General features: G+C 43.4%; 2 protein-coding genes across 5 annotated transcripts; one reads left to right on the forward strand and one right to left on the reverse strand.

The window, feature by feature from the left end:
* Positions 1-6,280: 6,280 nt before the first annotated feature.
* On the forward strand, positions 6,281-17,844 carry LOC138753984 (phosphoglycerate mutase 2-like). The gene is made up of 3 exons (XM_069917656.1): positions 6,281-6,746; positions 8,368-8,548; positions 16,816-17,844. The coding sequence occupies exons 1-3, from the start codon at positions 6,333-6,335 to the stop codon at positions 16,983-16,985; spliced, it is 765 nt and encodes a 254-aa protein (XP_069773757.1). The 5' UTR covers positions 6,281-6,332; the 3' UTR covers positions 16,986-17,844.
* A 2,987-nt stretch (positions 17,845-20,831) lies between these two features.
* Positions 20,832-59,091, reverse strand: stard7 (StAR related lipid transfer domain containing 7). 4 transcript variants are annotated; one of them, XM_069917658.1, is made up of 9 exons: positions 58,796-59,089; positions 58,149-58,647; positions 48,505-48,680; positions 46,222-46,271; positions 44,433-44,543; positions 43,369-43,451; positions 26,649-26,748; positions 22,933-23,017; positions 20,832-21,505 (listed from the first exon to the last, which is right to left on the reverse strand). In XM_069917658.1, exons 2-9 carry the CDS (start codon positions 58,619-58,621, stop codon positions 21,330-21,332), a joined length of 1,254 nt encoding a protein of 417 aa, XP_069773759.1. In that variant the 5' UTR covers positions 58,622-58,647; positions 58,796-59,089; the 3' UTR covers positions 20,832-21,329. The 4 variants fall into 4 exon arrangements, with proteins under 4 accessions (XP_069773759.1, XP_069773758.1, XP_069773761.1 ...); XM_069917657.1 differs by having other exon boundaries at positions 58,810-59,088; XM_069917659.1 differs by lacking the exon at positions 22,933-23,017 and having other exon boundaries at positions 21,350-21,505; positions 58,810-59,091.
* Between the last annotated feature and the right edge of the window lie 1,857 nt (positions 59,092-60,948).

The raw sequence follows: 60,948 nt of genomic DNA on the forward strand, positions 1-60,948 counted from the left end.
GGAAACAAATGGTAAAACTAAACAAAAATGGGAACAAGATTTAAATATAAAGATAAAAAAGGAAACATGGGAGAAGTTATGCTCCGGAACGATGAGAAATACAATAAATACGAGGTTACGTATGATACAATATAACTGGATACACAGGCTATACATTACACCTCAGAAGTTAAATAAATGGGACCCAACAGTATCTGATAGATGTTTTCGATGTAAAACAATTCATGCAATCTGGACATGTGAGAAAGTAAAACAATTCATGCAATCTGGACATGTGAGAAAGTAAAAAAATTTTGGGAAGATCTAAATCAGATATAAAATAAAATAACAGAAAACAATATACCAAAGAATCCAGAGATCTTCCTCCTAAGTAACATAAAAAACAAAGAATTTGGAATTGATTTGGAGGATGCACAAAAAAGATTTGTTAAGATAGCTCTAGCCGTAGCAAAAAAATGTATTATGTCAACCTGGAAATTGGAAGATAATTTGAAAATACATAGAAATGAATAAATGTATTCCATTAGAAAAAATTACATATAGTTTAAGAAATAATATTGAAATATTCGAACAAATATGGGAGCCTTACATTAAATACAATAGCGAAAACCTACCGGGGACAATCATTACCTAAGTTAACGGAAGGAAAAAGAAATGAAAAGAATGGACTCAGTAGAATTTCTGGTGTATTTTTATTGAATGACAACATTGTCTGACTGGTTTAATGTATCCTAGATTGTATACCTTAAATGGACGGGAGGGGGGAGGTAGGGAGGGTGGGATGGGAGGGGGGGGGGGAGAAAATGGCACTGTATATGTGTGAAAAGGAAAAAGTGTGTACCATGGTTAATGTGATTTATGGTGTGAAAAATAAAAAATTAAATTAAAAAAAAAGGATCCACACTGCCCAGCACACGCTCTATTCTCACTGCTGCCACCCAGGAAGAATTATAGGTGCCACCAGGTTCAGGACACAGTTACGGTACTGTGGTAGAACCAAGAGGTCAATCAATGGATGGAAACACGTCCTCAAATCTCATCAGTTCATAGGGAGAGAGCAGTTCACTCATCCTTTGGAATGGGGTTGGGAAGAAGGTATTTGACACACTTGCAGGGTCTCATACCACCAGGTTCAGGACCAGCTGCTACCCCTCCACCATCAGACTCCTCAACACCAAACTGGTTTAAGGACATTTACTTTGTACATGATTTATTATTGAATATTTATTTTTCTATATTGCACAGTCCATTTGTTTGCACTTCCTTCTTGTTTACATTTCTCTTTTCTGTATTAGTATATTTTCTTGAGTACAGTGTTTTGCCCTGCAATAAGTAGAAATTCTGCCTGGCCCATAAGAAAAAGGATTTCAGGGTTGTATGTGATATATGTACTGTAACGGAGTCCAGAGGACCCCAAAAACCAGCAGCATTAGATATGCACCACAACACAGAATTACTTAAACAAAAGTAGTTTTTAATTTATTTGAACAAGAAAACAGAATTAAACTTTAATTTATTACTTAACCTACTTACTTAACCTACCTAACCTACTTAATCCCCCCCCCCCCCAATACTATGCGCAGGTGTGTGTAATGTATATTTAAGATTAGAAAAGTTCTTTGGATTACAGTCCAATCTCACTGGTTGAAGCCCATTGTTGTACTGTGCACAGAAGTTTAATTTACTGTGCACAGAAGAACATTAATAAAGCTCACCAGGCTTTGATGCTTAACAGGCAAATAGTTACCACTCAGGAGGGTTCATATTGGTTTTCTTTTGTTTCAGGACATCAGCACCTGATTCTTTGCTGATCAGTCTTGCTGACGAAACTTGCCCCCTTCAGGGTTCTCCAGATGATCCTCTTTCTTTCAGGTCACTTTTCAGACAGCCAGTCTTCTCCTTTGACCAGGCAGTCTTCCAAATGTTTGCCAGCTTTGTCTTTCTGGAACTGATTGCTGCCTCCTTTTTCTCTCACACCCTCCTTCTCAGAGCAAAACTGTTCTGTCTTCCTGCAAAAATCACATGCTCTCCCAGGCAAGCTGTATGCTACAACTTTATTGCTCTTTTTGCAAAAAAGTATTCTGCAAAAGTCCTGTAAATATTCTGTGTTTTAAAATGTTTGTGTGCAACTGGCTCTAATAATCCTTCCCAAAACACCTCTAAATACTCTGTCACAGTACTCTGATAATAAATTTGAACGTTGAACAATTAACAGCAGCCAAGTAACCTATCAAGACACTCGTCTTTGAGATGTGGGAGGGAGGCCCAGTATACATTCACAAATTTCTGCAGCTTCTTGCGGTTTTGAGCAGAGGAGTTCCTGGGAAGACACAGCATGCAGTTCTTTTCCGTTTCCTTCCACACATGCTGCCTGACCAGCTGAGTTCTTCCCATAGTTGCTTCTGCTCCAGATTCCAGAACATGCAGCCTCTTGCTGCATGTGGCTTCTCAATTCGTGGCTTCTCAATTTAATGCTTAATTTGTTAATTTAGACATATAGCACGATAACAGGCATCTCGCCATTCAATTACACCAAATTGACCTACAAACCCCGGAACAGTGGGAGGAAACTAGAGCCCCCAAGGAAACCCACGCAGACACAGGAAGAACCTTCAAACTTCTTACAGACAGCGCGGGACTTGAACCTGGTCCCGATCGCTGGCGCTGTAAAGGCGTTACGCTAGCTACTATATTAACCATGCCTATGAGCCATCTACTGTCGGTGCTCCCATTGTACCCTTCTCTGGATGCAGACTGGGAGATCGTTTCACTGAGCACCTTCGCTCTGTCCGCATCAGTCACAGGGATCTCCCAGTGGTCTAACACTTCAAATCCACGCCTCACTCCCACGCTGACATGTCTGTCCACAGCCTCGTGTACTGTCAAACCAAGACCACCCGTAAATTGGAGGAACAACACTTGATTTTCCATCTCCAGCCGGATGGTATTAACATCGGTTTCTGCTAGCCTGCTCCCTGTTCTCCCTCCCTCCCTTTCTCCCATCTCCTTTCCTCCAGCTCTTCACCCCCTTCCCTCTTCATTCACAGAACCATCCCCCTCCCTCCCCCATTTACTACCGTGCCCTCCCTACCTTATCCACCTAATACCTCTCTCCTGTGGGATGGTGCTCCTCGTTCTGCCTCTCCTCCCCCCCACCATTTTGTTCGGGCACTGCCAACATTTTGCTCAGAACCTGATAAAGGGCTCAGGCCCGAAACGTTGGTAATATAATTCTTATCTTTGCTCTATAAAGTACACTGTATGACCTGCTGAATTTCTCCAGTTTTTGTGTTTTTACTAATTTTGCTTTTATCAGATCTGATCAATGCTCTCCCTGGAATAAATGAGTTTAATTGGGTTGCCAGTGAGGTTCTAGGAGGTAATAATAGGCCATGTTTCTGTTCTAATTTCTCTATTACAAGTTCATTATGTATAGGGGAGACTTAGGACTCAATACTCATTGAGCAGACTGCACCCCGGTAAAGCCTCAACGCCACAAGTTTGCAAGTTCACATTTATTGTCCTGTGTGCCATGGTACAGTGAAAATGCTTGTTTTACATGCTATCCAGCAAGTCTATCCATATGCAAATACAGAGGATTAACACACAGTGCAGAGAGTCACAGTGAGAGGGCAGCTGGAACATTATCTTACCAGTGTGAGATTCATCCAGGAGTCTGATAGTTTGTGGGTAAAAAATAAGGCTTGAACCTGGGGATGCAGGATTTCAGACTCTTAATTTTCTTCCCGAGAGTGGCTGGTGGGCTTTACAAGGAAGGTATACCAGGTGTCTGTATCCCAGGCAAGAGTAGCAAACATCAGAGGACATCTGTACAAGGTGAGGGGAATTTAGGGTAGACGACAAAGGTAACTATTTTACACAGAGAGTAGTGGGTGCCTGGAGTGCATCACCAGGGGTGGTGGAAGAAGCTGGTACAATAGGGACATTTAAATGATTCTTAGGCAGGCACATGGATGCAAGAAAATTAGAGGGTTATGGGTGTGAGGTTGGGAGAGTTTAGTTTGTTGAGTAGGGGTTTATATGGGTTGGCACAACAGTGTGGGCCAAAGAACCTGTACTGTGCTGGAATGTTCTATGTTCTACAAAAGGGGCAATTTTAATTGGAAAAGTCTGCCAGCAGTTTTATTGTCGGCACAAACACAAAGCTACCAGCAGATGGAACTAACCTCAATCAGTGAAGTCCATGCCTAATTTTAAGTGCAGCCATTTCCTGTGACAGGAATTCCACTTTTCTGAAGGTCATGCTGCCCCAGAAATGAGAACCTCATCCTTAAAAGCTCACCACAGCGATAGATGATGGAGAGAAAATAGCTTCCAAATCCTTGAATTTGAATTGTACTGTGAAAAAAATCACATCAGCTATTCAAGACCTCTGACTCTCGCCTCTGCGTGAAGGTCAGAGGATCTGGCACTGACTGGAATGACAGGTTTGCATCTGAGCTAGGGATCAGAGGCTATCAGCAATTCCTGGCTAGACACTTCAACAGTCCGTCCAAGTGAACCAATCTGCAGGGGGCATCTACAGCAACTGATGCTCCTGTTGTGGTCTCCTCTACATTGGAGGGACTGGACGCAGACAGAGAGACAGCTTCATTGAGCACCTCAACTCTGTTGAGGTAGGGATCTCCCAGTGGCCACCCATTTCAATTCCCTGTCCCATATCCTTGCTGACATGTCTGTCCATGGTCTCGTGCACTGCCAGACTGAGGCCAGCCGCAAATTAGAGGAACGACATCTATCTTCCGTCTGGCCCCCCTCCAACTGAACGGCATTAACATTGAATTCTCCAGTTTCTGCTAAGCCCACCCTTGCTTCTTCTTCTCCCTGTTGCCTTTCCTCAAGTTCTCTCTCTCTCTCTCTCTTCCCTTTTCCACCTGCCTCCTTTCAAAGAGCAAAATCAATTCTCACCTTTCCACTTGTATCCATTTTAGCTGTTGGTCTGGACTCCTCCCCTCCTATTCTTCCCCCTTTCCCTCCCAGTCTTTATTCAGATGCCTGTCTGCTGTTTGAAGAAGGGCTGAGAACTGAAACATCGGTAATGTATCTTTACCTCCTATAGACACTGCAAGACCGACTGAGTTCTGCCTGCGTTTACTGTGTATTTTCAGTGTCTGCAGACTTTCGTGTTTCACTCCTCTCAATCCAAACACCCTGCATAGAAGGTGGGCTTCAAATTTACTGGTCCATGAAGGCCCTGTCATGGGGAAACTATTGCTTCCTCTGGTTTCATGGATTTGAATCCACATCCAAGACCATGCTCTAGAAATCATCATGTTGCACAAAGTGGTGTTTTATGGGTACAGGGAATTTCAGTGGGAGGGGCATCCCCTGAGAGGGCAGGGTCTTTCAGGTGAAAACTCAATGCTGGAGAAACTCAAAGGGTCAAACTGTGCACTTTATGTAGCAAAGAAAAAGAGATATAACCAACTTTTTTGGGCCTGAGCCCTTCATCAAGGTCTGAGCAAAATGTTGGCAGGCACCCGAACAGAATGGTGGGGAGGGGGAGGAGCACAGTCCCACAGGCAGGTAAAAGGTGGGAAGGAAGGGAGGGAGGGAGGGAATGGGGGGATGGCTCTGTAAATGAAGAGGGAAGGGGGTAGAGAGCTGGAGGAAAGAAGACAGAGGGCTGGGAAGAGAGGGAGAACGGGAAGTGGGCGAGCAGAAACCGGAGAAGTCAATGTTAATGCTACTCGGTTGGAGGGGGCCCAGACAGACACTTTGGTGTTGCTCCTCCAATCTATGGGTGGTCTTGGTGCAACAGTCCATCGGGCCATGGACAGCCACGTCAGCGCAAGTTTGAAGTGGTCGGCCACTAGGACAATGCGGACAGAGTGAAGGTGCTCAATGAAGCGATCACCCAGCCTGCACCCAGTCTCTCCACTGTAGAGAAACCCAGAGCACCCAAGGGGGCCAAGGTCAGGCCAAGTCATGATGCAGCGGGCAGGATTTAGGGCCGAGTGTCAGCATTGAGTGACAGATTCCCACTTGGGAGGCCTTGCTCCGGTGGGCGGAGTCTCTGCATTGATGACAGGTCCTCACTCGTCCGGCCTCGCTCCGGTGGGGATCTCAGCATTGAGTGACAAGCCTCGTTCTGGTGGGCGGGCTCTCAGCATTGAGTGACAGGACCCCTCGGCAGGCGTCGCTGTGGTGGGCGGGATCTCAGCGGTGAGTGACAGATCCATCTCGGTAGGCGGGACTCTGTCTCTGCAGAGGGCAGGGCCTTCACTGATTGGATGAAGCCGAAGGTATAAAAGCGGCCGGGCGCACCGTGCCTCGTCATTGTGCGCCGGCCTATCTCCCTCATTGGAGTTATGGCGTGCTACAAGCTGGTAATTGTGCGGCACGGCGAGAGCACCTGGAACCAGGAGAACCGCTTCTGCGGCTGGTTCGACGCCGACCTGAGCGAGAAGGGGCTGGGCGAGGCGACCCGCGGGGCGCAGGCCCTGAAGGAGGCCGGCTACGAGTTCGACGTGTGCTACACGTCGGTGCTGAAGCGGGCCATCCGCACCCTCTGGCTCATCCTGGACGGCATCGACCAGATGTGGCTGCCCGTCACCCGCACCTGGCGCCTCAACGAGCGCCACTACGGCGGCCTGACCGGCCTCAACAAGGCCGAGACCGCCGCCAAGCACGGCGAGGAGCAGGTCAAGGTCTGGCGCCGTTCCTACGACACCCCGCCGCCCCCCATGGACGAGCAGCATCCGTACTACAAGATCATCAGCAAGGTGGGGTTGGGGTGGACGGGAGGGGGGGTGGGCGCAGGCGGAGGCTGCACTGGTGGTGGGGGGTTTGACGTGAAGGGGCTGCATTGGTGGGGTGGGGGGCTGACCTCTGGGAGAAGTTGCACCTCCCTATCGTTTTCTGTCAGCTCATTGATTTTTTAAATATCTTTCTCTCAATGTAAAATAGAATCTAAATTTGAAATAACTAACTGCTGGTACTTTCCTTATTTTGCAACGCTCCCTCTGCTCTCTGCCTTTCCTGGTGAAACGTGCAGTTCCTCATGATGCCTGTGTGCTCATTCATTGAGTTACTGTCATGCACATTCTCTGAATTACTAACTCAGGACTACACCGTCCTTTCAATCAATTCCCTGTGATTGGATTCGAGAAATGTCCTTGGCCATGCTGCAACTGGCGATTCGTTGAGCATTTTAGTTTGTGGATTTGACTCTTCTCATTAACACTTGAGATTTTTCAAATGCTGTAAAAGTATTTTTTTAATCACAAATGTAGTTTTCGCAAAATGTCTTTGAAGCTACATTTAAACAATTATCCCAATAATATCACTAGTATAAAAATAATGTAAACTTTCTTTTACAATTCTGGCTATTATCTGAGGTTCTGTTTTTCAGCCTAATAGGTTCTAAGTTCCCTTGGCACGTTCAAGAGTGGGTAGCTCACTTGCCAGTATATTTCCCTTCAAATTGTAAACCTAGTCTTTGAATGTTGTCTTTGAGCTCTCATATACTTTTGTAACTGGCAAGATGTCCTTTAGTAGTATTCTTCTTCATAAATGAGGATTTGGCAGTTTGTATCGCAATTTTTTAGACATCAGCATGGTAACAGGCCCATTCAACCCTAAGCCCGTGCTGCCCAATTACATTCAATTAACCTACAGCCCATTTTGGAGTGGGAAGAAACCCACACACATGGGGTGAGCACACAGACATTATGGGGCTCAAACCCAGGTCGTTGATGCTGAAACTTTGGAGAACTGGCCAAAAAATCCAAATTGAATGAAAATGCCACTTGATCTTTCTTCAACTGGTATTATTTCACTGAGAGCTGGCTGGGGTGATGGGGATGATGGATGGTTCTATCTGGTGTCTAGATCAACATTTATCTCTGAAGCTGATTCACATGAAAAAATAATCCTGTTTTTTTTTGTGGCTGAAGACTGTGGAAATTGTCGTTTAATCTACGTAATAATTTGACTGTTTCCAAAACTATATAAACTGTTGAAAGTATTTGTATGGTAAACTGATTTGGGATGTTCCGCAGTCATGCAAGTTTCCATGTCAATGTCTTTTATCTGTTGTGATTAGATACTGGTAGTAAAACACAAAAGCCTGGAGACAGTGATTGAAGTAAAAACACAATGCTGGAGAAACTCAGCAGCTTTTGGGCTTGAGCCCTTCAATGTAGGCAGACATATTGCTCGTACTTTGATGAAAGACTCTAGCCCGAAATGTTGGTTATGTATCTTTATCATTGCTACCTAAAGTGATTAGATACTGAATGAATTTATTGTTTCTTGAAGTTGGAGCTTTGTAAATTATAATTATATTTTAAATATTGACACTGTCTTGGAGCTTATTAAACTATCAAAAATTTCTGTTCATAGGCAAGGCGCTACGAAGGACTGAAAGATAATGAACTACCAACATGCGAGAGTCTGAAGGATACAATCGCACGAGCCTTGCCCTTCTGGAATGAAGTGATTGCACCCCAGATTAAGACAGGGAAGCGTGTCCTGATTGCAGCCCATGGAAACAGTCTGCGCGGGATCGTCAAGCATCTACAGGGTAAGAAGTGTGTGTGCTTACAAAGGTAGCATGCCCCAGGCTGTGCAGAGAGCTGGATTGTACTCGAGATTCGTGAAATCGTTCTGTACTTTTGGCTCACCCAGTTGCAACGCCTGCCTCTGAGTTGGAATTTTGTGGCTCCAGGTTCCACATCGGAGACGTGAAGGCTGATTTTTAAATTTAGACCTACAACGTGGTAACAGGCCCATGCTGGCCAATTACACCCAGTTAACCTACAACCCTCGGCACATTTTGATGCTGTGTGGAAGTGAGGGAATGCAATGCTGTCAAAGGTGTGGAAGTTCTTAGGGGAATATATCCACAGTCAGTAGCTCTGCAGTCCTTTACTTTGGGGACCTTTGTGCAAATGTTCGGCAGTAAGCTTTCATTACTTTCACGAGTCTACATCATTCTGGATATTCAGGTGGCAATTTATTAAAAAAAACCCAAGATGACTATTTGTTTCCTCTCCCAAAAATGCAGCCCTACCACAAATCTAATTTATCACCGATCAAACATGAAGCACTCCAGATCAAGTTGGACTCTACCATATTGGTCTGCCTAAGGAATTCCAAGACATCCTGAAGGGGCAGAACGGTTAGCGCAGCGCTGTTAATGCACCTGCGATGGCACCGGGGTTCATATCCTGCACTTCTTGTAAGGAATTTGCACACTTTCCCTGTGTCTGCATTGGTTTTCCCCAGGGGCTCCATCCATCAAAAAATAAAATGGGCGTTGTAGGTCAATTGGGTGGCATGGGCTGAAAGGGGCTATGTCTTAAATTTAAATTTGAGTGAAATCGAAAGCAAGGTGAGTTGTGCCATTTGTAAGGACACTTACTAAACATCACTATGGGTAAATACTTTGTTGATACAAATCTATGAGGTGCAGATTGGATACCAGAGAGTAGAACCAAATTGGGGGTGGCCTCCCACAATCTTCACCCTTGTTTTTTTTTAGGGTGGGAGGAAAGTTGAGGAAGCCCATGCAGATACAGAGAAAACATACAAACTCCTTACAGTGCTAGATTTGACCCCGGTCACTGATGTTGTGACCGTGTTGCGCTAACTGCTATACTATTCCAGTGGTGGTCTGACTGCATTACTGGTTCTGTGACAGAGAGAAAGGTTCGATCCAACTTTTGCTCTTTCAGAATTAGTCTCTCCCTTGATAGAGGGCAAGGGCATAGTGCAACAAAAGATGCAGCAGGTAGGATTTGTTACAAAAATCTCATTTGGCTAACCAGTGTCCTTTCAGGAAGGAAACCTGGCCTTTTCTGATCTCACTCTAGTCATTGATTTGAAACTTGCAAGAGATATAGACCTGAATTTTCAGGTCACATGTGCTAATGCCAGTCATTGGAAAATCATGGCCCTTAAACCCATTTTTAAGGTAGATGAAATCCCACTGTATCAAGTGTTCAGAGATTGTAACCTGCTCCTATGAAGAAGCAGCTGAGAAGGTGTTGGTTACAATTGACATTTGAACAACATTTGGTTAACCCTGGGTCAGAATTGGGAGTTGGCTGGAGACCAGAAGCAGTGCAGTTCATGGTCTCTAGTTACTTGGAGCAAGCCTCTGGAAGTTCAAATGTCAATTGTAACCAACAATGAGCCTCTTTTACAGTTTATTCTAATGTTATACACTGGCATATAAGGACGATTCTCGAAACTTAAAATGTCTCAGTTGGATCGCCTTATACGCCAGGTCTAAAATCTGATCCTTGACAGCAAAGCCTGAACACCACTACCATCTTCCCCGACTCTTCTGTCCCAGTCAGGCCCTCGTTGCAACACAACACCTCCACGCCATTGCCTCGGTCAGGAGCTCAGTGCAACCCGACTAACCTCCAGGCAAGTGCCCTGGTCAGGCTCTCAGCGCGCCTTCCTCACACTGACAATCCGGCTCACCTCCATGCAAATGGCCACAGCGAAAAAGTCTCAGCGCTCCCCCGTGGGGTCCATCGACCCAGTCCGACTGCTGTCAGCTCTGTACAGGACTTAAACAACCTGTTACAGAAGCTGAAGGTGGTTTGTTAAAATATACTAATAAAATGAAAACCTTTACAGGGTAATTTGATATTTAAAATATTATGACAGCATCACTCCACTGGTCAGTGCCAAACTAGAGGGTCATCCTTTATAAACGTTATAGCTCAGAACCTACATTTTAGGTGTAAAATCCGGGGGAGGTGGTTGTTCTATACACTGGCATATACTGTATTTAAACTGGCAAGTGCAAGAATAAACTTGTGCTGCTGTTAAGGTTTGCTAACCAAGCTTATTAAATAATTAAGCCACGAGCATGTTCTTTAGATCTCTATATCCAAATAATGTTACTGTTTCCTAATGACTTGGTGTCCAAGTTCTCCTGTTAACTAGGCGATATATTACTGTTTCGGGCATTACTGTAGGATCCCACTACCAGACTGAAAGTAAAACAGAAACACTGCCCTCAGATGCTCTCTGACCTCCTGGAAATCTCCAGCATTTTCTGTTTCTATTTCCAGTCTTAACCGTTAATTTTTTTGCCCTCCCCAAACTGCACGGAAGATCCTGCAGTTGATTTCAGTAACATGAGTGAGAAGAAATGAGCAAGATGTGTCTTGTTCGTGTAACAGATGCAAGGCCTGGAGAAGAGCCATCACAAACATTAGGTTGCTGGGTGTTATCTAGTTTTCTGAGTTATCGTTCCTGAATTGTGAATCAATTAATCCCACTGACCATGCTAGATATAAGACATGAGGTGCAGATGGAGTGATGCTTTCCATTGGTTAAATTTGCCTGCAAATACACTTCAAAGATGATGTGTGGAAACATTTGATGGGGGTGCCATGCATAGAGGCTAGGGTATTAAATGAAATTTGGAATATATTAGAATGTCTTCTTTCAAAGTACTATAAGCCTTTATCATTTCATTCCACTTTGGAGTGTAATTACTATAACAATATGGGGAATAAAGCAACCAAACAATGCATGGTGAACTCCCAGTAATGTAAAAAACTACCAGATAGACAGGACCGTTTACAATAACCCCCCCCCACAACTTGTGATTCAGTCAGAACCCTTGGAAATATCCATACCTGAGATGTTTGCTGGAGGGGAATGCTGTTATGCTGGGAGCCCATTGTGAATTAATGACCCTCTGGTCCTCCCCCAACAAAGATTCACCCCACAGGAGGGAAAGACACTGAACCCGTCTTGGGCAAGTGGAGGGGTCAGTAGTGTGACCACTTGGCACTGAGATGTAGGCTCGGCTGCACAGTAAGTATTGACTGTTACTAGAGACTAGCAGCACCTGCTCCCTGAGTTTACAGATCACCCAGATCCAGTGGCCACACAAAATATAGAAGTAGTAGGCCCTTGAGTCCACTCTGCCACTCTATCATAGGCTGCTCTATCCTCCCATTCATAGCCCTTGATGCCCTGATTAATCAAATACATGTCAATCACTGCCTTAAATACACCCAACGACTTCATTTCCACAGATGCCCATGCAACAAGTTCCACTGACTTGTGAGCCTCTTGGCTAAAGAAATTCTTCCATCTGTTTTAAATTGATGTGATTTTTATCCTGGTCTTGTCCTCGACTCCCCTACCATGGGAAACAACCTTGCCATGTCACTCTCTCCAGGCCTGTCAACGTTTGAAATGTCTCTATTAAGGTCCACCCCCCTCATCCTCTGTACTCCCAACAAATACAGTCTCCTCATCAGTACCTACTGATGACAAAGACAAACATTGTCTTTGTTTGGCTGAAGAGCTCTGACCAGAGATTTTACCTTTGATCTTGTTACCATCAAGGGTTTGGAGGGAAGAAGTTCCTAGTGTGGCAGCATTGTCTGTTGTGCATTTCTCACACATTTTGTTGGTTGTCTTTCCTGGGGAAAATATCTTGGGTTTTTTCTGCAAGGCACCAGTGCATAAGGGGAATAAATCTTGTCCCTTATTCTCTGAGTACCCTGGAATATTTTATACTGCATAAAAATACAGTGAATTGAACGTCATTTGAAAGAAGGGCACTCAAGAGCATTATATCCTCAATACTGTACCAGCATTGTTAGCCAGGAAATTTGTGGCATCATCCCAGGAGTGACACCAGCAATAAATGTGGATCAGGTGTGTATCTCACCAATGAGCCAATTGAAAAAGTCTCCATCAGCAGGGAGGGCTGGTGAGATGTCTACTGTATAGTGGAGAGTTCTCAAGCATCCTGTGAACTGGATTTGTCAGATTTATTCTCAGAGTACATAGGTTACATACAACCTTGAGATTCTTTTTTTCCTGCAGGCCAGGCAGAATTACCTCTTATTGGTAGAGCACAATGTACACATGTAAACAAGAAGAAATGTAAACAAATTGCAATACAGAGGGGAAAAAAATCAATAAAGTACAAAGGTAAGAGGCCTTAAATGGGTCTCTGATTGAGTTTGTTGAGGGGTCTGATGGAGGGTGAGCAGCTATTCCTGAACCTGGTGATGAGTCTTGTGGCACCGATACCTCTTTCCTGGTGGCAGCAGCGTTCCCCATAGATGTTGATGGTGGGGAGGGTTTTGCCTATGACGTCCTGGGCTGTGTCCACTACCTTTTACATGGCTTTACACTCAGGGGTATTGGTGACCCCACTCCAGTCCCTGTCCAGACTCACCAGTTGCCCTAATTCCTCTGTTGCAATGCTAACTTGATTTCCAAACCACTTCATTGGGACATGTTGAAATGGAGGAATGTCTAGAAAGATCTTATTTTAACAGACTTTATTTTCATTCTCTCCAACACCATAGGGTTTCACTTAATGCTCTGCTTTTAGCTCTTCAGCTTTCTTGTGTGTGAACATGGGTACTGAGATGGGTGCAGTTTGACAGAGGAGAGTATAACCCTGTCCCTGCCTTGTTGATGTCATAGTCGTGCAGATCTGAGCCAAAGGCCTCATTTGTCACTGTGACACATTGTTGGCCTTGGAAAATGTGATAATCAGTTATTTTAAAACCATTGAAATTTTATTTTTTAATTCAATTTTAACTTAAATTTAATTTAAACATACAGCATGGTAACAGGCCCTTCCGACCCATGAGCCCGTGCCACCCAATTAACCCATAAATTCCATACATTTTGAAAGACGGGAGGAAACAGGAACACCCGGAGGAAACTCATATAGACACAGCAAGAATATACAAACTCCTTACACAGTGTGGGATTCAAATCTGGGATGCTGGTGCTGTAATAGCATTGCTGACCATACCAATTTTTTAAAAATCATATCTATTCACTAATAACATTTTAAATACATTTAACCAATAAAAATTAATATTGCTTAAAATAGAAAAACTGCTCAGCTGACAAGTCAGTTAATTAAAATGTGCCAGTGGGGTGTCCCTCATATCGGATGGATTGGTAATCCCATTGAGATGGATAAACATTGATACTACCCAGAGCTGCCAGTACACAGAAGTGTTGTTTGGGCAGAGTGGGAAGTTAGCTGGGTCCTCACTTCTATACTGCAGTGCCCTGTCACATGAAGTGCTGGCTTGTGAACAGGACCCTGCCAGCTGTTCTTTCAAGCCAGCTGAGAACTTTTCACCCACCTGAGTTGATTCCCATCTCCCCACACTGTCTTTGGCCTCCTTACTGGGTTCTTTTCACAAAATTCTGGGACACAAAAGGCCATAAAGAACGTGGTATTCTGATGTGGGTATATGGAATGTCATAGAAGCAATTACAGTAGTAGAAGCAATTACAATTGTAATATTTGAGACATTTAGACATGTATATGGAGAGAAGTAAAACTAGAGTCTGCAGACACTGTGGTTAAAGTCAAAACACAACTGGAGAAACTCAGCAGGTCACACAGTGTCTTTTATACAGCAAAGATAAAGATACATGACCAACGTTTCAGGGTTTCAAGGTACGAAAAAATTTCTGCAGACATTTGGGGGAGCAGGGGGGAGTCCCACAGGCAGGAGATAATGAGGAGCAAACGGAGCTGTGGAAGGAGAGGGAATGGAATTGAAAGAATGCTTGCAGAAACAGAAGTTAATATCTGCTTGGAGAATGCCCAGGCAGAGAATTGCATTGGAAAGGTTTAAAGGGATATAGACTGAACACTGGTCAGGGTCAATGATGTTGGTGAGGACAAGTTGAGAAAGGGAGGTATGACATTATATGACCTAACATCCAGTTGCGCTGAAAAGTCACAAATCTTCATAGATGATGATTGACCTGATTGAGTATTTGTTGCTTTTCCTGCTTGTATTTAAAACATCTTTCTTTGGGATTTTGCTGCGCGAAGGACTTTGATGCAGTCTTCTAGTCTCCGGTACATCATTACAGGAAGTGCCAGTCAGAGGTACAGTGCAACTCTGATTATCTATGTCGGATAAACCTTTTTTTGGAGAGTTGGTCATATTTTAAAAACAGCCCAGTAGCAACAGCAAATTACTTGTATCAATGTTTAAACAACAAGGGAAGGCTTATTAACCATTAAAATAATATCTCACCAAAAAATGCTGGCCACCTCCAATCACTGAGACCTCCCCACCACAGCACTGCTGCTGCTAAATCCCTGGGGAGCCTCCCTGGGCCGGTGGAACACTCGCTGGTGAGTCAGCAGGTTTCTGTCTCCTTGGTCACTAGGGCTCCCAACCCTGATGCCCGAGTCCCAATTCCAAATCCTCTCCCGCTGGGCCTACTGCACTCGCACACGGCGAGGGTTTGGAGTTGGGAGCTCCACCGTGCCAAGGAGGGAGGGGAGGAGATAGGAGGGAAGGAGAGGGAGTACCACTGAACCCAGGAGTCCGCTCTCCTTGATGATGCTGTGATGAGGGATTCTTCTGACTGCTTGCTGCTGGGAGACATTGGTACGCAGTTTGAGAGGGAGAGTTGGAATTAAAAGTCACCAGGAGAAGGTCAAGAAGAAATGGAAAGAGGGAAGGAGATCTATGAAATGAGGACAATCGTCATTCTAATTTCAGTTGAGTGAAATTTTTTTCAACCTGTTGTCATTTTGGCTCTGAAAACATTTTGGATAAATAAGGATTTCTGATATCCTCAATTTTTAAAAAAATTCAGATAAATAAGGATCCTGAAGAATCAGATTTTGGATAATCAGAATTGCACTGTAGGACCGGGTTTCTAAATGATTGATGGTGGGGTCCTGGACTGATTTTGTACACGTCTCTCTAGCATCTTAGCCTAGGTATTGGACCTTGAGCAGAGATGAGGACAGATGATGAGTTTTCATTTTTTTTCCCCCACTCAAAACTGTTTCTCCTAGATGTTGACAGATAAATTGCTCATTCAGCTGTAGCGAGTTTTTTGCCATTGCTGGGAACTTTTAGATTGAATTGACCAACTCTTTCTTAAGATTCCACTTCTCTCATCCCAGGCCACTTATTTAATCTCATTTGAAGCTCTCCCTGTGTGGGGAGCTGCAGGAGTTGAGCAGCAAAGTCTCCTCAGAAGACCCCTGACCTTTACAAAGCAGGTCTCCAATCTCGAGTTACGCAGTTCGGGTTGTCAGCTTCACCCGAGTATTTTTAGCATCAGCTGCGGCTGGGTCAGGAGAGGAGGATGGAAATGGTCACAGTGACATTAATAGTAACTTGACCCTCAAACTTTATCTCACACACATAAAAAGTAATATTGAGGTCATGAAATTGGATTCAGTGGTAATGGGCCAGGTTTTATGTTTTAAAAGACCTCTCTCTTCCTGGGCATCCTTTTGCTGCCCCATTTTTATCCTTCAGGAGTCTTCAAGGTTGTTTTCCTCACCCTCTGGCTTGAATTTTTGGGCATTATTTTCAAATTCACTCTGTATTGCAGTTTGTTTACAGCTCTTTATTTCTTTGCATGAGTACATTGAGCAGTTTTTTTGCACTAAAGTGATAAATTCTGCCCCGAAGCAGGAAAGTATCTCGGAGCTGTGTGTGATGCCATGTATCCCAGGTATCTTGCACGTATAGGAATTAGTAGATGCCAAGTGAATTTTCTGGTTGCTTGAGAATGCGTGTTGTGTGGATTGGCGAACTAATGGCAAGGTGTGCCAATTTTAAACTTTTAACAATTTATTTTCCTTTGTTTGCCAATGGCTTGAATTCCAGGTACGAGGGGGTTCTACTGTAGTTTGAATGAGAAAGCCCATTTTGTGGACCAAGATGTGCATTAGCAGCTCATCGCTTAAACATCTGCCCATGGGAATGTCCTGAAGCCAAGGACTTTGATTCTCAAGTGTGGGTACCCAGCCTGATCCTGAATTTGTTGCTCTCTTTTCAGGGTTGACGGAAGCTGAAATCATGGAACTCAACCTGCCGACAGGCATCCCAATCGTTTTTGAGCTGGATGCTAACCTGAAACCCACCAAGCCCATGCAGTTCCTGGGAGACGAGGCGACAGTGAAGGCAGCCATGGAGGCAGTAGCATCTCAAGGAAAGGCAAAGAAGTGAACCTGGGAGAATGCATCCAACAAGCAGCTGATAGCAACACATTGGGCCTGGAGAAAATAATGAACCTGGTTTTTGTAAGATGTTACTGTAAACTGTTATTTATCATGAAATTAGAACTGCTTTTATCTCTATTATTAAGCAACATCCAACTAATAGAAAAATGCACCTGAATCACTTCACTGTCAGAAATGAGATGGTCCACGATGCTGGAGAAACTCAGGTCAAACAGGGTACTTTACATTGCAAAGATACATAACCTATGTTTCAAGTCTGAGCCTTCATCAAGGCATAAGCCAAGTGGTGGTGTGCACCCAAACAAAATGGTGGGGGAAAGGGGTGGGAGAAGCACAGATCCACAGGAAAGAGGTAATAGGTGGATAAGGGAGGGAGTGCATCAGAAATAGGTCTGAATGGAGAGTTGGAGGAAAGGAGAGGGATTGGGGAAAGAAAAAAATTGGAGCTCTATGTTAATGCCATCTGATTGGAAGTACCCAGATAGAATATTATGCACGAGGCCATAGACTCACTTCAGCACGCGAGTGGGGTGCAGAATGGAAATGGTTGGCAATTGCAAGACCCCTGTCACTGATGTGGACAGAGCGGTGGTGTTGGTTTAATATCAACTTAAACATGCAGGACACCTTTTGGGGTTGGAGTCTCTTGTCAGAAATTGTAATACTGTGGTGAATGTCTGCCAAGCTGCCTGTTTCCCCTCTGGCGAGCCTTGCTGTACTAACATTGGCTGTGCATTATCTCTACTGTTAAGGATACTCCCCTTGGATATAACTGTATATGCTCCTATTGTCTTTCATTATTGTACCATGAGTTTCTGCTAATAAAAACTATGATTATTGTTTGACCACATTGTCTTTGTCTACTTCATCAACTGGCACTTCAATTTTCCTTACTGTAATTGACGAATATTCCAGGTTTCCCTTTGTCTTGTCAGTGTCTGTCATTAAATCACTTGACAGAATTTTCAGCATTTTTGGTTTTCCCAATTACATTCATACTGATAGAGGCTCAGCATTCATGAGCACTGAACTGCGGCGAGCCCTGCTATGAAAGGGGATTGCCACGAGCTACAACTCGCAGGTCTTTGTGTACTGCAACAAATCAAACACCTCATGAACATATGTTTGCCTTTCCTCGGAAATCAGGAACTGTGATGGACTGGCCAGCTTGTTTTATCTGAGCCTGAACCGTGCTGCTGAAGAGCCATGCTCGGGTATGTAAAACAGACCCCCTCGTCCAACCAGTTCAGCTACTGTATACTAACCCCAACTACACTCATGTTAAATTCCCAGACGGAAGTACTGACACTGTACCCCTAAGAGATCTGGCCTCGCCTGGTTTGCCCCTTCCTCATACCCCTATTCAGAGGGAGCCTGAGAGGTTGGACTCACCCCCCGAACCTGTGATCCCTAGTCATCTTTCAGATGGCTATTTTGAGGCTCCAGTGCCTCACGCTGGCGATTCTGGAGCAGGTCTAGAAGTCAGTCCTTCCCACATGACAGACCTGTACCAGTTCCCAAGGTCGCAAAGGAGCCACCTGTTTTGAGACAAAGCACCAAAATTCGTAAACAACCTGATAGGCTGACATATTCATAAAACATCTCATTATATTTCGATTATTTGTGAGATACTGGTGTATTTTGGCTTTTGGAGTATCTCAAAGCCAAACATGGTATCCATGTATCACTTGCTTCAGTCTTTCCTAGCAGCTGTCCTTTTGATTTTAACCCTTGTTGTGCCAGGGGGAGACTGGTGAATTTCTGCCAAGCTGCCTGTCTCCCCTCTGGCGAGCCTTGCTGTACTAACATTGGCTGTGCATTATCTCTACTGTTAAGGACACTCCCCTTGGGTATAACTGTATATGCACCTATTGACTTTCATTATTGTACCTTGAGTTTCTGCTAATAAAAGCCATGATTATTATTTGACCACATCATCTTTGTCTCCTTCATCAACTGACACTTCAAATACAGTGTCAATTTAGTTCCATGGTGTGGTTCATTTTGAGTTGCATTGTAATTGTACAACTAAGGAGGGCAGAAGTCTCATGGAACATGATTCTGGGTTTTGTGTGCTGAATTATTGAGCGGTTTGATCTGAGTGGATGCCTGAAAGGCATATTTAAGATGGCTGGCAAAGGAACCAGAGGTGGCAAGTTGCATTTTTCCAACCAGAATGAGTGGTGAGGATTTGGTTCGTATTGCCTGATCATCTGGTGCAGCCACATGCAGAGAGCATTTTCCAAGGATACTAGATACATATTTTGCAGAATGTGGGGCAGGATGAACAATCAAAAAAGACCAAATGGAGACTCAATTACTATTCTGATGTGTTCAGACTTTGTACTGTAAACCTACCTCCAGGTGAATTGATATGACCATTCTCTCCAGAACCTTTGCAACACTAAACTGCAGTATGTCACATGTATGGGAGATGTAAATGTGCAGGACAAGCATTTAACCTTCACTGTCACAAAGGAGTTTGGGACAGTTGAGGTTTGAGAGCATAGAAACAGGCTCTTCGGCCCATGAGGGCCTCCACCTCTGATAGGAAGTTTGATACTTATGGGAATTAAGATTGAAATCTGTCTGTGCTGAAACAAACTGAACTGTTTGGGAGAACTCTTTGCCGGTCAGCAAGGCAGCAGACTGCCCCCTCCCAATTACTGAATGTTGGGGCAAGGGCTGGGATTGAGCTTTAAGTAGCACAGCTCCAGAAACCTATGTTGAATTCAGCCCAGAGTGTTTGCACAAATACCAGGTGGGTATTTCTCGGGTGCTCGGATTTCCTCCCGCATCCCTTAGGTTTGTGCAAATTGGTAGATACATTGGCCTCTGTACATTGTCCCTAGTGAGAGAGCAGCTGGTAGAATCTGGGGGATAATTGATAAGAATGCGTGGAGAATAAAATGTCTTTCAAACATTTATCAATATTTTCTTTAAATATCACCAATGATCCAACCTCCACAACCTTCTACATAAAGAATTCCAGGCAAGGATCATTTCCTGCTATTAAAAGGAATAGAAAGAGATGATACTTGAACTCATTCACCTTTCAGTTACATGGCTGATCCTGTGGTCGCTCTGCTCCACTTCCCAAATAGTGTGAGTTAATGCAGGCCAATACTCCCCGGGGAGAGCATACTCTTTTGTGTGAACAGCCTATGAGAGGGAATCATATAGAAGCTGATAAAATTATGAAAGACAGATAAGTTTTCACTGGTGAGGGAGATCAGAACTGGTGACATAGCCTCAACTTAGAGCACAGATAAGGAGGAACTGGGTGGTGAATTTGTGGAATTCACTGCTCATTGAAGTAGTGGAGGCGACCTCAGTAAATATATTTAAGGAAAGGTTGGATAAATTTTTAGAGTTGGGGAATTAAGGGATATGGGGAAAAGGCAGGTCAGTGGAGTTAAGTCAGAGAAGGAATGGTCACATTGGAAAGATGCAGAGGATTTGGGACAACCTGTGGTAGTGCACTCTCTTCTGCTAGGATAGAAATGCTTCCAAACCAGTCATTCACCACCAGAGATCCAGGGTCACAACCCGAAACAAGTGGGCGCTTGCACCTGTGCCTCCGTGCACCTGTGTACGCGTGCATGCACACCCATCTGCGTCTCCACCTGCGTGAGTGAGTGCCTCACCCTGTGCGTTTGCGTGCGCCTGTGTCGAATCCCGATTACGACTTCCCTACAAGTGGAAAATAAAGATCACTGTTTAACCGACCTGCATTCACACTCACTGCTCTTGGGACCCATCGAACTGGTCTTTCCACTCACAGCAGCAGATCACGCACATTGCCGAACACCATGCCCATCTCCAGAGGAGAGACAATTACAAAGTCTTTTATTTGAAAATTCTTCACCTAATACATGAACTGGAAGTTTCCAATGAAGTTCAATGGCATCTTGTACAAATCCGTTTTTAAAAAAGATGAGCAAGGACAAACAGCATGATAGCACGAGACGACCCCCTCCCCCCCTCAATACTGCATCCCACCCAAAAACCCCAAATTGTTCAAGTTATGGACTTAACCAAAACACTTCAAGTAAGCAGGATCTGACCATACCCCAACCAACGCCTGTTGGCTAACCTTCTATATCAGAAGCAACGGCTGTTAGTGTGCATCATTTTGAAACAGGTCCAGGTTCACAGCCACAGACGGGAAAATCTCAGGCCCTCGTCACACTGACGCTGTGCTTTGGCGATCGAAAGCAGTCAGATTTTGAAGTGGCTCACTGTCTTCCTCAGAAAAGATGTTGGCTCGGGTTCACAGCACCTCATTGGCTCTTTCCCCCCACCCCCAACCGTGGTCAGGTCTGTGGAGCTATGCATAGTCTATGTGCTGCGAGCTGCAGCCACTCTCTTTGCGCTCCGAGTGCTGCATCTGTTTAGCCTCGATGCTCTCCGGGCACCGCACACCGATGTAATCTTTGACTTTCAGCTCCATGTTCCTCGCTCGGACAGCAGCCAGGTGGAGTTTTTCCAGGAAGTCGGGCATGCCTGGAGGAGAAGCAGAGATCAGTCACGGCACCTCATCACGGGAGTCGTGGGTTCCTGCTCCCGTGACGTCTGTGGTGATGCTCCCAAGTGCACACAAGGAGTGCAGGAGGGTCAGTGGTGCCACACTCTGACCTATTACCTTGGAGCACCAGGGGATGGAAAATAACCCCCTAGCATTGTTTAGAAAGAGCAGTAGCCCGGCAGACAGGGCAACGCTTCATTTTCAACTGAGAGACAAATTGAAGGAATTAGGGGTGCACAATTGGTGTAGCAGTTCGCACAACACCTTTACAGCGCCAGCGATCGGGACTGGGGTTCGAGTCCCACACGGTCTGTAACGAGTTTGTACGTTCTCCCTGTGTCTGTCTGGGTTTTCCCTGGGGTCTCCAGTTTCCTCCTACCATTTGAAACATCCCAGGCTGTAGGTTAATGGGGTGTAAATTGGAGCTCATGGGCCAAAATGGCATGTTACCGTACTCTGTCTAAAATTTTAAAAATTTAAGAAAGACCCTGACAGTTAAAGGGCTTTAAAAATTGCTGGAAGAACTAAGCAGCATCTGTGAAGGAACAATGCTTCCAACCTGAAACACTAATTGTTCCTTCCCCTCCCCCACCCCCTACTGAAGCTCCTTGACCTGCCAAGGTCCACCAGTAGGTGCAAAGGCACGCAGGGAAGATTCCCGCTTCCCCTTACCGTGCCATGTAAGCAATGTCAAGCGATAACATAAGCAATAGGAGCAGGTGACGGCCATTTGGCCTGTCGAGCCTGCTCTGCCATTCAATGAGATCATATCTGATCTGATGATAGGCTTATCTCCACTGACCTGCCTTTTCCTCTTATCCCTTAATTCCCCAACTATGTAAAAATCTATCCAATCTTCTCTTAAATATATTTACTGAGGTCACCTCCACTGCTTCAATCACCCACGAATTCCACAGATTCACTGCCCTCTAGGAAGAGCAGTTCCTCCTCATCTCTGCTCTAACCTGAGGCTACGTTCCTCAGTTCTGGTCTCCCTCACCAGTGGAAACAACTTATCTACGTCTATCTTATCTATCATGCCTTTCATAATTTTATAGGCTTCTATAAGATCCCCTCTCATTCTTTTGAATTCCAGCGAGAACAGTCCAAGATGATTATCTCTGGTGAACCTCCTCTGCACTGCCTCCAAAGCCTCAAGTAAGGAGACCAGAACTGCACCTTGTAGAGTTGCAACAGAACTTCCCTGCACTTAAATTCAATCTCTCTAGATGGATTGTGGTAGACTCTTGGTGGATTTGAAGATTCAAGGTCATCAACCTTGGCCTCCACCCCTTGCTCCTATCACCCCAAGCCCTGTTCAGCTCCTGTTACTCCACTCCCCAGAACCCTGACTCCCACCCAGCTCTTGGCCTCTCCTGGGAATCCAGACCATTTCCTATCTTACCGCTGGACATCATCCAACTGACACAGTAACGAGGGAAGACTGTCTGTGGATCATCGCTGTACATTAAGAGATAGTCAAAGCCGTTCTGCAAGACAAAAATAGAAGAGCAATTGTGTATGTGGATGCTTGCATTAAACGCTCCCTGGAGGTCAGCAGAACTAGCTCTTACTGGGAGTGGTTCTCCACATAATCAGCTGCTTCCCCAGGAACCTCAGTCCTTCCCAGCTGTAGAGTCATAGTTATATAGCATAAAAACAGATCCTTTGCCCCAATCACCCCCATGCCAACCAAGTTCTCAATGAGAGCAGGTCACATTTACAGTTGAACCCCTGGTATCCAGAATTCAAGCAACTGGCCAAAAAAAGGTCCTGGAGAGCTCTTGCTTTCATGTTGAGACCTTGTTTCAATGTATGAGGGTAGATTAGAACAGAGCATGCAGTTCCAATCTCCAAAATCCTCTGGGCTATTGGTAGCAACAGGATCAACTCTCACAAACCTCTACCTTGTGGCCAAGCACACTCATTCCCTCCCAACCCCACCAAGATAGGTGAACAAAAGCAGTGAGCAGCAGCTGTACACAAGACAAGAAGCCACATGAACTGGATCACGGACACATTAAAGAGCAGAAGCAGTGTGCATAGACAATTCTCCCATAACCAAAAGATCCCGTCAAAACTCTACAGTTCTGTCACATCCAGTCATTAATGCAACCGGACAGTTCACTCCTCATCAGGAGGTTTGTCCAAATATACCCATCCTGCAGGGCACGCATTGAAGCTCAGAAGTGACAGTTACGTGACCATGACCCACCTTGGACCCCATTATTGGAATCAGCCAGAGGGGCCAAGGGATGAAAAGGAGCAGCAAGGACAAAGCTTCCATATGGACTGATGGGGAGGTGTCTCCAGGAAGAGTTGGAAAGTAGAGCCTGAAAAAGAGTAGATCCAATTTTCTCACAAAGTTACTGGGCCTCAACGCAACTCTCAATCACATTATGGCAGGGGAAGCAAACCAGGGCAGCTCTGAGACACAAGAGTGCTCCAAAGTCAGAGCCACAGCACTGGAGGCAGAATGCACAGGAAAAATCTGAGGGAGACGCACAGACATCAGGAACCCAATGACAGACGCATCTGGGAGCTGCAAAGCCAACAGATACAAGTGTGCAAGTGCATTTGCTCTCCCTGCTTCCAAAGTACAGTAAAACCCCTGTTATCTGGAATTTAAGCAACTGGCCAAAAGAAAACTGGCCAAAAGAAAAATGGCAGAAAATAAATAGGTAAAAACTACAGAAGTTTAAAATTGGCACATCTCACTGTTAGTTCACCTATTATGCAATCCCAAACAACCGGAAATTTCACAATCTCCATGGGTGCCGGATGCTAGGGGTTTGACTGTACAAGCAGGGCCTGTGGACAGGCAGATGACCCGTCACAGAAATATAGAAAATGGATGCAGGAGTAGGCCACTCAGCCTTCGAGCTCGCTCCACCATGCAATGGCTGATCATGTTGCCTCAGTCTCAAATTCCTGGCTTCTCACCAAACACCCAAGGACCAGTGCGCATTCCGTCTGTCCGCTGCAGTGGGTTCCCAACCACTGAAGGGTCACAGCATGCTACCATGTGGGCCACAGAGACTTCCCAGCCCACTGAGGTCAGGGTGGGTCTGAGGGCACGTCTCGGACCTCCTGGGTGGGGTGGCGATAGACAAGGGCGCGAAACCACATTGCAGTGGAGGCAGGCCTCAGGTGCGCATAATCTCCAACAGACACAAGGATGTGGAAACTGGTGAAGAAATTCCAGGAACAGGGGTCTCAAAGTGGCTCGAGCTTTGATTTTGATTGGTGCGCATCCATTCAGGAAACGTCCAACCTCATACACTTCCGTAGTCCTACAAGATTTAAACAGCTCAGAAATCCCGATCTGAAAACAGGACGTAGCGTATTTCTAGTTTATAGAAATTATTTATTGTACATACAGCTGTAGTGTATGATATTGTACATACAGTGATTTAGTGCAAGTTCAGAAGGATATGGGCAGTATATATGGTGTTCACACAACATCCAAATCGCATAATGTCCTATTTCACAGAAAGTATCGTGCACATTAAGTGATGCACCCCTACATTTATGCTGTGTATTTTGTTTTGCAGTTTTTTTTGTAAAAAATGTTAAAATACTTTAAATTCAATAAAGATGTGTTTCTTACAGAGCTGTCTTTGACCTGAAAATATTGCCCAGTCATTGCCACTAGTGGGCCACTGCTTGTCAGGCCAGAAGCCAAGTGGGCCGTAGACTGAAAACTGTTGGGAACCACCGATCTAGAGGGTTAGTACTGGGATTTTCACCAGTGCAACAACTTCAGACAAAAGCAGCAAGCAGTTTTGACTGCTGGACCTCTCCCAGATCACCGGCTGTCATAAATTCCACAGCAGCCTTCTCAGACCGCAGCCTCAGAAATCTATCTCCATTGCAACATCTGCTGCTTGGTGCCAGGCAAGTCACGATCTTAACCCATAGGCGCATTGCAGGCTTAATACACAACAGCTCCAGAGAAACTCAACGTTTCGGACCTGAGCTCTTCCTTAACGTGTGAGCAAAAAGCAGCCAGGCACCTGAACAAATAGGTGGGGAGAGGAGGGAAGAAAGGGCAGGGGGAGAGACAGAGGGATAGGGAAAGTGAGAGAGACAGAGCTGGAGGAGATACAGGTGCTCCTCTCCTTACGATTTTGAGGTTACGACAGTGGTGTTGGTGTGGCTCGTTATTGTTTATCGCACAACAGCTGATGAATGGTTTGGCTGGCACTATATTTTATGATTAAAAATCATTTTTTTCCCAGTGTGGAATAATTCAATATTTAAATACAAAAAAGGCTTTGTTTTGGATAAATTTGTCCAGCTATAGGCTATGGTAGGTAGGTTAGGATGTTCAGTAGGCTAGATATTCTTTACTGACTTTTCCACTTAGCATGGGTTTATCGGAATGTAACCCTATCGTAAGCAGAAGAGCACCTGTATAGGGAAAGGGGGAAATGAAGTGGGGGGGAGGGGGGGAACGAGGGGAAGGAACCAAAGAAGTTGATGTTAGATGGAGGGCGCCAGAGGTGTGGATCCTCAAATTTACAGGAGGTCTCAGTGTGGCATGTCGGCAAGAGGAGGGGGAGAGGAATTGAAGTGGGCGGCGGACAGAGCCAAGGTGGTCAATGAAGCCATCTCATTGCAGACTGTCGCCCTCGACATCACCCCGACACTTATCTCAGTTTTTTGGACAAAATGCATCTGTCGTGCTGAGAAAATGAGCATTTTAATGCCCATCACAAATAACCTGATCACCTTTAAGGATTCCATCCTACCCTTGTTTCTTGCTATGCCCTTTTTAAAAGAAAGAGCAAAACATTTTTAAAATGTATTCTTGTGTCCAAAAAATATCTGAAAACTCGCTGAGAACGGTAGTCACATTAGAAACTTGCGCCTATTTGAAGTTCTGCCAACTTTAATTTTGATTGGGATACTGGAAGTTGCGAATGGTTTTATTTCTTCCCCTGATCCAAGAGCATTCAGTTTCCAGCCTTAAGTTTGTTTATATCAACTTAAGATTGTGGAAGTCTGATTCAACAAAATCACCACACCCCACCCCCCCCACCCAACTCACTTCTGCCTGAACTCGTGGAACCTTTACACTACTGGACCATGAAATACATCTACATTGGTCAACCTTACCTCATCAAATGATTGGTGTGGCTTGATCACCATCTGGGACTCATAGGATGTAACCCGTACACAGTTGGGATGCTCTGGCACATCTGGATGATCCACCGCCCTGCCCAAAATGGGTGAGATATTAAAGAAGGTGATTTGACCGGTACACACTGCCCTTTTCTGATTATCCCTGCCCATGTCCCCAACTGCCCAAAGCTCCATTTCTTCTGTTTCCAATACTGGATACCAAGGGTCCAAGGTTGAATCACATCAGATAACAATGGATTGGAGATAAAAGGATAAAGCTGATGAAGCCCACAGCCAGTATTCAGTGTCATAAAGTACCGAAACAACCCTTCAACCCACCATGTACGCCAAGCGCCAGATCTCACTTACACTAACCTCATCGTTGTTTACGTGAATCAAGGCAGATGTCTCTGAGTCAACACAGGCAAATACATCGAGCTTGCATAAACACCTTGATCGGCATGGAGCGGGTGGGCCAAAGGGCCTGTTTCTGTGCTGTAAAAGTCTGACCCTGATCCCATTTCTATTCTCCCCACATCCCTAACAATTTTCCCCCAAATTCTACCTGCACACTAGAGAAAATTCTGCGACCGTGGGGTCTGGGCCCAAGATTTAAATTTTACATTTTGTTTTAAATTTAGACATACAGCACAGTAATAGGGCCATTTCGGCCTACGAGTCCATGCCTCCCAATTGAACTATGCCCACCCCCTACCACGGAACATTTTTGAAGGGTGGGAAGAAACGAGAATCCCTGGGGAAAACCAACCCATACATGGGGAGGACTACTCACGGGATTAGAACCCGGGGTCCTGATCGCTGGCGCTGTAAAGGTGTTTCGCTAACCACCACACCCCTGATAGTGGCATCGATATACGGCAGCAGCCACGAAGAGTTGCATTCTCCAAGAAAGCAGAGGACTGGCGCAGGGCACTAGTCAACGGGGAGACCATCCCCCGTTTGAAAAGCAGAGGGGATGATCCACAGGTCGGTGACCACAGCGGTGGACTCTGTGGCTAAAGAACACACAGGCAGCGGGCTATTGGTGACTCAAGGCGAGGAACCCAAAACAGGCCACTGGTTATTGTGGTCAAAGGACATGCACCAGGCTACAGACAGCTGGAGATTGGCTGAAGGGATACCAGGTATTGGAACCAAGATGCGAGAGGGCGCTGATCATGCCAGATGTTTCTCCCAATGGCAAATCTTTGTCTGCAGTACACTAGGAAATTTTGTGTAATATCATACAGGTACACAATCTTTTATCCGGAACCCTTGGGGTACAATGGGTTCCGAATTTCGGATTTTTACAGATTTTGGAAAGCCAGATTTAAACCCACCCGAATTGTGCTGCCAACTCCCCCCCCCACCGCCCACCCGACTCGCGCCCCGCCCACCCGACTCGCGCCCCGCCCACCCGACTCGCGCCCCGCCCACCCGACTCGCGCCCCGCCCACCCGACTCGCGCCCCGCCCACCCGACTCGCGCCCCGCCCACCCGACTCGCGCCCCGCCCACCCGACTCGCGCCCCGCCCACCCGACTCGCGCCCCGCCCACCCGACTCGCGCCCCGCCCACCCGACTCGCGCCCCGCCCACCCGACTCGCGCCCCGCCCACCCGACTCGCGCCCCGCCCACCCGACTCGCGCCCCGCCCACCCGACTCGCGCCCCGCCCACCCGACTCGCGCCCCGCCCACCCGACTCGCGCCCCGCCCACCCGACTCGCGCCCCGCCCACCCGACTCGCGCCCCGCCCACCCGACTCGCGCCCCGCCCACCCGACTCGCGCCCCGCATGTCGGTTTTTGGAGCTTTCCGTATTTTAGATGTCTGGATAAAGGATTGTGTACCTGTATTTTCTGTTTTATTACATGACAATAAAAGAATCTTGAATTTATAATGGCTAGTTAACCTACCAACCCACAAGCACTTGGATATGGAGGAAACCCAAGTGCCTGATAAAGCCCATTGGGAGTACTTGTGAATTCCACACAGACAGACAGAATTGGAGGTTGGTGCTGCGAGGGAAAGGCCCGACTCACTTCCGCCACAGTTCAAGTGTGCTTCAATCACCCAAGGACCAATCTGATTCAGCTGATGGGTGGCAACTGAGACTGGGATCCAACCAGATCCTTTAATTCTGGCTGCGTCACCACTGCCTCAGCACCGATCAGCCACTTTCACGTAGCACCTGTATGATACCAGGTACAGCTACTTTCCTGCTGAGCACAGTAACCTGCCGCTATTGTGGGCCAGAGCTGCTCCATCGTTCTGACCATGTAGCCAAACCCAGGCAAATGGGACCAGTACCTTGGCCTCGTGGACAAGTTAGTCTGTTTCCATGCTGTTCATCTCTAAACTTGGGCAGCTTAGTTAATGTAGTGGTTAGCAGGACGCTATTACAGCACAACCAACCTGGGTTATAATCTGGCGCTGTCTGTAAGGAGTTTGTATGTTCTCCCTATGTCCCCATGGATTTCCTCCCATCTTTCAAAGCTTAAAGGGTTGTGGGTTAATTGAGGTATTTGGGCACAAGCTCGTCGGCCAATTACCATTCTGCCTATCTAAATTTTAAATTATACAGCAAAATCCCAGCTATCTGGAATTCAAGCAACTTTGCAGCCTAAAAATCACAGAAAATAAATAGGTAAAAAATATAGCGCCAGTGATCAGGACCGGGGTTCAAATCCGACGCTGTCTGAAAGGCATTTGTACCTTCTCTCTGTGTGGGTTTCTTCTGAGGGGGCTCTGGTTTTCTCCCACCCTCCAAAATGACCCAGGGGTTGTAGGATAATTGGGCGGCACGGACTCGTGGACCAGAGTGGCCTGTTATCGTTTTGCATGTCTAAATTTAAATTTAAAAAATACAAAAATTTAAAACTGGCCCCCTCTAGTGGTTAGTTCGCCAACCGCACAACACAAGCAACTAGCAAATTACCCGGCATCTACCAATCCTCATAGATGCCAGATACTGGGGTTTTACTGTAGAATCATTGTCCATATTGGTAACGATGAGAAGGTAAGCTTTAGGCTGAAGCCAGTTGGGACATTAGGGTGGACAGACAACAAACAGAGATATGTGAGATACGGTAGGTACATCCCCGTCCTGTGGATGGGATGCTTTCCTGAAAATTGACTGATCATTATTTTTAAAATCACAAACCCTTGACAAAAACTGACAAATTTAGTGTTTCTTTTGCATTTTTTGTTTCTTGCATTTTTATTCTGCAATTCTGATTTGTTTTTGATTGTGATTGTTGAATTCTGTAAGGGTGAATGTCCATTACCCGACTGCTGTAACTCAGGGGCACGCTGCAATGCATTTGGAGAGATGCCACATGGCAGAGGAAGGTGCAACAAATGGATGGGGTGGGACCACGAGTGGCATGGAAGGACAGAGCGACCATGGAATGTACAGCCATCAAAAAGAGGTTAAATAAGTGGTTGGGGAAAGAGTTCTAGAAGCCAAGGCTGAGGATACGAGAATGAAGTTGGACTGAAATTGCGTGGTTAATGCAATGCCAGGGACAGAGATTAGAATCCAGCAGTGTCTGTAAGGAGTTCGTGTCTGTGTGGGCTTCCTCCCACCATTCAAAAAGTACTGGGCTGTAGGTTAATTGGGCAAGAGACTTGCTGAACACTCGTAGGGCCTCGGCTTAAGCTTGCGTACAGTTCTGGCCACCACATTCCAGGAGAGATATGATTGCACTGGGAGGAGAGTTAGGAAGATGTGGTCAGGAAGGGAGCTTGCTTACACCGACGGGAGGGGGGGACCAGCTGTGGAGTGAAACTCCACAGCACGAACAGCTGAGAGAGACCCAACAGCAGGGCTCCCAGCTGGAAGATAAAGAAAACAACGGGAACGGGAGGGGTGAGAATGAAAAAGGAAACTAGAGACAACAGATAACCAACCCAGAAGAGGTCCAACATCAAGAAAAAAATATACCCAACAAACTGAGACAAGCAGCTCAACAAGAAAGTCAGAAGAGACACAGATATAAGGAAGAGAAGTAGAAGACACAAACCCAAGAGCAGACACAGAAGAAGGAGGAGAACACCAAGCTCTGCACAGAGATTGAATAGGAGGTAAAATGTATGGACAGTATATAGATTTTAAAAAATTTTCAAGAACAAATGAAAGCATTAAAAGACCTTTTCTGGAGGGGGTTGGGTGGGAGAGAATAACAGACACTGAAATCAGTTGACACTTGCAAACGGGTTCACAGTCCAAATGGAGAGGGGAGTTGTGGTTGCCCAGCAAGGACAAGGGGCGACTCGGTGGGGGGGGGGGGGAAACACTTGGGGTTAAGGGAATTTTAGATGTGGGAATGGTTGAAATATTTTATGTTTTAGAAGTGTTGTCATACAGTGCGTTCAAAACAAACTGAGAAATGGAAATGGGGAAAGTGGGAAAGGTGGTGGTGAGGAAGCGGAAATGAGATGTAAACAAAGTATGAAATGGCCATGTTGAATTATACGACTATAAATATTAACAGAATACATAACCAAATCAAAAGCAAGAGGCTACTAAATTTACCGAAAAAAGAAAAAATTTATATAGCATTTGTGCAGGAAATGCATATAACTGAAGTGGAACATAATAAATTAAGGAGAGACTGGGTGGGGCAGGTAATGGCACCATCATATAATTCAAAAGCCAGAAGAGTAGCTATATTAATCAATAAAAATGTACCAATCAAAATAGAGGAGGAAATAATAGATCCAGCAGGGAGATACGTAATGTTAAAATGTCAGATATATTCAGAATTCTGGAATTTGGTCAATATATATGCACCTAATGAAGAGGATCAAAAGTTTATGCAAGATATCTTTTTGAAGATTGTAGATACGCAGGGGAATATATTGATAGAAGGGGACTTTAACCTTAATTTGGACTCAAAGATGGATAAAACTAGACAAAAGACTAGCAGAAAGAACAAAGTAGCCAATTTTATGGTTAAATCAATGCAGGAAATGCAACTTTTGGATATATGGAGGAGACAACACCCAAAGGAGAAGGAATACTCATTATTTGAGTAGACATAAACATACTCAAGTATTGACCTGTTCCTGTTGTCAACCCATATCCAAGGGAGAGTTAGGAAAATGGAATATAAAGCTAGATTGTTATCTGATCATTCACCCCTGTTATTAACAATAGAATAGGAGGACATCCCACCAAGAACATATAGATGGAGATTAAACTCCATGCTACTTACAAGACAGGATTTTAGAGAATTCATCGAGTGCCAATTTAAAATGTACTTTGAAATAAATACGGAAGCAGTGAAAGATACATTTATATTATGGGATGCAATGAAAGCCTTCATCAGAGGGCAGATAATAAGTTATGTAACTAAGAGGAAGGAGGACTACAATTGGGAAATAGAACAGCTGGAAAGGGAAATAGTAAGTACATAAAAAGAACTAGCAACAAGAGAAGATACAACAAAAAAAAAGAGAATTGGCGGACAAAAAAATAAAATACAAAACACTACCAATGTATAAGGTGGAGAAGAACAATGAAAATAAAGCAGAAGTATTATGCTAGGAGAAAAAAAAATAACACAAAATACTAGCTTGGCAGCTTAAAACAGAACAAGCTAAAAGAATTGTATTGGCATCAAGGAAAAAGGACAAACAAATTACATATAACCCAACAGAGATCAATGAAAACTTCAAGGAATTCTACGAGCAATTATACCAAATATGAACGAAGGGAAAGAAAACAAAATAGATGAGTTTTTAGCTAAAATTGAACTACTGAAATTGCAAGAAGAGGAGCAAAACAAATTGATAAAATCATTTGAAATAGAGGAAATAGAGGATATATTAAAAAAGCTACAGAACAATAAAATGTCTGAAGAGGAGGACTACCAATAGAATTCTATAAAACATTTAAAGACTTATTAAATTAATTCCTCCTCTCTTGGAAGTAACAAACCAGATTGAAGAAACACAAAACATGCCAGATTCGTGTAAAACAGCAATAATTACAGAAATACCAAAGACAGGGAAAGATCCACCAACACCAGTATCGTATAGACCAATATCTCTACTTAACTCAGATTATAAAATAGCTAAACTATTAGCAAACAGATTGGCCAACTGTGTACCAAAAATAGTAAAACTAGATCAAACTGGATTTATTAAGAAAAGACGAACAACAGACAATATCTGTAAGTTCATTAACTTAATCCATGCAGTACAAGGAAATAAGATGCCAACAGTGGTGGCTGCTTTAGATGCAGAGAAAGCCTTTGACAGAGTAGAATGGAATTATTTATTCAAAGTACTACAGAGGTTCAACCTACCAGAGAAATATATTAATTGGATTAAAGCATTATATAAATGACCATTGGCGAAGGTGACAGTAAATGGATATATATCAAACCAATTTAAATTAAGCAGGTCAACTAGGCAGGGATGTCCACTATCTCCCTCACTCTTCACTTAAGCTATAGAACCCTTGGCAGAACTGATAAGAACAGAAAATAAAAGGGATAAAAATAAAAGAAAGAATATAAAATCAGTCTATTTGTAGATGATGTCATAGTATTCTTAACAGAACCAGAATTATCAATAAAAGAATTACATAAGAAATTGAAGGAATATGGAGAAATATCGGGGTACAAGATCAACGCAAATAATAGTGAAGCGATGCCAATGAACAATGCAGAATTCACAAAGTTTAAGAAAAAAAATCACCATTTAATGGCAAATACAAGCAATCCGATACCTAAGTAGACAATAATCTAGGCCATCTACACAAATTAAATTATCAGCCATTAATGAAGAAATTATGAGATGACTTAGAACATTGGAAAGATTTACCACTAACACTGATAGGAAGGGTAAATTGCATTAAAATGAATATCTTCCCAAGGATACAATACCTATTTCAATCGTTACCAATTCCCTTAACAGAGAAATTCTTAATTGAGCTAAAGAAAATAATAAGGAAATTCTTATGGAAAAGGGGGTAACCGAGGATTTTCTTTGGCTTGGCTTCGCGGACGAAGATTTATGGAGGGGGTAAAAAGTCCACGTCAGCTGCAGGCTTGTTTGTGGCTGACAAGTCCGATGCGGGACAGGCAGACATGGTTGCAGCGGCTGCAGGGGAAAATTGGTTGGTTTTGGTTGGGTGTTGGGTTTTTCCTCCTTTGCCTTTTGTCAGTGAGGTGGGCTCTGCGGTCTTCTTCAAAGGAGGTTGCTGCCCGCCAAACTGTGAGGCGCCAAGATGCACGGTTTGAGGTGATATCAGCCCACTGGCGGTGGTCAATGTGGCAGGCACCAAGAGATTTCTTTAGGCAGTCCTTGTACCTTTTCTTTGGTGCACCTCTGTCACAGTGGCTAGTGGAGAGCTCGCCATATAACACGATCTTGGGAAGGCGATGGTCCTCCATTCTGGAGACGTGACCCACCCAGCGCAGCTGGATCTTCAGCAGCGTGGACTCGATGCTGTCGACCTCTGCCATCTCAAGTACTTCGACGTTAGGGATGAAAGCGCTCCAATGGATGTTGAGGATGGAGCGGAGACAACTCTGGTGGAAGCGTTCTAGGAGCCGTAGGTGATGCCGGTAGAGGACCCATGATTCGGAGCCGAACAGGAGTGTGGGTATGACAACAGCTCTGTAAACGCTTATCTTTGTGAGGTTTTTCAGTTGGTTGTTTTTCCAGACTCTTTTGTGTAGTCTTCCAAAGGCGCTATTTGCTTTGGCAAGTCTGTTGTCTATCTCATTGTCGATCCTTGCATCTGATGAAATGGTGCAGCCGAGATAGGTAAACTGGTTGACCGTTTTGAGTTTTGTGTGCCCAATGGAGATGTGGGGGGGCTGGTAGTCATGGTGGGGAGCTGGCTGATGGAGGACCTCAGTTTTCTTCAGGCTGACTTCCAGGCCAAACATTTTGGCAGTTTCCGCAAAGCAGGACGTCAAGCGCTGAAGAGCTGGCTCTGAATGGGCAACTAAAGCGGCATCGTCTGCAAAGAGTAGTTCACGGACAAGTTTCTCTTGTGTCTTGGTGTGAGCTTGCAGGCGCCTCAGATTGAAGAGACTGCCATCCGTGCGGTACCGGATGTAAACAGCGTCTTCATTGTTGAGGTCTTTCATGGCTTTGTTCAGCATCATGCTGGATAAATTAACAGAATGGTACAAACAAGAGGGCTTACAGCTACCAAACTTTAAAAATTATTATAGAGCAGCACAATTAAGATATCTATCAGATTTTTATCAAACAAGGGAAAAAACAGATTAGACCAGGATAGAGCTAGATAAAAGAGGGGAGAAGGTACCAAAACATATACTTTATAAGTGGGATGAAAAACTGGTGCAACATAGAAGTTCACCTGTACTGCACCATCTGCTTAACATTTGGAAGAAGATTCACGTAGAAAGGAAAAAAAACAAATTACCAACTACCAAAATTGTTATTGACGCAAAATCAACCAATCCCTTTCACAATAGATAACCTTTCCTTTAGAGAATGGGAGAGAAAAGGGATCAAAAGAATAGAAAATTGTTTTTTTGGGAAATAATTTATTATCTTTTGAACAAACGAAGTACAAATATGGTATAACTCACGATACAATGTTTGCATACCACCAACTGAAAATCTACTTGAAGGACAAATTGGGAAGCAGACTGAGGTTACCAGAAGGAAGCAATTTGGAATATGTGATTACAGACACAATGATAATTAAAAGATTTATAACAAACATGTACATCAAACTGCAAGAGAAAGAGAACGAGGAAACAAGCTGTAAATCCAAAAGGGGGAACAAAATCTAAAAAAAGAAAAAATGAAAAATGGGAAAAACTATGCTCCGGAACTATGAGAAATACAATAAACATGAAGTTACGCATGATACAATATAATTGATTACACAGGCTATATATCATGCCCCAAAAGTTAAATAAATGGGATCCAACAGTATCAGATAGATGTTTTCACTGTAAGAAGGAAATGGGAACAACAGTACATGCAATTTGGGCATGTGAGAAAGTGGAAAAGTTTTGGAAAGATCTAAATCAGGTATTAAATAAAATCACTAAAAGCAACATACCAAAAACTCCAGAGATCTTTCTTCTAAGTAATATAAGTAGTAAAGAATTAGGCCTCAAATTGGATGAAGCGCAAAAAAGATTTAATATGATAGCCTTACCTGTAGCAAAAAAATGTATAATGTCAACCTGGAAATCAGAAGAGAGCCTGAGAGTACAGCAATGGTACATGGAAATGAATAAATGGGGGAGTCACGTGATGGAGTAGTGGCCGGACGGTGAACTCCAGCCCTCTCCAGAAAAGTCGCGAAAAACAAGAGAAAATACAAAGGCACAGAAATACAAGTTAAAGAAAAGTGAGTATAAAGGTGGAAAGAAGATGGAGACAAAAGGAGAAAAATCAAAATCAACGGAAAGAAGAGAGGAAGAGAAGACAACGGAGGGAAAAGGTGAAGGCCTTACCTGTCCGAAGAGGCCCGCTGTGGAGAGAGGACCCCACTACCTCAGGTCGGTAGAAAAAGAACTACAACAATGGCTCACAGAGCCGAGTAAAAGTGCGCGACTCCTCGCGCATGCGCGATGCGCATGAAAAAAAACACACCGACGGGAGGGGGGACCAGCTGGGGAGTCGATCTCCACAGCCGGCAACGACAGCTGCAGAACACCTGCAGCAAGAAGAGACCACAGAAAACAATGGAAACAAGAAAGAAGAGGAGGAAAGGGCATCAAAGAAACAACAGATGGCCAACCCAGAGGAAGAAGAAGAGGAAGAATACAGTGAAATAGATAAAGGGAAAGGCAAGGTAAAGGATATACTTGCTCTTGTTAGAGGATACATGGAGTCATTTAAAGAATGGCAAACACAGGAATTCAATGATTTAAGAAAAAGAATAAACAACACAGAAAAGAAAAGAAATAAAATGGATATGACTTTAACAGAAATGGGGAAAAAAATGGACAAGATGGAAGAACGGGCAATAGCAGCAGAAATGGAGATAGAAGACTTAAAAAAGAAATTGGAGGAATCTAATAAAAAAACTAAAGAGACACAAGAATTACTAGCCCAAAAAATAGATATAATGGAAAATTATAACAGAAGAAATAACATAAAGATAGTGGGCCTTAAGGAAGATGAAGAAGGCAAGAATATGAGGGAGTTTATAAAAGAATGGATCCCTAAGGCCCTAGGATGTCCAGAACTACAGCAAGAAATGGAAATAGAAAGGGCACATAGAGCATTGGCCCCTAAACCACAACCACAACAAAAACCAAGATCTATTGTAGTAAAATTCCTAAGATATACTACAAGAGAGAAGGTACTGGAGAAGACAATGGAAAAAGTAAGAGAGGGCAACAAACCACTGGAGTATAAAGGGCAAAAAATCTTCATTTATCCAGATATAAGCTTTGAACTCCTAAAGAAGAGAAAAGAGTTCAATACAGCAAAAGCGATTTTATGGAAGAAAGGATATAAATTCACACTGAAGCATCCTGCGGTATTAAAAATATTTATTCCAGGACAACAAAACAGACTGTTCTCGGATCCAGAAGAAGCACGAAAATTTGCAGAACAATTACAAAAATAGACTGAGGGATGAAGACGGGTAATGAGAGCAAAAATGATCACGATTGATATGTATGTGGGTAAAGACAAAAATAGACTGAGGGATGAAGACGGGTAATGAGGGTAAAAATGACCACGATTGATATGTATGCGGGTAAAGAGGTATAAGAGTGAATAGAGACAATGGGCATACGTGAAAATATCTGTAATTAGAGGAAAACATAGATAGTATAGACAAGAATTAATAAGGGAAGGTAATGGAATAGAGAGAATAAGGAGGGAATTAAAAGAGTGACCTTTGTGACATATAAAAAGTGAAATCTTTTCTGGGGGGGCTGGGTGGGGGAAAAGAGCGGTCACTGCAAAATCAGTTGACGCTTGCGAGTGGATTCGCAAATCCAAATGGAGAGGGGAGATGTGGTTGTCCGACAAGGGATAAAGGACAACTCAGGAGGGGAAGGGGAGGTTGGGGATAAAGAAGATAGAAATAGGAGAATAAGGAAAATGTTAGATGTTGTAGGAATGTTGTCTGGTAAAGAGTTGAAAATAAGAAAACAGAAATGGAAAAGGAGGAAAGGTAATGATGGAAAAACGGAAAGAGAAGATAAACAAAATATAAAATGGCTACGCTGAACTATATGACTCTAAATATTAATGGAATACATAACCAAATTAAAAGGAAGAAACTACTAAATTTACTGAAAAAGGTAAAAATAGATATAGCATTTGTCCAAGAAACACACTTAACTGAATTGGAGCACAAGAAATTAAAGAGAGATTGGGTAGGACATGTAACAGCAGCATCGTATAATTCAAAAGCAAGAGGAGTGGCTATATTAATTAGCAAAAATGTGCCATTTAAAATAGAAGAGGAAATAATAGATCCAGCAGGGAGATATGTTATGATAAAATGTCGGATATATTCGGAGCTTTGGAATCTACTTAATATATATTCACCTAACGAAGAAGATCAAAAGTTTATGCAAGATATCTTTTTGAAGGTAGCTAATACGCAAGGGAACATACTAATAGGAGGGGATTTCAATCTGAATTTGGATCCAAATATGGATAAAACGGGGAAAAAAATTAACAGGAAGAACAAGGTAACCAAATTTATAATTAAATCAATGCAAGAAATGAAACTTGTGGACATATGGAGGAAACAAAACCCAAAAGAAAAGGAATACTCATACTACTCGACTAGACATAAAACATACTCAAGGATAGACCTATTCCTGTTATCAGCCCACATTCAAGGGAGAGTTAGGAAAACAGAATATAAAGCTAGACTATTATCGGACCACTCACCCCTGTTATTGGCAATAGAGCTAGAGGACATCCCTCCAAGAATGTATAGATGGAGATTAAACCCCATGCTACTTAAAAGACAGGATTTTAGAGAATTTATTGAAAAACAATTAAAAATGTACTTTGAAGTAAATACGGAATCAGTGGAAGATAAGTTTATACTATGGGACGCAATGAAAGCATTCATTAGAGGACAAATAATAAGTTATGCAACCAAGATGAAGAAGGACTAGAATCAGGAAACAGAGCAGTTGGAAAGGGAAATAATAAACATAGAAAAAAAATTAGCAATAAAGGAAGATACAACCAAAAGAAGAGAATTGGCGGATAAAAAAATAAAATATGAAACATTACAAACATATAAGGTGGAGAAGAACATAATGAAGACAAAACAGAAATATTATGAACTAGGTGAAAAAACACACAAAATCTTAGCATGGCAGCTTAAGACAGAGCAAACTAAGAAAATGGTATTGGCAACAAGGAAAAAAGACAAACAAATTACATATAATCCAAAAGAAATTAAGGAAAACTTCAGAGAATTCTATGAACAATTATACCGAACTGAAAACGAAGGGAAAGAAGGGAAAATAGATGAATTTTTGACTAAAATTGAACTACCAAAACTACAAATAGAGGAACAAAATAAATTAACAGAACCATTTGGAACAGTAGAAATACAAGAGATAATAAAAAATTTACCAAATAATAAAACACCAGGAGAGGATGGACTCCCAACAGAATTCTACAAAACATTTAAAGATCTAATAATACCGCCCCTCCTGGATGTAATCAACCAGATTGATGAGACACAAAACTTACCAGATTCATGTAAAACAGCAATAATTACAGTGATACTAAAACAAGGGAAAGATCCACTCTCACCAGCGTCATATAGACCAATATCTCTGCTAAACACAGATTATAAGATAATAGCTAAACTATTAGCAAACAGATTAGCAGAACAGGTACCGAAAATGGTAAATTTAGACCAAACTGGATTTATCAAAAAAAGACGCACAACAGACAATATTTGTAAATTTATTAACTTAATTCATGCAGTAGAAGGAAATAAAGCACCTGCAGTAGCAGTTGCTTTAGACGCAGAGAAGGCCTTCGACAGAGTAGAATGGAATTATTTGTTCAAAGTATTGCAAAAATTCAGTTTACCGGAGAAGTATATTAATTGGATTAAAGCATTATATGAGGGACCGTTAGCGAAAGTGACAGTAAATGGACATGTATCAAAGCAATTTAACTTAAGCAGGTCAACGCGGCAGGGATGCCCACTATCACCATTATTGTTTGCGCTAGCTATAGAACCACTAGCAGAATCGATAAGAATAGATAATAATATAAAAGGAATAAAAATAAAAGACAGGGAGTATAAAATCAGTCTATTTGCGGATGATGTGATAGTGTACTTAACAGAACCAGAACTATCAATAAAAGAACTATATAAGAAATTGAAGGAATATGGAGAAGTGTCGGGATACAAGATAAACGTAAATAAAAGTGAAGCAATGCCTATGAATAACGCGAATTTCTCAAAATTTAAGGAGGAATCCCCATTCAGATGGCAAATGCAGGCAATAAGATACCTAGGTGTGCAAATAAACAAAAATCTAGGCCAATTATATAAACTCAATTACAATCCACTAATGAAAAAATTACAGGACGATTTAGAGCATTGGAAAGAGCTACCACTAACACTGATAGGAAGGATAAACTGTATTAAAATGAACATTTTTCCAAGGATACTATACTTATTTCAGGCATTGCCAATACAACTGACAGAAAAATTCTTCAAAGAGTTAAAGAAAATAATAAGGAGATTTTTATGGAGAGGGGGGAAACCGAGGATAGCACTAGATAAATTAACAAAATGGTATAAACAAGGAGGCCTACAATTGCCAAACTTCAAAAATTATTATAGAGCCGCACAATTAAGGTACCTATCAGATTTTTATCAAACAAGGGAAAAACCAGACTGGACGAGACTAGAATTAGATAAAATAGGGGAAAAGACACCTGAACACATATTATATAAATGGGACGAAAAATTGGTACAACATAGAACTTCTCCAGTATTACACCACCTCCTCAATATATGGAAGAAGATTCATGTAGAAAGAAATAAAATAAATTATCAAATACCAAAACTAATATTGACGCAAAATAAGCTACTCCCTTTTACAATAGACAACCTTTCCTTTAGAAAATGGGAAAAAAAAGGGATTAAAAGAATAGAAAATTGTTTTTCAGGAAGTAGATTCTTATCCTTTGAACAAATGAGAGATAAGTACAATATAACTGGAGATACAGCGCTGGCATATTACCAACTGAGATCCTACTTGAAAGATAAATTAGGAAGCAATTTGAGTTTACCAGAGGGAAGTAACCTTGAATATGTGATTACAGATACAATGTTAATCAAAAGATTTATAACAAATATGTATATCAAACTGCAAGAAAAGGAGAATGAGGAAACAAATGGTAAAACTAAACAAAAATGGGAACAAGATTTAAATATAAAGATAAAAAAGGAAACATGGGAGAAATTATGTTCTGGAACGATGAGAAATACAATAAATACGAGGCTGCGTATGATACAATATAATTGGTTACACAGACTATACATTACACCGCAAAAGTTAAATAAATGGGACCCAACAGTATCTGATAGATATTTTCGATGTAAAAAAGAAAGGGGAACAACAATTCATGCAATCTGGACATGTGAGAGAGTAGAAAAATTTTGGGATGATCTAAATCAGATATAAAATAAAATAACAGAAAACAATATACCAAAGAATCCAGAGATCTTTCTCCTAAGTAACATAAAAAATAAAGAATTTGGAATTGACTTGGAAGATGCACAAAAAAGATTTGTCAAGATAGCCCTAGCCGTAGCAAAAAAATGTATTATGTCAACCTGGAAATTGGAAGATAATTTGAAAATACAACAATGGTATATAGAAATGAATAAATGTATTCCATTAGAAAAAATAACATATAGTTTAAGAAATAATATTGAAATATTCGAACAAGTATGGGAGCCTTACATTAAATACAATAGCGAAAACCTACCGGGAACAAACATTACCTAAGTTGATGGAAGGAGAAGAAAAGAAAAGAATGGACTCAGTAGAATTTCTGGTGTATTTTTGATGAATGACAACATTGTCTGACTGAATTAATGCAACCTAATTGTATACCTAAAATGGATGAGAGGGGGGGGGGTGGGGGGGGTGGCTTGGGAGGAGGGAGGGGGGAGGGAGAAAAAGTCACTGTAAATGTGTGGAAAAGAAAAAGTGTATATCATGACTATTGTGATTTATGGTGTGAAAAATAAAAAATTTTAAAAAAAAAATAAAATAAATGAATAAATGTATTCCATTGGAAAAAATAACATATAATTTAAAAAATAAAGTCACAGTATTCGAACAAATTTGGGAACCGTACATGGAACAACAGAGAGGGCCCACCGCGGACCTCCACCCCCTAAAATGATAGAAAGAGAAGACGAAATGAACTGACCCAGTGTGTAAAAGTAGATGACACAATCTTCTTGTTTATTTTCATTGTGTGTTGACATTGTTTAATGGTTTTATTGTATTGTATATGTTGAACGTTTAATGGGTAGGGAGGGAGGGGGGTGGGAGGGAGGGAGGGAAGGGGGGAAAAGGGGAGAAAATGACACTGTATATTCAAGAGGGAAATGTTTGTGTGTATTTTGGTTAATATGGTTCATAGTGTGAAAAATTTAAAAAAAATTCAAGAAAGGAAGGGAGCTTGCTTGCAGACCTGATACTTTCCACGGAATGGACCTCTCGAAGTGATTTGGTGAAATTGTTTTGGATCTCCTGGGGTTGTTGGAAGAGGGATGGCTGAAGGAAAAAGGTCTATACAAGAGAGAAGTATTCCCTTAGCACAGGATTTCACCAGTAGGAGGCTTGGAGGAGAAGACATTTCGGAGGCTGATGGGGCTCGGATTGCACTGCCTTAGGGGGTCAGAGTCAGAAACCCTCACCACATATAAACAGCACCTGGATGTATACTTGAAAACAGTGACCCATAGGGCCAAGCACTCAGTACTGGACAAACTGGCCAGCTCTTTCTTTATCCAACATACACATGCAATTGGCTGAATAGCCTCAAACGGTCAGAAATGTTATTAACAGTTGTACGACTCCATCAGCAGCAAATCCCACAGGACGTCAAAGACAAAAATGCCAGAGGAATTCCGCCAGTCTCGCAGTGTCAAGAGGAGGTAAAGATACATTACTGATGTTTCGGGCCTGAGCCCTTCGTCTACATCGGAGAGACTAGACTCAGACTGGGAGATCGCTTTGTTGAGCACCTCGGCTCTGTCCGCTGCAATAACGTGGATCTCCCAGTGGCCGCCCATTTCAATTCCCTGTCCCGTTTCCTTGCTGACATGTCTGTCCATGGACTCTACTGCCAACCTCTCCCTTCTCCCCACCCGTTACTTTTCCCCCCAGCTCTCTTTCTCTTCGCTTTTCCCTCTGTCTCCTTTCACGAAGCCAAAATCATTTCTCACCTTTCCTCTATCATATCCAATTAACACCTCTTGTTGATCTGGATTCCTCCCCGGCCAGTCTTCAGTCTTTATTCTGATGCCTTCCTGTTCATTGCTTATTCCTTGAAGAATATAGGTAATAGGTCTTTCCCTCTTACAGACGCTGCGAGATTGGCTGAGCTCCTCCAGCACTTTGTGTTTTTACTACAATCATAGCATCTGTAGACTTTAGTGTTTCACCCCAGAGAAGGTCAAGTCCAGCGAGGAACATGTAGGGAGTGAAGGCCACAAGCTCTCACCTCGACAACAGCACCATCATATTGTTGTTTTGGTCCACGTGATAGCGTCGGATGTAGAGGTAATCCCTCGAGTACATGGGGTACTGGAGATGTGAGATAAATATTGAAACAGTCAGCTTATCACCACCACACACATCTTCTCTACACTTTCAATCACATGCTCTCCCAGGAATAACAAAAATCAGACCAAAGTCTTTCCACCAGATGACTTCAGTGCTGTCAGGGAGACCTGGAGAAACACAAGAACAGAGTATGGTGGAATCTGAAATGCTGCCTGGTTGAGAGCAGCGACAACCCGGGAATGAGACACCAAACTTCACTCCATCGAGGACATCTGCATGAGGCGGGGTCTTAAGAAAGCAGCCTCTTTCCTCAAGGACCCCCACCACCCAGGCAATGCCCTCTCCACTCTGCTACCATTGTCTGTCATAGATACAGGAGCCTGAAGACACAAGGACGGCTTCTTCCCCTCAGCCATTAGATTCCCAATTGATCAATGAATCAAAGACACCGTTCCACTTTGACATGTCGCACACTATTTTTTATTTTTGTAAGGTGGCTTTTATCAATATTTGCATGGTGATACTTCTGCAAAACAATGACATGACAATCAATGCTGATTCTTAGCCTATTTTTGAACCATAATGAATATCTCCGGTTGGACAACTTGCGTAACGGGTGCTTGTGTCTGACCATGATATGCAGTCATTTGGAAGCAGCTCTGGTTCAGTTCACATCTGAGCAGTGGGTTATCCAAGTGAGAACTGCACAAGTGCCCAATTCACATTTAATAGATTGTCATTGAAATAGAACAGAAGTCAACAGTTTAAAAAAAAAAGAAATAGAACAGAAGTCATGGTATTACATGAAATTTCCTTTAGTCTGCCTTAAGGCAAAAATTTGCTATCAGCAGGAATTGCCTGGCATAGCCAGAGAAAGATAAGCAAAAGGGTCCCTCCCCCAGGGATACTGAATATTTAAGCCTTTGCCTCCAGTCCAAACCATCAGCAATCTGAGCACCAAATGCACACCTTTGACCCAATAGAAATTACGGCCTTACTTACCGGGAAATGTGTGACCCAGTGAACAACCTCGGACCCAGAGATCTCATCCCGTTCGACAACTTCCAGCTTAATAACCAGCTCATCCCACTTCTTCCTGTACTCCGTGTCCAGCTGCATGGAGAGACTCCGTTAGACAACATGGCAGAAGAGGGTTTTTAATTCCACATCAATCGACCACAGGAGCATCATCTCCGGGAACATCTCTGAAGCCCAGGGCTTCGAAGGCCTGGCCAGGGTCAAGCAGGGCTCCGAGTGGGTGTGAGCACGGAGGCATGGATTGGGGTCAGAACTGGTGCATACAGTGTCTGATAGATATGGCAGGTGGCATGGCGGACTCAGAGGAGGCTGGCCGCACCCAGTGGGCAAGGTCATCAATTAGCAGCAGACAACTAACTCAGGAAGGGAGCCGGACAGGTACCGGCAACAGCAGGAACAGATTTAAGCAGAGGATGCAACAGTGATGATCACTGGAGTCATATGGCCACAGGGAGGGAGGGAGGGAGGGAGGGGGAGCGAGTTTGACCACTCTTGTGGTCACAGGGCTGGTACGGAGACACAAATGCCCCCGAGCGCAAAGCCAAGCAAAAAGGTAGTGGACACAGTCCAGGGAATCACAGGTAAAACCCTCCCCACCATCGAGAACAACTGCAGGGAACGCTGCCGTCGGAGAGCAACAACAACCATCAAGGATCCTCGCCACCCAGCACACGCTCTGTTCTCACTGCTGCCATCAGGAAAGAGGTACTGGTGCCACAAGACTCGCCCCACCAGGTTCAGGGACAGCTGCTACCCCCTCCACCATCAGACTCCTCAATCAGGGGGTCATTTAAGGACTCTTAATTTTGCACTTTGATTTTTTTTCCTCTCTGTACGGCAGTTTGTTTACATTTCTTTATTTGTTTACATGCATATGTGGAGTACTTAATTTTTTTACACTACCAATAAGTAGTAATTCTGCCTCGCCCGCAGGAAAAGGAACCTCAGGTTTGTATGTGATGTCGTATATGTACTCTGACAATATATTTAAATCTAATCTTCTGGGCAATTCCACATTAATTGACCATATTATATTAAAGCAGAACATTGAGATTGCCCCAATCTGAGGGGAAAGGGTTAGGAACTCAAAGGTGGGGGAAATCCTCATTTATTTTGGTCAAAAATACTTAATTGCAAAATCTCTTATTGTACATTAAGATATTTGAAGAATTTAACGGAGAAAGCAATGCAACTAAACATCCTTTAGTCTGCAGGATTGCCTACAATATTCACACCTTTTTAATCCTACAGATTATGGAACACATCACAGGGCAACATGATCACGTCAGAGAAGTACAAAATATCTTCTAGAAGGGAGCTTTACGTGTATTATTTGTAGAATTTTTGTATTCAATATTATTTCTGGACATAGTGAGTTATGATTTAATTGTTTAATTATTATTATAGAATTTGATGCCGTGAATGCAATAATTATCGTTATGCTACTAATTTACAATTGATATGTATATGATTTATGTTGTTATTACTTTGCCTCATGTAAAGGGTGATGCGCTATGAATAACTCAAAAGGCCAGAGTTATTGAACTATAGGCTTTTATTTACAATAAACGAAGGTCGTCCAGCGCTGTGACCTAGGCTTTCTGGGGTGAGACTATGGTGCTATACAGGGTCGAGAGGGAGGAACCATGGGTCCATCCACAGGAAGGGGCTGAGCCAGATTACAGTGTTCAGCAGTTCACCACAAAGGGCTTTTGTTAAACTCAGTAAAAAGGATTTAATACCAAGGACTTACCTGCACATTGAAGAACTGCCGGGGTGTAATGTCTGTGTACGTTCCAAACACTGTTGGAGAGAAGTAAAAGGAGTGAAAGTCCTCATTAAATCTCTTGGAGAAGACCAAGTTGTGGAGGTCTTGTTAACAATAACTACTTTACCTGGGCCAAGAATCAGAGCCTTGTCAGGGCCACCGAGTTCGACTGCAATTACACTTATGTTCTTTAGGTCATCGGGTGCCTGTTGGTTTATACTCCAATGGCTGCTCCCAACTCCTGCCTAAGTGGTCATTTCTGTTTATCCATGAGCCCAAACCCAATGCTCTCCATCATTTGGGTGGTGCGATTAGCACAACACCATTACAATGCAGTTCGAATCCAGCGCTGTCTGTAAGGAGTTGTGCGTTCTCTCTGAGGCCTTCCTCTGGGTGCTCTGGTTTCATCTCACCCCATAAGCAGGATTGGGCTTCAAAAGCCCAGATGAATCCTGCTTCTGCCTCTCAGCTGGGATTCACAGTCTCCCTGGCTCACTACAACTAATCCAATACAGTGGCTACCCTTCTGGACTAGTGCACACATTCATATCCACTGGTCTGGCTACCAGTTCAATCCTTGAAGATGATCAATTTAGCAAATTAAATATATCAGGACTTTGTATAAAGTGAAAACACACAGAATTGCTGGAGGAACTCAGCCCATCTCGCAGCGTCCACAGGAGGTAAAGATACATTACCGATGTTTCGGGCCTGAGCCCCCCCCCCTTCAAGGAATAAGCAAAGAACAGGAAGGCATCAGAATAAAGACTGAAGGCTGGCACGGGGAGGAGTTCCGACCAACTAAAGGTGTCAATTGGATATGAGAGAAGTGAGAATTGATTTTGGATCTGTGAAAGGAGACAGAAGGAAAAGGGAAGAGCAAGGTGGGGGGGGGGGGGGAGCGAGAGAAACAGAGTTGGGGGAAAAGGCGACGGGCAGGGGGAGGTTCGAACAGAAACTGGAGACGTCACGGAAGATGAGGCGTCTCAGTCTGGCAGTGCATGGACAGACATGTCAGCAAGATGATGGGGTGGGGAATTGGAATGGGTGACCACTGGGAGATCCACACTACTGCGGTGGACAGATCCAAGGTGCTCTTTACCTTCTATGAACGCTATGAGACTGGCTGAGTTCCTCTAGCATGCACGTGTTTTTACTTCAAATCACATTGTCTGCAGTCTTTAGTGTTTTACTTTGTATAAAGCAGTGGAGGCAATATTGACTGCAGAACCATCATGCCACGTTAACTGAAGGCTTTGGTCAGTACCATCATTATATAGGCAGCTGTTACTCAAGAACATTTCCCACCCAGCTGCCATGCCAAGGAAATGCTCAGTGTTACAAGCCCAGAGGACCCAGCAGCAATAGATATTCACCAAGACAAATGGTTACTTAAACAAAAGTTGCTTTTAATGATCTTTAAACTTGAGAGCAGAATCACACTTTAACATCACTATTGACTTACTTAACCCAACTTAAACCCTTCTAATTCTAAGCGCACATGTATGTAATGTGTGTGTAAGTTCAGAAAAATTCTTTGGTTCACAGTCCAATCTCACCTCTCACTCCTCCAAGTTCACTGGTTGCAGGCAATTCTTATACTGTGCACAGGCTTTGGTCCTTGAAAGGTAAATGATTTCCGCTCAGGAAGGGTCTGTTGGTTTACTGAGAGATTTTTGTTGTACATTTACTTCCATCAGCCACGTCAGTGTCTTGCCGAAGAAATTTGCCCCGTCAGACTTCTCCAGATGATAACCTCTTTCTTTCAGGTCACCACAGAGTTCCTTCTTCTTTCTCTTATTCCAAGTGAAACATTAGACAGCCAGTCCTCTCCTCTTGCATGAACCACAAGGGCTTTGACCAGGCCGTTTTCCAAATGGGGCTTTCCACAAGCTTGCCAGCTTGTCCTGTTTCAGTCCCAGATGCTTCTGCTGGCTGTAACACTGCAGAATGATCTCTATGTATGTCTCTCTCTGCTTACAAAACCACATGACCCTCTTAGAACATCTCCAGAAAGAAGGCGCCTCCAACAAGATCTTTCATCTGTTGCCTTTTGAAAGCAACAATCCATTAGTGAAGTCTCTTGAGCACGCTTCAAAGCTCTTGCAAAAGCTGTGAGGCCCCGATATGTCTAGCAGAGCTCTAGTATTTCAAATGAGATCTGTTTTAAAGTGTTTGTATGTGACCTACTCCAACAAACCTTTCCCAATTATCTCCCAAAAACACATCTATATACTCTGTCACATCAGTCTTCCAGTGTGTTCTTACCTCGGTACTGGTAGAGATGACTGCCAGGGATGGGCCTGCGCCACAGTCGGAAGCTGGATGTGTCCATCACCAGTTCCCATGCGTTGTCCTGCTCCTGATGTTTGTCACACGTCAGGCCCTCTCGACTCTGCTTCCCATCCATTGGGACCTCCAGGTTTTTGAAATCATTCAGACACCTGCAACCAGATGATAGAATCACAAGGGGCTATGGAATAACACAAAGAGCCAAACCTCAACCCCTGGTTCCCCAACCTCCCTATCACTCCTAGGTCGTGTACACGCACCACGCACAGGAATGATTGCCAACCGCTGCTGCCATATATCCTGCATACGGAATGTGGACAGTTGTTATAGCTCTTGCAACATCTTCACCACAAACATATGGGCTGGTGTCTATATGAAGAGAGCTGTCCCACAAGTTAAGAAGCAGCCTGACAGGGTCTGAATGGTACGTTTCTGTAGCCCCTTTTCCACTGGCACCCTGTCCCAGGAATTAATTGGGACAGGGTTCAGTGGAAAAGGAACACTGTCTAAACGCTGGCATCAACTGACATAATTTCATGCCAGGGATTAACTGCCTCATATCCCTGGCGTTTACTGACGCTGACGTGCTGATAAAACCAGTGGAAAAGAGACAGCAGAAAGTCACCCGTTTCCAGTGGAAGGTAGAATTCTCCGATCCATGGTGTTTAGTGGAAAAGCAATTTGTGTCCCAGTGAAAATGGAAGAAAGGGTTCCTATCCCAGGACACTGCAAGGCCAATTAAATGGGATGCCAGTGGATAAGGGGCTGGTGAGTACAACTCCATCCCAGATACGCATAACCATCTCAGTATTGTATCCCACTCAGTAGGATGTTTGAGGCTCACAGTGTACGCAGGTGGAAGAAAGTTGCCCTCGGAATCCAGGACACCGGTACCAAACACCACGAAGTTGCATTCTATCAGATCAAACACAACGATACCTCCGAATTTCATCAGCCCAAGTCGAAGGGTGGATAAGTCTCCTGGACCAGATGGATTAAACCCTCAGGTTCCCGGAAAGAATTAGCGGTAGAGATTGTGGAGGCATTGGTAATGATCTTTCAAGAATCAATAGATTCTGGTATTGTCCCGGAGCACTGGAGAATCACAAATGTCAGAGGGAGGGACCAGAAAGTAAGTCTGATATTATTGGTGGAGAAAACGTTGAATGTCAAGGAGGTCAAAGCCAGTGCGGTTTCCTCAAGGGAAACCTATTGGAATTCTTAGAAGAAATGGCAAGCAGACTGGATAAGGGAGATGCAGTGGATGTCATCTATTTGGATTTTCAGAGAGCATTAGATAAGGCAAGATCCCATGGTATAACAGAAAATATTTTAACATTGGTAGAGTATTGGCTGATTGTCCCCAAGGTCTCTTACCAGCTTTTACAGGGAAGCATCCTGTCTGGATGCATCACAGCGTGGGACGAGAAAAGTGTTGCAGAGTTGTGAACGCAGTTCAGACCTTCACTCAGAATGCGCTCCCCTCCATTGACTGCCTACACCTCCCACTGGCTCGGGCAGGCTGCCAGCACATTACAGAACGCATCCCACCTCGACACGCTCTCGTCCCTCCCCCATTTCCACTGGGCAGAAGATACACAAGTTTGAAAAAGGGAATGTAGTTAAAGAGTTTCTTTCCTGCTGTTATCAGACTCCCAAAAACAGCCCTCTCATTGGGACGAGATGATGCCCCTGCACTTGTACCTTTTTAAACTGCACTTCACCTTCGTAACCCCAAGCCCTGCACTACTTGCTGTACTTCAGTACGCGTCAGCTTGTCTGGATAACATGCAAAACAAAGCTCTTTCCTGCATCTTGGAGCTGTGACAATAAACAAGTCAGTGCTGGGACAAACAAGAGGAAATATTCAAATGGAAAAGTGTCACAACTGCAGCCAGTCAAAGTCAATGAAAAAGCAAGAAAGGCCATACAGAGAAACAGACATTCGTGGGAAGATAGGGAATTGGGAAGTTTTTTAAAACTTACAGAAGGCAACTAAAAAAACTTATAAGAGGGGAAAAGATTAACTATGAAAGTAGGTTAACAAATAATATCAAAGAGGACACAAAAAGTTTCTTCAAATATATAAATGGGAGGAAAGAGTAGATATAGAACCATTTGAAAATGACACTGGAGAAATAATAATAGGAGACGAGGAGATGACCAAGGAGCTACTGTAAATGAGTATTTTGCATCAGTCTCCATTGATTAGCATTAGCACTGTGTCAGACGTCTAAGGGTATCAGGGAAGTGAGAGAAGTTACTCTTTCAAGAGAGAAGGTGCTCAGAAAGCTGAATGGTCAAAGGGTGGATAAGTCTCCTGGACCAGATGGATTGTACCCTCAGGGGAAAGAAGTAGCGGTAGAGATAGTGGAGGCATTGGTAATGATCTTTCAAGAATCAATAGATTCTGGTATTGTCCCGGAGCACTGGAGAATCACAAATGTCAGACTACTACTTAACAAAGGAGGGAGGCAGCAGAAAGTAAGCTTGACGTCATTGGTGAGGAAAACATTGTCAAGGAGGTTACAGAGTACTTGGAGGCATGTGACAAGATGGGCGAAAGCCATTGCGGTTTCCATAAAAGAAAATCTTGCTTGGCAAACCTATTAGAAGAAATGGCAAGCAGACTGGATAAGGGAAGTCGTCTATTTGGATTTTCAGAGAGCATTAGACAAGGCAAGATCCCATGGTATAACGGGAAATATTCTAACATTGGAAGAGCATTGGCTGATTGGCTGATGCAGGGAGTCGGAATACAGAGATCGTCTTCTGGTTGGCTGCTACTTTCTAGTGGTGTTTCACAGGGGGTCGGGGTTAGGGCCGCTTCTTTTTATGTTGTATATTAATGATTTGGATTATGGAATGAATGGCTTTGTGGCCAAGTTTGCAGACGATATGAAGGTCAGTGGAGGAGCAGGTCGTGTCAAAACAGGGAGGCTGCAGAAGGACTTAGATTGGGAGAATCGGCAGAGAAGTGGCAAATTAAATATAATGTTGGAAAGTGTCTGGTCATGCACTTTGGTAGAAAAATAAACAGGCAGACTATTTTTATGAATGGGGAGAAAACTGAAAATACCCAGATGCAAAGGGCCCTTGGAGACCTTGTGCAGGAGAGCCTGAACGTAAATTTGCAGGTTGAGTTGGTGGTGAAGAACGCAAATCCAATGCTGGCGTTCATTTTAAGAGGAATAGAATACAAGAGGAGGGGTGTGATGTTGAGGCGTTATAAGACATAGTGGGACCTCTCAGAGAGCAGTTTTCACCTCCTCATTTCAGAAAGGGCATGCTGACATTAGAGAGGGTTCAAAGGAGGAATACAAGGATGATTCAGGGAATGAAAGATTTATCATATGACAGCTCTTGGCCTGTACTCTTTGATATTTAGGAGACCTCATTGAAGCACTTCAAATGTTGAAAGGAGTGAACAGTAGATGTAGAAAGGTTAATTCCCATGGTGGGATGGTCTAGGACAAGAGGGCACAACTCCAGGATTGAAGAATATCCGCTTAGAACAGAGATGCAGAAGTACTATATAAATGGGATGAAAAATTGGTGCAATGTAGGAATTCACTGGTATTGCATCATCTGCTCAACATTTGGAAGAAGATTCATGTAGAAAGGAATAAAACAAATTACCAACTACCAAAACTAATATTGAGACAAAATCAACTAATCCCTTTCACAATAGATAACCTTTCCTTTAGAGAATGGGAGAGAAAAGGGATCAAAAGAATAAAAAATTGTTTTTCGGGAAATAAATTATTATCCTTTGAACAAATGAAGAATATAATATAACTCACGATACAATGTTTGCATACCACCAACTGAACCTACTTGAAGGACAAATTGGGAAACAGTCTGAGGTTACCAGAAGGAAGCAATTTTGAATATGTGATTACAGACACAATGATAATTAAAAAATTTGTAACAAACATGTACATCAAACTGCAAGAAAAGGAGAACGAGGAAACAAACGGTAAACCTAAACAAAAATGGGAACAAGATCTAAACATAAAGATAAAGAATGAAACATGGGAGAAGCTATGCTCTGGAACTATGAGAAATACAATAAACACAAGGTTACACATGATACAATATAACTGGATACACAGGCTATACATCACACCTCAAAAGTTAAATAAATGGGACCCAACAGTATCAGACAGATGTTTTCGCTGTAAAAAGGAAATGGGAACAACAGTTCATGCAATTTGGACATGAGAAAAAGGAAAAATTTTGGGAAGATCTAAACCAGATATTAAACAAAATCTCAAAAAACAATATACCAAAAAACCCAGAGATCTTCCTCCTAAGTAATATAAGAAACAAAGAATTTGGACTCGATTTTGATGGAGCACAAAAAAGATTTGTTATGATAGCCCTAGCTGTAGCAAAAAAATGTATTATGTCAACCTGGAAATTAGAAGACAACTTGAGAATACAACAAAAGTACATAGAAATGAATAAATGTATTCCATTAGAAAAAATAACATATAATTTAAGAAATAACATCACAATATTTGAACAAATATGGGAGCCATACATGAAATACAATAGAGAAATCCTACCATGGACTTCCACCACCTAAAATGACTGGAGAAGACAACGAAAAGAACTGACTCAGTAAAATTTCTTGTTTATTTTTTTTAAGTGACAACATTGTTTAACGGGTTTAATGTATCTTATAGATTGAACTTCAAATAAATGGGGAAGGGGGTGAGGGAGGGAGGGAAGGGAGGGGGGAAAGGGGAAGAAAATGACTATATATTTAAGAAGAAAAATGTCTGTTATGTATCTTGGTCAATATGGTTTATAGTGTGAAAAATTTAAAAAAAAAATAAAAATTAAAAAAAAATTAAAAAAAAACAGAGATGTAGGAGAAATTCTTCAGCCAGACTGTGGTAAATCTGTGGAATGTGTTACCTCAGGCGGTTGTAGAGGTCAGGTGACTGGGTGTATTTAAGGCAGAGATTGATAGGTTGTTGGTTAGCCAGGGCATCAAAGGTTACGGGGAGAAGACCAGGCAGTGGGGCTGAGAGGGAAAAATGGATGATTAAATGGCAGGGGACTCAATGGGCTGAATCTGCTCCTTTGTCTTATACTGGAAAGGGACAGAGTGCACTCTGGGTGGGGAACATCAGTGCCCATCACCAAGAGCAGCTTTGAAGTATCAACAGTGTCCATGCTCCAAAAGGACAGATTGTGTCTGCAACAGGCAGTACATTAACAACACAAAGGTCAAATATACTTGACCTCTTCCTTACCAATCTACCTGTGGCAAAGGCAACTGAGAAGTTTAGGTTCACCAGACTGATAATGGCAATGAGAGGAGATAGAGTTCTTTTCTAAAGTTTAGATGTGACCTCACCGAGCAAGCTACAAAGGTAGGTTCAACAGGGTAAATGCAGGGAGACCTTTAGTCAAGGCAGCTGGAATCAGGGGTCAGCCTCAAAATAAAGTGCGAGTCCTTGATTGGAGGAATTTCTTTACCCAAAGAGTGGAATCTTCTGCCTTGGAAGGACTGGGTGGACTCGACTCAGATTGCATTCAAACTTCAGGTGGATAGATTTCTGAATACAAGTGGAATTATGAGATACAAAGAGAGCTGGAAAATGGAACAGAGACAGATGAACCAAGATCTTTGTTGCCGCAGGGAGTTGTGGAGGCCAGGTCATTTAGGGAAAGATTGATAGGTTCAAGGTTATGGGAACAGAGCAGGCTTGGGCAATGACTGGCCCATTTCTGCTCTTATTTTTAAAACTATCTACAATTTAACTAAACTTTAGGTGCCCTGTCCAGTGTCACAAGATCAATATAGGAACATGCACCCATTAAAGAAACACTTAGTTTAATAAAAAAGCACAAACTTCCAGCTTGTTAGCTTTGAACCTGAGTGGTTCCCACTAAGGGGACAAGCAACACAATGGATCACATATCAATCGAAGGAACTTGAAGTATTTTACTATGAATCCCACCCCTTGGAGATCAGCAGGCCCAGGCTGTTCCCACATCAACGAAGATCTGGAGGCTGGAGCTTCCCCACACACATCGGGTGGCACGGTTAGTGCAACGTTATTACAGCACCAGCGACCCAGGTTCAAATCCTGCACTGTCTGTACGGAGTTTGTGCATTCTCCCTGCCCCTGCATGGGTTTCTCCCACCCTTCAAAACATTCTGGGGTTGAAGGTCAATTGGGCTCATGGCTTGAAGTGCCTGCTACCATGCTGCATGTCTAGATTTTTAAAAAATCAAACCAATGGCAATTCTAAATTTACGCCCCTATGATCAAGCTAAAACTTACCCCATAAACAAAGGGATTAAACTGTATGAAGCCATCAAATCACATTCACAGCCTGGAATACAACAGCTGTCATCCCTGACACTCCTCTCCCACCTCACTTGCACGACCCCTTCCCTCCTGAGGGCTACGCCCTTCCCTCCTTCATGTCACACATTTCTTCACCCTCTTTATCAGCTAACTAGCACAGCCAACAATGCTAATATTTCTATTTTCTCTGAAGGTCACCTTGCATTAATTGAAACTGCAGGCTCAAGCCATTCAACTAAACATGCCCTTGAGACGATTAAAGCTCTCATCTTCCTCTTATCCGTCATCTATTCACCATCAGCAACTTGTAGTCTGTAGATTTTTTTTTAAATGTTGATTCAAATCTTAAATTGCTTCTATTTTAAGGAGTGAACATCCAAGTCTTCTAAACCCCACTGAAAACAAACCTAACCTTTCCTTCTAAGGCAAACCACACATTCTTGACATTAATCCAACAAACCTCGGAACAGAGTGTCCGTCCTGGAACATGCAGGCCGACAAAAGAAATAGTCAGCCATCAAGCACAGTAACAGGCCCTTCACCCACCATCTTTAATGCCCATCCGTCATCATTCAGGTTAAAATAGGGAAATAACAAACAGCACCTGGACAGTTCAGCAGCTCGGAACGTCAATTCAACACCAGGTCTTTACGGACAAGGAAGATTACAAATGTTTACTTTGCCTGCGAAAGCATGAGATTCTTGTGAAGGATAGGTTTTTGAAATCCAAGTTCAAACATGGCAAGATTCTAGAAATGCTTGAAATTTGCAAAAAGCCAATCAGCACTTGAGAATATTAAGGTCGTTTCAATCTTCTCCTCAACCATGCTCTACCAGTGAGCACTGGTTGACATAGCAGTTAACGCAACACCTTTACAGCGCCAGCAATCGGGTCCAGACCAGGGTTCGAATCCAGTGCTGTCTGTTGTACACTCTCCCAGTGTCTGTGTGGGTTTTCCCCGGGGGCTCCAGTTTCCTCCCACTGTTCAAAAATGTTTCGGGGTGTAGGTTAATAGGGTGCAAATTGGGCGGCACAGACACGTGGGCAGAAATGGCTGCTACCATGCAGTATGTCTAAATTTACACCAGCTATTCTCAACCCTTTTTTTTGGCTATGGCCCCCTTAGAGCTCTGTTCAAAGATTATGGGTCCCCTTCCCTGTGAAGTAGTAGTTTGCTTGGTACTCCTCTCCAACTATATAAAAACAAATAATATTTTATTTGTTTACGTTAAACGTGCTGTGTCCCCCAAAGAGAATGGCTGAATTACACCACTTTAACCAATATCCTTTCCATCCAGCACACAGTATCGTTAACCCACTACCATCAAGAAGGCATTTGAAAAGGAAAATGTATGTATCTTGATCAATGTGGTTTATAGTGTGAAAAATAAATAAATAAATAGATAGATAGATTGGGGGGAAAAAAGAAGGCACAAGAGCATCAAAATCAGGATGGCCAGGCTGCAGAATAAGTTACAGGCTGTGATACCGCTGAACAACATCCTGTAACCATGTAAATCATCCCGAATTTTATTTTCATGATCATTAAGTACTGTGTATAATGTGTCAACCATGGTCTGGTGAGATACAGTTTCAAGTTGTAGATCTACAATCAGAAATCCTGTCCATCAAACGCACCAAATTCCCAGCATCTCTAGTTTCAGATTTCAACCAATTTTTATGAGCTGTCTCTAAACTTTTAACATCGCCTCACTACTGATTTCTCACCACAATTTCTCATTTTATACCCAGCCAGATACATTTAATATTTTAATCGCTTCATCAGATCATCTCAGAGTTTTCAAGACTCAGAAGATACAAACTATGCCACTGCAAACAGCTCACAACTTTCATAAATCCTTGAGATATAACCAAATCAAAAAGGACATGCGAACCTCCTGGGATTCTTGAGTGAACAACGAGAAGCTGGAGAGACTCAGCAGGTCAGGCAGCATCCGGAGAGAAAAACGGTCAAAGTTTCAAGTTGGGAGCTCTTTATACAGCAGGAACTCTTTAATCAAACTCCTGAAGCAAACTCACCTGCAAAAACACTCACCCACCATCGAGAACATCTACAGGGAATGGCATTGTCGGAGGGCAGCAGCAATCATTAAGGATCCACACCACTGCTGCTGCCATCGGGAAAGAGGTGTAGGTGCCACGAGACTCGCACCACCAGGTTCAGGAACAGCTGCTACCCCTCCACCATCAGACTCCTCAACGACAAACTCATTCAGGGACTCATCAGAATTCTTGCACTTTATTGATTTTTCTTTCGCAGCATGGCCATTTGTTCATATTTATTTGTACATTGTATACAGGTTTTTTTTTGCACCATCAATAAGTGATAATTCTGCCTTCCCTGCAGGGACTAAAAACCTCAGGACTATGCATGATGTCACATATGTCCTCTGGCAATGAACCTGAAACGTTCCTCTGGGTGCTCTGGTTTCCTCCCACTGTTCAAAACGTGCCAGGGTTGCTGGTTAATTGGATAGTGCAGGCTCTTTAACTCCAACGACAGAAGCTTGGTGTTCGTTATTTCTGGGCAGAACAGTTAGCGCAAAGCTGTTACAGCGCCAGTGGTCAGGGCCTGGGTTAAAATCCCACATTGCCTACAAGGAGTTTCTACGCTCTCTCCCGTGTCTGCGTGGGATTTGTTCAAAACAGACCGGGGTGTAGTTAATTTGGTGTACAGTCAGGCGCCGCATAACGTCCGCTCAGGAGCATCCGACCGCATGTATAACATCCGTGGTCCCATAAGGGAGTTCAGAAATCCCGATTGGAGAACGGGACGGAGCTGGTTCCCGCACGTAACACGTGCGTCTCACGTCTCTGGTATACAAAGCGATTGCGCTGCCAGGCGTATAATGGTACAGCACATATGTAACATAGGTCTTGATACTCATAACAAACCCGTTATTATAATATGGTGTTCACATAATGTCCAAATCATATAACATCCCATTTCACGGAACCCATCGTGGATGTTAGGTGATGCACGCCTTGTAATTGGGCGCCAAAGAGTCATGGACCGAAATGACCTGTTACCGTGCTGTATTAAAATATGAATTAAATGGACTGCTTCTTCCTCTCGTTGAAGGGTCCCTTCAACAGGAGAAAGAAACAGTTAAGTGTTTAAGGAGGAGTTTGATGCTCTTCTCACCCTCCCCCCACACTGATGTTGTCTGATGATCTGAGATTTCCCAGCATTTAATGTTTTGCCGTGTGCTTCTGTGCTCATGTTAAGATTTGCAACACTAACCTTTCGATCAATGCACACCCACCTTTGCAACTCCTCGTCCCGGATCCTCTCGTCGTCCCACATGAAGACTGCAGCGAAAGCCACCAGGAGCTTCCCGGAGCCCGAGTGCCGGCTCTGGAATTTGCGCCAGAGATTGGTGAAGAGGCTCCTGCGGCACCGCTCCGAGTACAGGTTGCTGTACAGCTGCCCGATCTGCTGCGCTCTCCTCACCCTCTGCCCGGTCACATAGCTGCATTGGCTGGCGAGGATAGACGCCAGCTTCTTCCCTTCGCCGCCCAGCGCTCCGGCGCCGAAGCGTTGGCACAGGAGAGCCGCTGCCCAGCGCAGAGCACTGCCGAGCTGTCTCCTCCATAGAGACGGCGGCTGCTTGGCTTCACGCCAGCAGGGAGCATGGGTGGAAGAGCGAGCGGACTGCAAGCAGTACGAATACAGCCCGGTGAACGGTTTGGAGCGGGTAGGGTTGAGGATGAGGGCTGGTCTCTTCGCAGTCAACATAATGCACGACAAGAGCAAGGCCCCGGCTGCAAAAAATAACCACAGAATTAATGAAAGCAAAACTTTTGCAGGTGAAATTGCGTGGCCATTTCCCTTCTAATGGCGGATAAATATGAAACCACGCTATAAATGCCCTCTCCGACGTCGCCCTTCATAGAGGGAAGTCTTTTCTACCTTGTGCATCTTACCTGGCTCTCAAGGTCCCGCGGAACGTTGCGGGCCTCTCGGCCGCACTCTCCTACCCGGCCGCAGGCCTCCAAACTGTCAATCAACCTGGCCGCACGCCTCCCAGCTGTCAATCACCGCTCCCGGGCACGACCTGCCGCCTACCCTCATTGGACAGACCGAATCGACTGCGCCGCGGCCATGGGTTGTACGAGCTGTCAGTCACATGTGGGGGCGTCTCTCCTTCGGCTCAAGGTTGGAAGAGGACCCCGTGCAGCCCTGGACGGAATGTTTTACAACTGGAGCTAGGATTCAGATAAAATTATTAGGACCGAGCATTGCAGTGTTACATACTTCTATCTATCTATCTATCTAATTATCCACTACCGAAAAAAAATTATAAATAAAATGTACAGGCGACTGCTGGAGAGTTTGGGCAACGGGAATGATTGATAGCTGCTGTGGCGCAGTGAGCATGCTCAGAATGGCTGAATTTGCTCAATCAACTCTTCTGGCCCAAAATGCTCACAAAACATGTTTTTTTTCCATTGGGGCAGCTTGAACCGCTAAATTCCTCCAGCAGATCATTTGGTTTTAGAACAGGTTTGGTGAACTTTAACCTCAAATAATGTGAAAAAAATTAGCTTGACAGTAGCTTCTTTTAAGAAATAGGGTTAGTAACTTAGCAGACTGACCTGCTCAGTTTCTCAGTATTGTGGTTTTACTTCAGTAACTCTGCTTGCAGCTTATTCTGGAGAATGCGTCACTTAATCTGTCTGGAATTGTCAAAAACACAAGTTCCAGGTTTTGATCATTTATATTTTTATATTATAATTTACCACCAGGTTCAGGACCAGCTGCTCCCGCTCCACCAACAGACTCCTCAATGACAAACTCAATCAGGGTCTCATTTAAGGACTCTTAGTTTTGCACATCATTGTTTTTTTTTCCTCTCAGTATGGCACAGTCAGTTTGTTTACATTTCTGCTTTTGTTTACGTGTACATTGTATACTTTTGTTTTTGCATTACCAATAAGTGGTAATTCAGCCAGGCCTGCAGGAAAAAGAATCTCAGAGATGTATGTGATGTTATGTATGTACTGTGACAATAAATCTGTTATCTATTTTAATATTCTGTATATTTATATATTATACATACACATGCACATATATATGTTTAAATATCTAGATTTTTTATAACTTTAAAAAAATTTAGACATATAAGCACAGTAACAGTCCATTTCGGCTCACAAGTCAGTGCCGCACAATTTATAACACATTAACCCACATCCCCATACATTTTGATTGGTGGGAGGAAACCCAGGGAAAACCCACACAGACACAGGGAGAAAGTACAAACTCCAGACAGGTGGGATTTGAACCTTTGTCCGGTCGCGATCACTGATGGTGTAAAGGCATTGTGCTAACCTCCATGACAAACATGCCAGTTGTAGCATATCTCTGTGTGTGTGTATATATATATATATATATATACACACATAGAAAGAGAGAGAGATCTATTTATTTATCTTTTAAGGCTTGAATATTACAAATTTTATTTTCATTCAGTTTTATGCATTTTCTGTATTTCTAGTGCATCTTGGCGCCTCACAGTACGGCGGGCAGCAACCTCCTTTGAAGAAGACCGCAGAGCCCACCTCATTGACAAAAGACAAAGGAGGAAAAACCCAACACCCAACCCCATCCAACCAATTTTCCCTTGCCACCGCTGCAACCATGTCTGCCTGTCCCGCATCGGACTTGTCAGCCACAAACAAGCCTGCAGCTGACGTGGACATTACCCCTCCATAAATCTTCATCCGCAAAGCCAAGCCAAAGAAAGAGAAGAGAGTAGTTTGAACCAAAATTGGATGCTTTTGGTTTCTTCAACATTCATTCTCTCCAAATGGACTTTCATCCAGATGTACAGGTGCTGCACTTTGGGCCATCAGATGTAAGATTACAGTAAATATTCTGTAATATACACTAAATAGCAGATCCCCAAGAGCGTTGGTGTGCAGAGGAATCTTGGAGGGCAAGTGACAACAGGTCAATAAGGTGGTAAATAAAACATGGGGGGGGAGGATTCACGTGATGGAGTAGTGGCCGGTCGAGTTGAACCAGCCCTCTCCAGAAAAAAAGAAAAAAGTTAGGAAAAGACA

The sequence above is a fragment of the Narcine bancroftii genome, chromosome 2 (genome assembly GCF_036971445.1).
Source record: "Narcine bancroftii isolate sNarBan1 chromosome 2, sNarBan1.hap1, whole genome shotgun sequence".
Taxonomy (NCBI): domain Eukaryota; kingdom Metazoa; phylum Chordata; class Chondrichthyes; order Torpediniformes; family Narcinidae; genus Narcine; species Narcine bancroftii.

What these genes read in the sequence shown, in the direction of transcription:
- stard7 (XM_069917658.1), bottom strand. Translation starts at nt 58,621, where the DNA reads ATGTTGACTGCGAAGAGACCAGCCCTCATCCTCAACCCTACCCGCTCC. An exon ending in TCATCTCTACCAGTACCGAG is followed by an intron (nt 46,272 to 48,504) that starts GTAAGAACACAC and finishes TCTCTCCAACAG; the next exon opens with TGTTTGGAACGTACACAGAC. An exon ending in GGCAGTTCTTCAATGTGCAG is followed by an intron (nt 44,544 to 46,221) that starts GTAAGTCCTTGG and finishes CTCTCCATGCAG; the next exon opens with CTGGACACGGAGTACAGGAA.
- LOC138753984 (XM_069917656.1), top strand. Translation starts at nt 6,333, where the DNA reads ATGGCGTGCTACAAGCTGGTAATTGTGCGGCACGGCGAGAGCACCTGG. An exon ending in ACTACAAGATCATCAGCAAG is followed by an intron (nt 6,747 to 8,367) that starts GTGGGGTTGGGG and finishes TTCTGTTCATAG; the next exon opens with GCAAGGCGCTACGAAGGACT. An exon ending in GATCGTCAAGCATCTACAGG is followed by an intron (nt 8,549 to 16,815) that starts GTAAGAAGTGTG and finishes CTCTCTTTTCAG; the next exon opens with GGTTGACGGAAGCTGAAATC.